This window comes from Nesoenas mayeri (genome assembly GCF_963082525.1).
Source record: "Nesoenas mayeri genome assembly, chromosome: 1".
In the NCBI taxonomy this organism is placed as follows: Eukaryota; Metazoa; Chordata; class Aves; order Columbiformes; family Columbidae; genus Nesoenas; species Nesoenas mayeri.
The window spans coordinates 34,405,113-34,477,201 of record NC_137541.1 but is presented as its reverse complement, the minus strand read 5'-3'; the positions used below and the strand labels follow the sequence as shown (position 1 = coordinate 34,477,201).

Below are 72,089 nucleotides of genomic sequence, written 5' to 3'. Positions count from 1 at the left end.
AGTGAGTAGCCAAGTAGCTGTAGACTGCAGTTGGAGCCATGATTTCCATCCAGACTCGATGCTTGGATGAGGGCGAGTCCAAGGCAAACCACAGAAGTGCAAGGAGTTCATGCTAATGCCATAGCTGCAACTCAGCTAGTATTCCTGCCTTAACATCAGAACTGAACGGCTTGACATTGGGATGAAGAAATAGACCAAAAAGCTGCAGATGGTGTTCTTTTAGTAACTGAGGCAATTAAATAACACGAGAGTGGAAAGAAATTGGATATTCCAGAAGCTTGTGCAAGTATATTAAGTTGTGCACAACTAGAAGTTGACTGATAGTGCAATTACCCAATGGAAAATAAAATGAAGTATTTCCAAGAATTTTTAACGCTTGTTTTTCTGTTACCCTCTGACCCACATGGAACTGATCATCTGTCTGTCATGCTCAAGGGAGTCAAAACAGAAATAACAGAATCATCAAACAAGTAAAGAGCAAATGTCAAGAAGAACTGGGGAGAAGGAAGTCTAATCTCTGCCCCTCAAAGGCTAAACCCACACCGAATTTGGCAAGTATTCAGCAAAGGCTCTTCCCATGCTGCCTGTGTCATGGAGGGGAGTATGAATATTTTCATAAACTAGTAGTTTGCTCCATTTCCTAGTAGTTCACCAGAAACAATCCTCATGAGTTGCTCAGATGGTGACAATGGAAGTTCTGAATCTTTTATTTTCATCTCTACCTGATGCAGAAAGCCTTAATTACTTCCATGGAGTTAAAACAAACCAAAACCAAACCAAACCAAAACAAAAAAGACAAGTTAATAAATACAACAGAGTTTGAGTTTTATTCTTGTTAATACAATTTTCAAGACAGCTCAGTAGTTGCACTAGACTTGTCCCTGTGTGAGAATTAAAAAGAAAAACCAACTTCAGTACAGTGTATTGCATAAACAGGACCTGCCATTCTTACTTTCAGAAACCATTTTTTGGTCGAGTAGATGTTCTCTGGATGCAAAGATTCATTAGCAATTGAATGTGATTACTGATGAGTTTTAGACTTATTCTGTCTCAATTCACGAAGAAATATCAAGATTACAACTTCCTGTGGAAATTAACATTTTCTTTTATCTTTCTTTTTCCCTTCAGCTTTTTCACCTAGAAGTGCTTAGAACAAATGACCATAGCTATGGGCACAGATATATCATTCCTAATCTAAATGAAATACTATCTACATTTTTATGTTCATATTCACTGAGGCTCTAAAAAAGGTTAGCAGAATCACATATGGGTTTTATTATTTCATAGCAAATAAAGATTTTAAATATAGCAAAAAAATACATTTATTGCACAAACATGCATATTTAAAAAACTATATATAATATCAACACCCAAAGGTAAGTCTGAGTTTTGAATTCATAACTCATTTTCAGAAGCAATTTAAAGTAATAAATGAGGCAGTCAAAGGTTATATCTCTATGGGCCCACCAAACATTTGATCTACATGCAAGAGAACTCAATGGCAAAATGTACTCATTTCACTCCACTCTAAGGTACAGAGTCTTATATAAATAAATTAACTCACAAAATCCATGGGAGTGTAAAATCTATTACATAATCCTGGTTATTATTTTTCATACTTAGCTATTGGTGACAAAATCACATAGAAATGTGATTTGATCAAAATCAAATTGTTTTCTGTAATTGCGTAAAACGGATTGCACATAAGAAAACTCTCTAATGAACTTCCCTGTAAAACTTTGTAAGAGACAGCAGATTTCCATAATAAGCATACAAGTACTTTAAATGTCCCCAATATAGAGAAAGTCTTCTCTCATTTTAAAAGTCATCAGAAGTGTCATCCCAAAGGCAGGAGAAGATTGAAAAAGTTTCTTGATAGCAAGCATGTAGAATATATCACCTTCCATTAAAAAAACGCAAATGTTTCCTGTTATATCAAATGCAATTTCCTTCTCCAACTCCTAGGAGGTTTTGAAGATGATTCCAATCCTATAAATTTTACAGACATGTCAAGCTACCATTTCTCAATAAAATACCTGTGCTTATTTAACTTCAGTGCCATGATTCCCAGGAACTTTTATCTTTTGTGTAGTCTGTATCTCTTAAAATTCTTCAATAAGGCATTAAGCCACATTAATTTACATTTAATCAAGAAACTATTAGTTTTTAATGAAGTAAGACCGCAGGAAAAGAAAAAAAGAAAAAAAAAAAAAAAAGCTGGACTGTTTTGCTGTTATACTGTCAGTGGATTTAGTATTTCTGGAAATAAAATTTGATTTCAACAACTTTGGCAATGCACATTTCCACACAGTGCAAACACTACTGACAGTGACCACAGGGCTCTGCCATGGGAACTGGGGTGTGATTAATCTTTGGACACAGAGTAAAAGGCTAACAGTCATGAATGCGTTCTCACGGCCTTTTGATGTAGCTGTGAGGAATGATTAAGTTGGAAACACTAATCTCTCTCATTTTCCTTTGTAAACCAAGACAGCATGTGAACAAAGGCTTTCAGAGACGAAGTAAGATGTATTGACTGACAGTGTCATTAGTCCTCAGCATCGCAAGACTAGATTTGGAGAATATATTTCCGCTTAGAAAAACACAGAGTTTTATAGTAAAAATATGTAAATCAAGGGAGTTAGAGTATTGTTACATCATCCAACTGCTGGGAAATTGACTCAAGAAAGTTTGTCTTTTATAGCTATATGTGACAACAGGCAAGTATGTTTGACCTCTATGGGATTTTTCCTATCAGATATTGGTGACAATACTATCACATACACAATTATTTACAGAGGAGTGTGCACTTGTAATGTTGTCCATCCTCATCATGAAATGTCCCCTGCTGGATAACAGGACAAATGCTGCACCTCACACACAAGGAAGTGCAGAGGAACACCACAATTAGAGGAATCCCAGTACCACCCTGCCCAGTTCCTCCAAGTTCCCCACAGGATCCACCAGCCTGTGAAAGGCTCATCCCCATGGCCGCAAAGGATCACAGAAATATAATGACGAGGGGTGACCCCAATGCCCCAGTCAGACACAGGAGCTCCTGTCCTGGCCCCAGCATTGTCCCTGTGCGGCCCCCTTGTCCCATGTCAAGGACACCCAGCACCAGGAATCAGTGAAGAGGCTCTCTGGGTCATCCCACAGACCAGGCGCACTGCTTGAGGTACAGGGCCTGCTGAGGGGTGTAGGGAAGAACATTTCAGGACTGCACAGGACTTACTATAGTATGTTTAGAGGAAGTAAGGAAGGTGGGGAATGGGAGGGATTGAGGTAATTACTCCAACATTTATACAGTCCTAAAATTACATTTGACCCTTTGAAGGCAACTGTGAGGCTGATGTGGCCTCCTGGTGAAAAGGAGTTTGACACCCCCGAACAGCTTTAGATGTACAGTTTAGTCAGGGTGATGTCCTCATGTGCCACTGGAGGAGAGGAAATAAAGTCTCTGCTATTTGCTAGTATTTGAGATTTTTATTTTATGTATGTGTGTGTGTGTGTAATCTCTGCCTTAAGGTACTTGAATAAAATTTGGATATGTTCACGGAAAACAGGTAGCAAGGTTACATGCAAAAAACCTCTGTTGTTTCAGCAGAATATTTTAGGTGTTCCCATGATTTCAGTCATGGAGAGCACAGGGATACTTTGAAAGCACAATATTACTTCATTTTTCAGGGAAGAACATGGTACTGGTAGGTCTGAAAATGCGAGAGTTTTCAGGGAGAAAATCATTGGGAAATGATCAGTGGCAAATCATTGGCGACTGCAGAGTAAATTGCTAAAGGCTGAATGGCTGTCAACTGCAGTACCAAGTTGCTGATTTACATGTTGTACATTTGCAAAGAAGTCAGTGAGTCTAACGGACAGGAGATGTGTTTACTTTCTTTAACAGTTTTTTATTGCTCCAAGTATTTATGCTTTTCCTTGAGGTGCTTACCATGAGGGAATGTTCGTGACTAATATACGCTTTTCTTAAAAATGACTTTTTGGCTACATCCATTTATAATATTTGAATCTGCTGAGGAAGATTTAATATTCAAAATTGATGTAGTTACTAAAAGCAATTAGATGTATTTACCAGGGTTTATTCAAATTATGGATTAGTTTGATTAAAAAAAAATCAGATAAAATTTCTATCAGCAATGAAAAAACTTGAGAAGGTAACTGCTTAATAACTGATCTCATTTTAAGCATTACTATGTTACTCTTGCCTGTGTGAGGAGCTATTTTTTGACAGTTAGATTTTTTTTCCTGCTTAGTAATCTATAAAGCTATATCTTGTTACATATTCTCATTGAAAATTTTAGGGTCTAAGGTCCAATGAAAATAAATCCGCTCATAAAAAGAAAGTATATACTTTGGCCTAATGATAATTTTAAATACCCACATTGTTTCAGAAGCCTTTCAAATTAACAAAAAACAACAACAAATAAAAACATCAAATAGATTTAATTTTTAGCACTGATGTTGTATATCTACACTTTACAATTTGAGATGTCAAATTGATGAAAAAATTGAGGATGAATTCTATATAAATCTTTGGAAATAAGTAGAAAACAACTGTTATATGGGATTAACAATAGTTTGCAATCTACAAACAGCAGTAAAGGAGTATTTAGCAAAAATTTCTGAATTATTGAGAACTTCAGGATTTGTTTTTGTTTTCTTTCAGCTTAAAAGTGTAATTTCAAGCAGGTTAAATAAATAAATAAATAAATAAAAGATGATCCTGTGGTTATAGCTGCGTGTCTACTTGACATGTACATAGTATTAATCTTTACGAGAAAAAAAAAAAACACACAACAAAAAACAACAAAAACCCCAAACAACAACAACAACAACAAAACCTACAAACAAAACCCCCTAAAATAAAACAAAGGAATATCAACAAAACAAACAAACAAATAAACAAACAAAAACCCCCCAAACCAAAAATCACGATTAGTTGGGTAACTTTTTGTGCTGGGTTAGCTGAAATTAAGGAAATTTTCCATGCAGTTATAATCTTTTCTTCTTTATAGCTAGCATGGTCTTTTGTTTTTTATTTAGTTTTAGAATAATGAGATAACACTCCAGGGCAGATTTCATGTTTTATTCCAGTAGTTTTCCAGCATTTGGAATTTGATACAGAAAAAAATATAAGAACTCACTAATATCTTTGCTGTTGTCAAGGAAATGAAAGACTTCTCCAACTGTCCAGCTGCAGGTGCAAATTAGTAGGAGGAGAGGTACAGATGCGACAGCACCTAGATTGACATCCAAGTTGATCAATGAAGTATTCCATGCTGTGAACATCATGTTCCATACATAAGTGGGAAGTTGCTGGGCACAGCCCTTCTTTGATGTCCACTGTCCATGAATGGTCCTGCTACTGCTCCCATTGCCTGAACCACTACTTCCCTACTTCCCTGCTCTTTTTTAAATTATTCTATTAAATTTGCTTCCATTTCAACCCATGACCCTTTCCTCCTTTTCTGTTCCTTCCCCTGGGAGAAGGAAAGGCAAGAGGGAGAGCTGCTGTTTACTGTTCGGCTGCTGGCCCAGGGCTGAATAGTAACATGAAAGTCCAAAGTTACCACTGAAATGAAACTGTATACAATAGCTGCTTACATGTAAAGGTGTATTTGTGCTCTTTGATCTGAGAGTTCCCCTGATTCCTGCACATCTGGCTATGGTGCATGCACTAGCAGGTTTGGACTTTATATTTGCCTAAGCATTACTGAATTCTAAAAACTACAGTAATAATCCAAAGGTTACTTGGCTTGTTCTATAGACAACTTTTCCACATGTCTAATGAGACTAACAGGAATTAGGCATTCATTAAATGGCAGGTGCAGCTTCTCACTACTACCTACCCTACACATCCTAGTGATTATATCCTCTAGCCCTACTAGAGTAATAAGTTTTCCCTACTTGAAATGGAGAGTTCTATATTTACATTTCTCCATTTCATTTCCTCCAAAATCCTTAGTAGGCCAGATAGCCTGGAAAGGCAGTATTATCCCTTGTCCTCTGGAAACAGTATAAAAAAATGGAGTTTAATGGTTAGGCTACTGACTGACTTCAGTGTTACTAGACACAAGCCCCTCAAGTACTTCTACAATTTGAATTATTTTGCTACTGAATAAAACAAACAACAACAACATAACAAAACAACAACAACAAAACACTGGATGACCAAAATTCAAGACTCCTTTTGGTAGGAATTGCATAATATAAAATTATAGAATCACAGTCTTTTTTTCGTTTCCTCATGTCTGCAGGACAAGGGTTCAGCATCACAAGAATTACACAGGAGAGAGATAAAACATTCTCAGCCCCCAGATCATACCTCTGCTGGAAGTTAAAGCACTTTCCTAGGAAGCATAACTTTGAATCCTAGTTTCCCCTGAAACACTGAACCAAGGTATTCCTCTCTTCAATAACCCTTTTGATAATTACATAAAAAAGGCAAGCTTCTTGTACACCACTGCCATCAGAAAAACAAATAACATAGCTAAATTCTGACCAACAATCCCCTGAATTAATTTCAGGGTCTAGATTCTAAGCAGTAGTCTGTATTCTTGCAGTACAGGACTGACTAGGGTTCAGTAGCCTGAGTCTGACAAACTTTGAAAAGGAGGCCTAGTTTGAAGGCATAATATCTGCACTGTTTAACTTAAAGTCACCTAAACATTTAACTGGATCTAGTCTTAGAAGATATTTGCAGGACTATCTTCAAATATGTAACCAGCTCTGCTTCAATGTAATGCACAAACAATTGCAGAACAAGAAAATGGTACTACATTAACTGATAGGCTGCACAAGTTCCTGTCCCTTACTATTTAAAGAAAAAGATTTAACCATTTAACCTAGCACCAAGTGGAGATTATTGCATGTTCTAACTCAAAGGAAAACTGTTAGATAACCACCACTAGTAGTTCCAGCATCATGCATATTTTACTTGATGATCTCCAATGCAGATTGAATGCCTCCACCCTTCCTCCCACACATCATTTATAAGATCCGACAAGATCACAGTCCAGAGCAATATGGCTGCAGGACACATAAATAAATATTTAGCATCTACCAAGGGAAATACAATTTTTTTTGCTAATAACACTGAATTTTACAAATGCAAGACAGAAGATTCTGCAGGTGCTCCATAGCCTTACAGGAGGTTCCAGTCACATGATGGAACTTACTAATATTCTCTCCAACTGGAAAAACAAGCAAACATGGTATTTAGAAGCTGGCATCATCCACAGTGGTAACAGGTCTTACTACTGTCAGGACAAACTGCACCTGTACTCTGGAACGCCTCTCAGATTCTCAGTGCTGCACTATCAGGACAATTGTAGCCATGTCACAGATCCCTTGTCTTTCCAGTATCCAGCATAGACCAGTAGTCACTCTGATTTCCAGCTGCTATACACACACCGACACATGCACCCTCACACAACATGCACACACACAACAGTCTGTCTAGGTGCTGGCACCACAGATGTGCAGACCCACAGCCAGTAGTCTACCCCTGCCCCACACATGCACACAGCCCAGACAGCCCTTCACCCAGAAAATCACTAGACATGGAGTTTAGTGAGAAGCTGGGACAGACTGCACAGCCAGCCATATAACCATCCCAGTTCCTCTTTGCACAGAACTGGCTCCTTTTCTCCCCTTCTCCCTCCATTTTCCCACATTTGTTCCTCCCCAAACCACCTCAATTCCTCCCATTCCCCAACTTCATTACTTCCCCTGAACATACTACAATAAGTCCTGTGCAGTCCTGAAATGCTTTTCCCTACTCCCCTGAGAAAGCCCTGTACCCCAAGCAGTACCCCAGAGAGCCTTCTCACTGACCCCTGGTGCTGAGTGTCTGCTGGCCTGTGGGACTTGGGCTGCCCTGGGACAACCCTGGGGCCAGGACAGGGGTCCTGTGTCTGACTGGGGCATTGGGTCACCTCTGCCATTGCAATTCTGTGTTCCTTCTTGGACATAAGGATAAGCCTTTCAACAGCCCATGAGATCAGCCTATGGTTAACACAGGCAGGGTCTGCAAAAGTGCCTTAGGAATGGTGGCATGAAACCTCCATTTTTACTCCACTCTTCCAAATGGTGTATATGTGAATCTCTAAAGGTCTCATGAGACTCTTTTTTTTTTTTTTTTTTTTTTTTTAAGAAATCTGAGATCTCTTTATCGTTCCACAAATTAGGGTGGCTAACAAGTACAGAGGTATCTGTGCATTACCCTTTACACACAGTTTTCTTAGATTTGTTAAAAGAAGAAATACAGCTTGCAAATATAATATTCTTCTCCTGTCTTGAAAATGATTTTCTCAAATCCATCAAATGCAACTAGTAAGACTTCATTTCCCAAAGTAAATCAAGATCTTATATTTGAGAGTCTATGTAGAACATCTCTGGTACATAAAAGAATGCTCCTAGAAATATTAACATTCTTTTTTTCTTTACATTTGTCCATTACTTGAAGTGTCATATAAGAACAGATATTGAACAGATATTCTCTATTTCTCTATAGCTTTTATAGCTAGGACTGTCTTACTTGTTTTTGTTTTTGTTTTTGCTTTTGTTTTTTTAAATCAGTATTTGCTTTTTATATTTTATAGAAATCTTGATAGTAAACTTTTCTGGTTTGTGTATTTAGCTGTATGCCATGATCTATCATGTAAGTGTATTCTGTTCCTATTAATGATTAAAGGCAAAAATTAAAGGCAAAAACTTTCAGATTCCAATATATTAAATGTTTTAGAGGCTGATTATAGTCAGTAATTAAAGAAAAAAAAAAGGAAACAAAAAAACAAACAGAAAAAAAAAAAGCCCCAAACCCAAAAAACAATATTGGAAAACTGCACAAAGAAGTAGAAAGAAAAAAAAAGAAACCTTTAAATAAACTTATGGGCTTAAAATTAAGCAAATACAAGAAAGAAGGTGAAGCATAAAGTAATAGCCATTTTTCTATAAGTGTAGCTCACTAAAATTAAACAAGTAATTTCATTGCATCTAAGTCAGTTGGTCACTTATTCATTAATTAGTCAATAAAAGGATTTTCTACTAAAAATATTTTTGTGTAGGGGATATTCTTTAGGATTTTGTTCACAATCACATCCAAGCTAGTGTTCAATTATTCCTATTAATTAAAAACAAAGGTCAGCTCAAAGTGGTTATTTAAGAAGACTTACGTCTTTTTAAATAACCAGTAGAGTACATTCACAGGCTATTTTGTAATAATTCCAGATTTACTTCTTTCTGATTATTACAAAAGGACAGTAAATTTTATTTTGTAAAAACATTTTCAGTTAAGAGACATAAGGATTAATTTATGACTTATTTTTGTTTTTTAATTTGATAAATTATGAGAAGTGACTCAAACGTCAGTGATGACATTTTCAACTATTAATGTAGGGATTCAAGCACAATGCACAGAGAGGAGTTATCATTGCTCTGTCTCCTCAAACTCCTCAATTCTTGCCCATTCTGCAGTCATTTACATGTGTGAGTGACAACTGAGAATCAGAAACAAATGAAAATAAAAGCTTTTTTATTCCATTTGAATACATAAAATGGCTAAAGTGAATTCTGTGATTTGGCTTTTATGATGTCCCATTCAAAGTGGTGTTTTAATCTAGCCTTGATATGTTATTCTTCTCAAATGAAATAATGGACAAATTTAAGCACAAATTTAATTGAATGTAAGTTCAACAAACCAACTAGCACTTCAGTCTTCTTCCTGTTGGCATTGGTTCATCCTATATCCATGTTTTACTGTCCAATAATGGTGCTTTGGCAAAGCACAGCCTATGTCTCTGAGGAAGATAAATATGTCATATTGCTTCATAACAGGATTCTTTGTTTCCACCCAACTTCTGATACAGTTACTTTTTATCCATTTTATTTTCTTAGCTCAAGGAAAAGAAGAACAAACAAACAAAAGATAACCCCTGTATCTCCCAGTATCAGTGATAAAACATCACTGACTGCTGAGAAATTCATTCCAGTGGGATAGAAGATCTGGAAAGAATTCTGTAGTAGAGGATGCATAAGAATAAACTGAGAAGAAAATTAGTTACTAGAAAAAAAACTTGCAACTAGAAAATTAGAAGATTTTATGTCTGATTCTGATATGAAGATATACATGACTTGATTCCTGTTTTATTTTAGATTTTTTTAATTACTGACTTATACTTGGTTCAGCAGAGTCCTATTCTTTCTGATGATCAGGAGGAATCAATAGTTATCATTATTTTCCTTTAATCTCTGAGATATAGTAAAGAACAGCACAAACTTATAGAGTTGGGAGGATAAAGTCCAAAAATAAAGAAATAAATAAGAGATAGGCAAGTATAGCAACATGATTGGGAGAGAAGAAGGAATATTTACAAATTGGAAAAGATTTAAATAGTGACACAAATTTCTTTAGTGGCAGAGACAAGATATGGTACCAAGCAGTTTTGATTTTCTTTCTGTTCCTCACCTAGGCTGACCCAATCTCACACTTAGTAATTACATGTCTTTTATCACAAAAAGTACAGCTTTGAAATGAAACTCCATGAGCCAATTAGGCAGATTAGTTTCAAAACACACAGGATGCAGCAGTTCTCATTTGTTGACCTTTGGACAGCTGTGCTAATGGCTTTGTCTTTAAATTATCAATGTATTAGCTCAATTACAGCTACTTTGTTTTTTAAAAATGTTAGGAACCTGATTAGCTTTCCTAGCCTAGCTTGAATATGTGGGCTGACTGTCCAGCTGTATCTTCTGTTGCTGAGTTTACAAAACATAAAGAGGACAAAGACACAGTCAGTGAAGTGGAGTGTCAGCTCAAAGTCCAGGTCTAAATGGTCCTAATTGTGATTGCTTTAATTGGCTTTATCAACAGGAATTTTCTCTGTAAACAGTGCATTGTTTATTTAAGATATAGCTAGCAACATCATCAGAAAATATACGTATTTTTCTCTTACTACATAAGCATGATGAATGTTTTTATTTATTTCTGGTTTGATTTATTTTTAGAATGTTTTTAATTTCTACATTTTTACTTTCAATATTATGTTATGTATAAAGATACACGCTTTAATTAATGTGAAAATATAGAAGCATATGCAGTAGTCATTACAATTCAGTAGTCATATTTGTGTCTTGTCTTGAATTTTAGAATTATTTGTAATAAGGTAAGGAATCTACAGCCATTACTCTCCCTGCTAAAGTTATGTGGAATACTAAACTTGCAAAAAAATAATAAGGTTTAATAATTCAACAGGAATAAGTCAGCATATTATATCATAACTTCCTCTCAGCCTGCTGAATATTAATTAGTTATGGCCAAGAAAATACTCAGAGTTGAAGCATGATGATCTTCAAAAGACTGAAGCAATGTGAAGTTTATTACATTGTTTCCTCTGCTTGCCACTAATGTTATGGGGAAAAAGACCGCTATGCCAGGCTTCTTGTGTCACACTGGTGATGGTGATGACTGTACTCCCAAATCCATTAGACAACTGCTGATGAGAATAAAAACAATTCAGGAAGACTGGTCTGTGCAAAACACCATCAGGACCATGGTTCTGTGAAAAACAAATTTATGAACTTCAGCCTGATCTAGCTCTATCCCAGAGGTGAACTAGGGTTATGATAATACTGAATTTTACGGTTTCTTAAAAAAATAATTTTTACAGGATTTTAACTTTGATAAGGTTTTTGTTGATTTTTTTGTTGTTGTTGATGATAGGTGAAAACAGTTTTTTGTAGTTTTTTCAGTGAAATCCAAACCCTGAGAAGGAAAATTAAATTTTACAGGGAGAAAAGAAGTGAGGGAGAAGGAGAAGGAGAAGGAGAAGGAGAAGGAGAAGGAGAAGGAGAAGGAGAAGGAGGAGAGGTATTCCACATTCAAGGTGTGCAGGAAGAGACAGGAATCTCGAAAAAGTAATTCATCTCACCTTACTTAGAGATCTGAGAACAGCAGTAATCCTCCTCTAGAATTAATGACAAGAAAGAGAAAAGTGATTTGATGTATCACATAACTGAGGTATCAAATTCTAGCAATACACTAGTACTGAGTTATGTTCCAATAGAGTAAAACTAGTTCGATAGCACAATACCTGCATAAATAACAATCAGATTTATCATGAGTAGGGTACAAAATCAGATCTATCATGTAACTAATGCACTTTTAATGAAAATGTTGGATTTATTTATTGAGCTCATGAAAACTAAGACCTCCTTTTTTTTATTGGAGTACTTTCTACTATGACTTCAAACCTCATAAAACCTTTGATCTTTTTTTGTTAGTTGAATATAATGATTAAGTAGGAAAAATGTTATCTGAAAAAAAGAAATACACTATGCTTGTACTGTGCAACATTGCAATAATAGTACTGATTTACATCAGACAAGGATCTAGGTTCTCAAAGAGCATTATTTAATCAAATGTTATGGACAGTTTTACTTGGATCTATTTTTGCTTAACACAGACTTACACTTGTTTGTATATATTCAATGTTTCACAGGTTAGACGTGTGACACATCAAATCTTCTCATTTTTTCCTCAAACTATTTTTGACAAATTCTTAACTTTTAGCACCAGGCTTGGAATTCTCCAGATGATGTATGGCTTATATGGTGAGCTCCTCAAATGACCTAGTATCAGGTGAGATATCTTCTATATGCCAGTCAAATCTCATTAAATTCTGGGAGGGTAATCTTATTTTTTAAATTATTTCTTGCATTCTGTCGACAATTTATTTTTCCCTCACAGTGTTGAATACAAATATCTAGCAGAAATAAGCCAAGAAATTCCATGGAAAAGCATATGCCACTGGGGTGCAAGGAGGCTATTGCTAGATGAGAGTCATGATGGAGATATTTTCCATAATGTCATGGAAATAAAAGAATCAGAACTGCAGGATTTGCAAAGAACTTTGCACAGGTATTCACTGCAATGCAATAGGCAGCACACTGGAAGATCAGGTTAACAGAGACATGCTGAAGGGTCAGAGAGCTGCAGACGGCCATAAAATCGAAAATTCTCAGATGATTGCCTAAAGGATTGTTTCAGAATATTAACCAGGACTTTGACGAGCTTTAAATATTGTATTTAGGGGTTTTTGTTTTGTTTTGTATTGTTTTGCTTTTTAGTGGGTACACTTTGTTCACTTTGTTGTACTTGGGAGTGCCTTTTCAAACTATTTTAAATCAGTTTTTCAAACCTAGCCCAAACTGATTTTCTTACAGTAAGACTTGAATCACCCTTTAAAGCTTTAAATCTAATTTTTTTATTCTCCTCAGCTCAATTGTAATCTGCAATCTTGAAGTCTGAGAAGGCCAGGGATGCCTTTCAACTTTTGTTAAAGTATGGAATTTTTGAACAGAGCAGCAAGTACGCTTTTTGACTTTACATGACTTCGATTACCAGAACATTTCAGAGCCCTTCCTTTAATCTTCTGAGAAGATTCTCTTGATGACTTAGATTATAAGGATAGATCTCATTTACTGATCAGCGCAAGCTGACTAAGTTTCTGACACCTTTATAAATACCATTTTTCTTAATAATCTTCCTAAGAGAAGAGCTTAAGGAGATGAAATATAAAATAGACAGTTAATTATGAATATAGAGAAGCTGCCTGAATTAAATGAGGATTGTTCCCTATGAGTAGGAAAGATTTAAAACTTGAAATATGAAATATTTTTTTTAGTAATTAGTATTTTTTGATTCAAATGAACCAAATGGAAATTCAGCTAAAAGTTACCTGGAGAGCTCCAGAAGACGTGTATACTCAGTACAGCATATTCCCATGCACCTTCAAGCAGAATTGTTAGGGAAAATGAAAGTGAAGAGCTATAAAAGCTGGATTCAGTACTGAGATTTTTAAATTATTTGATTGGGCAGAGAACTTTTTTTAGTGTTAAGTGAAAACTTGCCTGACCTTTTTTATAACTCTATTTTCATTAGATGAAAAAGAGACCAAGTAAACAGTTCCGGGAAGTATCTGCTTTCTGAAGTAAATTATTTACATTCTTTCATCTTTAGGGACATTTACAGTATGTTGAATGTTAAAGCACATGTTTATTAATGTAATAAGACAATTTTTAGAAAGATATGTGTGTTTTTTCTGTTTATATTTATAATGTAAATATATATATATATGTTCCTGGGGATTCATTTAAAATTACAATTCACTGCAGTCACAGTCAGTTTTCGGAACTATTACTTGTCTAACCAGCTGGCAGATTTTAACAGTAGGATTTATCCAATGAAACAAATGGCTGGTATTTTCAAAGCTGTTCCTTACATATTCAGCTGAGACTCATAAGCTCTTTTAAAACAGATTACAATCAGGTAACAAAACTGTTATACAAGACTGAAATTTGCAGAGCTCCGTGAAGACCCTAGGTTTTCATGCATATTCAGAAATTCATTTGTAAATCCATAGCTAGGTTTGGATGCACATCAGAACGGGCATTTGCACTCTTGCTCTGTGTTAAAAGATTAATTGCAGAAGGCCATAAACTATCTTCTTAGAAGTTTTTTTCAACTCTTCTACAATGTAATAAAAATTATGCTTTAAATAAAAAGTGACATTCAGAACTACATCACAGCAGGCAGAAACTCTGCATTACACTTGTTAGTCATTGTAATGTAATGCAACCGAAGACAGGAGGCTGATTGTGATTTTTGTCTGTTCACAAAGAGTTTCAGAAACATTTGTTACCTTCAGAGAAGAGACTGCTACAGTTTGAACTTCACAAATCAGACAATGACTAAGAAACAAACTGAGCTGATCATGTCTTTTGTGGATTGCACTCATTGCTTCCTTCCTCCTTGCTCCTTGTGTTTGTACTGTTGAAATGAAGGCTTTGGAGAACACCTTACTTCCTGCTCCTGGGGAAACGTTTCTTTCCATTGTAGAGTCCTAACAGGCAATTAATTTATGGTGGTCGCACAGGCACACGTACAGACACATGTGGGTTAGTAAAGCAGAAGCAACCACAGCATGTGGTGCTAGATCTCCCCACTTTCTCCTCTCACCTTGTAGCTTTACTAATGGAGATTCAGAAGCTAGTTTGAAGTGCTGCTCATCAGCCCATATGCTGCCTGTGAGGACTCCACACACCCACCCTCTTCAAAGTTATTGACATTTTTAGAGGAAGTTGTTGATTTCGGGTGAGTCAAAAGAGCAATATATGATGTGGTTTAGAGAGTTACTTGTTAAGTGGTGTGGGTCAGCCAGACTGAGGAGAGCAGATAAAACAGAAACTGTGTGGATGGTAAGTTAACGGAGATATAAGTGGTCTACTTCTCCATCTTGAACACTGCATAAGTGAAAGAAGGCTTATGTCTTCTTTTTTTCTTTTCTCCATATAAGTCCCTACAGGTCTACTGTAAAAACCCTGACTGAAGCAAGTGGCTGCTGTGATGTAGATGTTTCAGTGAATAGCTACAACATATGTCACAACCTGTCACACAGTAGCAGAGTCATATTGTTGTAAAATTATTAAATTATTCCTTTTCAGGAATCACATACATTTTCAGTTAGAGAACATTTTGAGAGACAGAACAGTGCATTTGGAAAGACCCTGTGAAAGGAAAAAATGTGAGAAGAGCTAACCAGATAAGAACTAGGTCTCAGACTCTATTTACTAGCTTTTATGGTAGGCACTATTCATGTGTTTACAGGAAAGCTGAGTCTCTCCCTTTTGTTGTATCCTGTCTCTAGACTGGGAACTATAAAAGAGCATGCCTTCTTTTGTGAAATGGAGGGAAAGATGTAGTGGGAAAAGAGCATGCTACTCCAGCTTTGCTGCATATGATCTTCTCTTCCACCACCCTTGGCAAAAAGGAGCTGCACTTCAACACATCACCTAGAAGTGCTCAAAGGAGAAGAAGGAGGTATGGACCTTCCCTTTGCTCCACATCTGATGCAGGTCCACAAAGCTGTATAATGTTAACCAATTAATACACTTTTGGGGTAACCAAAACCAGCTGGACTCACAGATCCTTATTTTCATAGTAGAAAAGTAGGAGTGGTGACTGTGAGCAAGATAGATTTCGTGTATATTAGATACTGTTCCTGAAATTCTGGTACTTCTATTTTTAGCTTCACAGGGCAATATACATTCTTTAACATCTAATCCATTAGCACTGTTACAAACGTGCATATCTATTCTTTCATGTGGTAATAAAATTCACTTAGAAATAAGCACCTGAGTAGAGAAATTGTTGCTTTTAATTTAATATGTGGCTTTTAGTTTTGTTGAACTATGAAGTTATTTCTAGGCCAGAGGTGTTAGAAATTGAGTAGGTGTGTGGTGCTCTTTCTTTAGGGATGCTAGCAGCCTCATGCTGAGAACTTACTGCCTGCAATTCTGTAAAAGGAGAAGTGGTTCTTCAGCTGCTACAAAGGTGAAAAGGAAAACAGTATGTGTTCTGAGAACATAAAAATATTAGTAATAACTCATATTACACCTTGAATTCATATGTTTCACCTTTTTTGTGAAGATTTCTAGGCATAATTTCTTGTATGTTTAGAAAATAGAGACAAGTCCAGAAATTGCTTGGAAATTTCCTAAAATGATCTCTAGGACAAATGTGAAACAAATTCCAGTTGTCCTGCATTTTAATATCTTTTTATTTATACTGTCACTCTGTTTTAAAGGGACAACTTTCTAAATACACAAGCTTTCCTGTGAAGTCTGTATCAAACAAGAAAAGCTTTTCAGGAGTAGAAGAGAGACTCCTGAATCTGAAGTTCCTGAGTCTTTTTATATTTGAGGTTTACTTATGTTGCTTTCACCCACTCAAAGATACTTCCAACATAGAATTGCTTAAAATTTTCACAGACACATGTGATTGATCAAAAAAACTATTCCAGAATATAATTTTCCATACAGTAACTAAAAAATTCTGGACAGAGAAACCCTCCTAAGGACAGGAATCCTGAAGTGGAAATATCTGTTCATAAAGTTTTTTTTATTTGGTTTCATGTGAGGTTCTTCTTGCAAAATCTATCAGAAAGAGAAGTCCCAAAATTAAATACTTTACATTTTTCCTGTGGATTATATTGCACACCGAGGTTTACAACTGTCACTGAATGAACCACAGAAAATATTCAGCCTAAAAGCTGTCCAGTGAGATGGGTGCCTGAACTGAGCACCTTTCCGTGCTGAAGCAAGGCATTGCTTAGCTGTTGTTTATTGTGGGTGCTTAGCTGTAGGATGGAGAATGTGTGAATAGTGGGAGACAAGCAATTTCTATCCCAGGCTCTGCAGTCAGCTGTCTGGTCTGCACTTGGAGGAAGGTGAGAGAAAGGTTATTGTGGACGCCTCTCAGTGACTGTTGCTTCAGTAAACAGAAAACACATTGCCTACTCTGGTGACACAGATGTGGGAATAAGTTATTAACTGACACACAAAATGGAGTTATAAATGGCTTGTTGTTGATGCCCTACACCAACTGCAGAATTTAGAGCAGTCCTCTGGCTGCAAACTCCTTTTAATCTAAAATTATTGAGGGCAGTTGAGTATGTCACACTTTTTAGCCCGTGGGACTACACACTTCTGTCAACAGCCCACTTGCCATCCCCTGCCAGATGCAGTTGTAACTGCTGCTGTTCTCAATGCAGAGATTAAGAATGAGTTTTTAATGTCTTTTTACTTGATTCCTTCTAAGACAAAATCTTGCTTTAATAAACTTAAGTGCAACCTAGAATTAAGACCACTTAATGACACTGCTACTGTTGAGAAAAATATTGCTAGAAAGAGTAAGTCTCTTGGAAAATAATTGCTACTTTGGGGCATTATTTCCTATTTTCAGTTTCATTTTGTATCCAGACACAGCTTCTGTGCCTCTGGATTCTAGGATGGGAAGATAAATATCTGTTTCTGTGAGGCAGTCATTTTCAATCAACTCAGACTCCACTACTGATAAAACAAATGCATTGTCCTTGTAAACACAAAACAGTTGACTGTGGATTTATTAATACCCAATGATGAAACCTTTTACTTGCAGTGGACATCAGCTGAGTAAAAAGAAAGAGAAGATTACCAATTACAATCTACTTTATTTCAGTTTTTCAAAATATATGGATAGTGTATATTTTCAAACCAATGCATTTTCTATAATATTTCCCAAACACAATTTGTATTTTTTTTCTGGCGTGCAGGTATCAACAATTTATTTTATTGGTGCTCCTTCACTTTGCTTAAAATATTGGCTGTTGGAAGACATGTAGTCCAGATGCTAGAGTGCCGCCACGCAAGATGGAACAAAAGATTGCCTGTCTCTGCATTGGTAAAAATTATCAGCAGCACAGAAACTCACTCTTGAATCCCAAACAGCTTTAGAAGAGGGAATCATAGGTTGGTTCATGTCAGAGAGAAGAAAGAACTGAATCTGTCTCTCTGTATGTCTGATAAATTATGTGATGATTGCCTAAACCTGTTGTTTCATATACGGTATCCAACTCGCCCTTTATTTCCATTCAGAAGATCCAAAATGGAATAAAAGAGCTTTGTTTTGTAATTAAGATAAAGAAACAGTTTTTCTGTGAGTGGAAAAAAAAAACCCTTCAGATCAACCACAACCATTTCCCCCTAATTATTCAGTTCAGTAATGGAACTGAATAATTACAGTGCCTAACTGCTACTCATCTATCATTCAGGCCACACTGGAATTGCAATTATTAATCAAAGTATATTATGAAGGTTGGCAAAATGAATCACTGTTCCTCCAAAATAAACTCTTTGTCAGTGAAAGCTCATGCATATATGATATTTCAGAAAATTTTCCATTTCTTTTGGTATCTAGCTACAGCTTTAAGGTTCTACAGGATCATTTCTGAAAATAAATATTTTGTGGAAAGTTCAAGCACATATAGATTATGGGTATCTGAATCAGACTACGCAAGAGAAATATTTTCTGTTAGCATTCAGTTTGAACTTATTTTAACAGTAACTTTTGAAAGTTTTGAATGTCTGAATAACACATTTTCCTAAATATTTCACATGGCTTTTGTCCTCAGAATTCAAATAAAGTACAAAGAGTTTTATTAAATGATTTTGAGTTTTGTAGGTCTCCATAAACTTTGGTGAGGACAATAAAACCAAAATAAACTGTGCTGACGTACTTCTGCCTGTTTTAAATTAAGAAACAAGCAAAGTGGCATTAGCAAATTTCCCATTCCAATATCATAGACCTTAAAGGGTTCAAATAGATTATGCACATTTCCAACTTATGAAAAATTATATGAATCATAGAATGTCCTGAGTTGGAAGGTACCCACAAGAAAAGTGGTTCCTCAAAAAGAGAATTATGAAGCGGAAAAGCCATAAGACTTGGGTTGGCTGGTGTATAGTTGTTATAGAAGGCACCAAAATTCTTCTGCTGTTACAGTAAATCTGCAGTGGTTTTATAGACATGTCATGGTTTAACCCAGGCAGGCAACTAAGCACCACCCAGCTGCTTGCTCGCTTCCCCACAGTAGGATGGGGAAGAGAACTGGAAGGGTAAAAGTGAGAAAAGTCACGGGTTGAGATAAAGACCATTTAATAGGTAAAGTGAAAAAAACGTGCATGCAAGCAAAGCAAAATAAGGAATTCATTCACTGCTTCCCCGGGCTTGCAAGTGTTCAGCCACCTCCAGGAAAGCTGGGCTACGTCACGTGTAATGGTTACTTGGGAAGACAAATGTCATACTTTCAAATGTCACCCCCTTTCCTCTTCTTCCCCCAGCTTTATATGCTGAGCATGACATGATAAAGTAAGCAATATCCCTTTCATCAGCTGGGGTCAGAGACATATCAAAAGAAAGAAAATTAATAGTTTCTGTAACCAAACAAAATAAACTTTTGCATAGATACTACTGCTTAAAAGCACTCATTAAAATTGCCAATTTCCAGACATTAGCATCTAATTATATCTTTAATTGAAAAAACATGTGCGAAATTTTAGGATGATATCTGCAAATGCTGAACAGTATCCCCTGCAGTCATGCATTTTGATTCAGTTTTTTCTTTATGGAGATTTGGCCAAGAAATTTCTCAGAGTTTTTTTTTTTTTCATAAAATTTGAGAGTTTTTGATTTTCTCAATGGTTGGAAAATAACTCCCCCTCCCAATTATGTTTTACTTATTGCTGTTGTTTGGGTGTTGTGTTTTTTTTTTTAAAAAAAAAGAAGAAGATCCATGCTTTGCGGCTAAAATATATTACTTGATGGATATTTTTTCAGTGTGGTTAGTATGAGTGAAAAAGTTAGGAGAAGAATAGCACATGAAAGAGGGAAAATAACTTAGTTACATTCCAGGCCCATTTACTCCAAATTTTGACAAAATGCTAAAAGGCACATCAATTAAGATTAATATTAGTTTTTAATATTAATTTTTAAAACTTACTTTTCTTTCAGATATACCAATTTGAAATATTGATGTGAGGTAATTTGTAAATAATAGCTGGAATCTGCAATTCTAAAATCTAAATGTGCTCTGATAGCTGAATCAGCCCTTCCTTATAAAGATTATAGATAATATACTTTGAAAGCAGATTTTACAGTTATTAGAAATCTAAAACTAAATACATTTTGTTTTCATAGACAAAGATTTCTTTCTTATTCAATAGTTCATCTTTTAGACCTTTGTTTCCAAGTAGCTTATTGTGCTTCTGTGACCTTAGCAACTCTAATATTAATATTATCTCTAATTTCTCCTTAATATCTCTAATTTTAGATATCGAATCACATTCAATAAATAAAGACCAATTTAACTGAGGCAAGCAATCATAACCTTAAGTCAATTGACAAATATGTAGCATCTGGGAACGCTTATAAAAATGAGAATAGAGTTAACCACATCTACTATTTCAAGCTATGTGGATAGATTTTTCTGTATAAAAGTGAGCATTAGTGATAAATGAATGATATTGCATGTACATGGAATATAGAAAAACAGCCCACTCAGAGTAATAGGGAAAAATCCTGGGTGCCCAGATGGTATTTGAGTAATGTCTGAAATTAAGTCATAATTGTGGAATTAGGAACAGCAAGGGGCTGGTAGCGTGTTCTGCTGCTCATAGTGTCTTTCTACACAGGAAATTTTCCAGTTCTGTCCCTGTATGCAAGGAGAAGTGATTCTCAGGTCTTAACTACATTTGAATAGCGAACCAATTAATATATGAATATTTGCATACTTTAAAAGTGTAATTAACTTACTATTAAGAGTCTAAAAAACAGCAGTTACATGCTTTCAGAAATTTACATGGAAATTTTATTTTAATTTTCCTTTTTTTTAATTGTTTATCTTACACATTTTTCATTCTAATTTTTCATAAATATATATGGGCAAACTTGACACTAGTACAAGCTTGGAATAGAAGTTAATGAACACATATGCTTTTAAATACAATGTAATGCAGTGCAGAAGCATTTTACTGGGTTAATATACATTATGAACAATGAATTTTGTCAGGTTAAAAAAGGATTTGGCATCTAGAAAGAGAATGTTATCATTCATCCAAGTCTCTTTGGAACATAAATAGCACCTCTAACTAATAAATGATTGTCAAAAAAAAAAAAACAAACCCCAAAACTAGCCAATATATTCAAGTGAAAACCATACAGTATTGCAAAATACAAAAAGAAAAAAATTTGTTACTCAACAACTATGGCTACTGCATGTTTCATTATTGCATAGCAATACTAAGTTCTGTTGGTAGACTGCAGATATGGTGAACTTTCCAAGTAGGCTGTAAATGGAAAATGCACCTATGTCACACTTCAGGAAGGGTATTTTTTTTAAGTACTTTACCACTCTCAAAAAATATCTCAATAACTTTAAGGTAGAACTTTTAAGGAGCCAGAGACAAATGTAGACATTTCACTGGCTTGCCTGCTTGCAGACAAGTAAAAAACAAAAGAGAACAAACAAAAAAAAAATTCTGGAAAAGATAATTTAACAGGAAAACTGTTTTCAGGGCTTTGAGTACCCTCATTCTCCACACTTTTTACAACAGTATCATGTCCCTCAATACCTCATATAATCTTGTCATACAGAATAAGATAGATAAAAACTCAGTCTGTGTGTTACAGTTTGTTCAGAGATCATCTAGTTAATACCTTCACAACAAAACCAACCAATCAACCCCTCCACCAACAACGTAGGTTTTACAGTCTAACAACAATGAAAATTCTCAGTGATTTTATGCCACTTTGAACACAATCATGGTTGAAATATCGGTGTTATATAATATTTCAGGTTTCTGAATGAGTTTCCAACATAAATAAAACCAGCAGAAATGGAAAAACTATAAAATATTACTCTTGTCGAAAACCTTTACATTTTTTTGTCATTTGCTGAAGTCTTTTATCTGCTTACAAATATGATTTATTTATCAGGCACAGTATATAACTTACTCTAAGACATTATATATATTTTATATATACATAAATATATATAATATATATAAATTAGAGTTTTATATATAGGGGAATAAATATACACACACATATGCATATGTATTCCCTTGTATATAAATCTACATATACATTCCCAAAAGACATAAACCATTTTCTCTGGAAATAACAAAAATGAAGATTATAAACTGATGGAGAAAGGCTTGAAAGAAAATAGATAATTTCCTTTGGGGTAAAACAGAATTGTTTGGATATTTATTTAAATATATCCACTATATTTTACAATCTACATTCAGAGTTAATGTTCGATTTTTTTTTTTTTTTTTTTAATTTACATAGGCTATTAAAATTATACATATTGTGCGTTAATTTAGGGACTGATTCATTCAGAATATTATGCAAGCACAGCTTGATTGCCAGTTGCCACAAATTCTGCATTTGCTGTGTTATGTCTGACACTCCTGAGATTTGATACGGAGAAAATAAGGCTGAAGCCTCCATTGAAGCCACATTACCTCCAATGTCTGATAAAGCTTTTTGACTTTGAAAGGGATTTTTATGTTGGCTTCATTGGACTTCATACTAGATTCTAGAAGTCAAGAATAGTTTGCAGAATAAAAAGAAGAATATATTTGAAGAAACAATCATCTCTGGTTTTGTAAAGAGTATACGAAGGACAATCATTACTCCTTGGCCCCAGTCCAACATTCTGTGACCATCTCCCTCATCTGCCCCACAAAAGGGAAATGAAGCTAAAATTCTGTATTATTTCTAAACCAAAGAAACTTCTTTTTTTTTTTTTTTTTCAGGGATGCAAAATGTGTTCTGTAATACTTTTTAAAAACTGCTTGGGTATATTAACTACATAATGTTTGCATTTAGCTACTTTCACTGACTGAGAAATGGAAATAAAATTTAAAAAAAAAAAAGAAAAAAAAAAAAAAGAAAAGAGAGCCAGCATCTCACAAAAAGGGCAGTAGACTTTGGATATCTACAGAATATGTTGAGTTTTTATATCAGTTCAGTGATGTAAAAACTACACGAGTATGGGTTAAAATCTTTAGATCTAATAAAACTATGCCAATTGAAACAATAATTTGGTCATAAATATGTACTGACTTAAAAATAGAACTGTAAGTAGCTTAAAATATTTGGGAGACTTTCTAATAGTCTGTAGAGGTTTTATCATTACACTTTTTTGCTAACTGTATGTTAACTGAGTCATGCAAGTCTCCAAACTTGAGTTCAGAGGTAGATTATGAGAAAAATTTGAACTGCAAACCAACAATATGCAAATAATGTTGAAATTACATAGCAATGCTTATGCAAATTGTGATCAAAAAGGTGATAAAACATGCAAACACTTTCAATGTATACGTAAAAATATCGGAAAAGCACCCACACTCAAAAAAATCCAAAGTGCCTTGTTAAAATTGATATGTCACCTCAGAAAATAATTATTTTAAAATTCCCCTTATATTCCTCTCTTTTAGTAGAAAAATAGTAATCTATAGAGAAACTAACAAAAGTTGCCTTGATTCAATTTTGTTATAGGTAAAACTGTCTGTATCAATTACAGCATGTTCATCCATAAAAGTGGTCAGTGGCTTTGTTCAGTGAAATCCTGATGGCTGCTCCAAATCTTGCCGCATATGGTATCTAAAGTTTATTATGTATCTGAATAATACCTCCCCACTGATACTCACAACCATCCAGACATGCTAGTAGCAAGTGAAAAATATTGCTTAGGAAACAAGGAAGCATTTAAGTCATTACGTGCTGTGCCAGGCCCAACTTCTTTGTGTTACATCAAAATGGAAAACAGGGTGGGGGTGGGGAACCTTCAAGAGCAATAGGACTTCTTTGGGACGAACAGTTATGTACATACTGAAAAATGTTTTTTAGGCACACTGGATGCTGACATACAAAAAGACCAACAAAACTCATGCGAATTTTGAATCCTGATGTCAGTGAAATTGCTGCCATTCACTGCAGTAGTAACTTGAACTTCCCCTCAGAAGGACAGCGTCATTAAAAAAAAAAAAATCTATTTGAAGATAAAATAAGATTTTCCCTAGCTCTGTCAAAACAGTTCATACATCATATTCCTGAAATAAAAGGATTGTACTCTGATTACTTATGTTACAGGAATTCATATAAAAAGATGGTTTTGGGATTTTAAATGAAATACAGAACTGGCAGCAGTTGCAATCACAAATCAGCATGGAGAAATGGGAGGAGTGAACCTTTAATATGTTCTTGAAAAAGTACTTAGAATTACTGGTGAGAAGTCTTCCTCTGGAGTTGAAAAGGGCAATACAGAAGAAACCTGCAGCTACTAGAGAGTATGATATCAAAAAACCCTAAAGACATAAAAGTATTCGCATGTATACTCTGAAACTACTTAAAATAGAACTTTGACGTTAAATAGGAAAAATATTATTTAAATTATCCCCTTTTCGACTAATTCTAAAATTTTGGCATTATTTTTCTTGATTGATCAAATAAGAGCAAGATGATAATTGTGACAGAGACATGAAGGGGATGAAGTATACGTAAGTATAAATGAGATTAAGATCAGTTAAGGATTTACTTGCAATGACTGACAGATACTACAGACTCCACAGTGCAGAACAGATTCACGTGGTATGTCCTGATGTTTGAGGGCACATTTCTTCATTGCAGGACAGGGGTATCTCTTAGTCCTGACCTTGCAGTGGTCCAGACATGGGGAGAGGTAATTAAAAGAAACCAGGAGGATTTAGAGAGATGGTATATACCCAGGTCTTATCTTGAAAGCAGAAATATGATGATGAAATGATTTGCAGTACAAATTGCAGCTCATTGCAAGTAGGAGTGATATTCAGGGGTCTGAAGGCTAGTTACACTAATTTCACTACTCTGCTGCTCAGTATAGAATTGATTCAAGGCAATATATTATTATTATTACTTTTAGAATTAAGAGCTACATATTCAAGACAATTGCCCCTTTAAGACCTGTTATTTGGAAGACACAGGTTTTTTTAATTCCAGACTGGTTTTGCATAGATATGGTTCTAATTTTCTTCATTCATCTCTGGATTTTAATTTTAATTTTCAGTAATATCAGCATATTCTGATGGTTTTTGTTCTGTTGCTAGTATTAAGTGGAAAAGTAATGAAAGAGGTGTAAGGGAATGTCTCACTTGACTCAGTTTCCACTTTATATTGCTCTAGTTGTCTGCTCCATCATTTTACCTGATGGGATTAAAAATTGCACACTGGTGAGTGGTGGTAAAGCAGGTCATTCATTCCTGTTATTTATCAATATAATTGACCAGAGATGAAAGAGAATTACCTCTGCAGAGGATTATGTTTATATAAATTTTTATTTCCTCTGAGATAGCAACATAATTTTTGTTGCTGTTGGTCAAGTACATCTATGGCTCAAGGAACCTTGTTTTTCCCTTATTTCCTATGCTATGTTGTGTCACATTCTGTGATCCTGCATAAATACATAAGTTGCTTGCACATTTCCTGAGAACCTTTTTGATCTTTTCTGAGTCCTTTATTTACTCAGCAGCAACTTTTAAGAGACTTAAGTCAAAAGTTGACACTAGTTGTCTTCTACCCTGAAATCTTAATCAAACTTTTTTGCAAAGAGATAATAAGCACCTGGAATTTTGCTTCAGTTATTTTGGTTCAACCTCTATATTAATCTCTTTTCAGATAATCTCTGCCTTTCTACTACTTGCTGTCAAGGGCAGAGTGATGTTCCTGATGATTACTCTTCAGCTAAAATTTCACTTAATCTTTCCCAATCCAGTATTTATAAATGATATTCCTCACTGTATGAAAGCCGAGTGTTGATGAAACTCTTCATTACTTTTTGGCTCTGGGCACATAGAGCCTTCACAGATCCTGGAATTCACCCTGTATATCTGTATAGCCAAAACCAGACCACTATTTTTACCTCATGGGGTGCTGTCAGGGCTACGGTTTGGAAGGAGGCGCTACGTTTTTATTTCTTCCCTGAAGCTGGGGACTGGGAGAGGAACTCTAATTTTATGGGGACTAAATAATTCTCCTTTACACATTTCACTGCTCAAATCTGAGCATGTAACCCATATTTTCCCCCAAAACTCTGAAAAGCACATATTTTGTTGCTGATGCACCTATAAAATTACAGGATTTATAGAAAGTGTTTGATTTTTTTGCATATCATTAGCTAAAAAGTAGGTATTAATTTCTGTACCATGCTGTGAGTAGATTCATGATGCTTCTCCCCTAAAACTGTGCCAACATCATGAAAAAGTTCAGCATTACTGTGGAAGTTCATAGTATATAAGATAATAACCCAGCAAAACAGAAGCAAAACTTTAAGAATGAAAATATTATATTGGACACCACTCTTCAGGAATGGCTTTCCTAAAAGCACTGACCTATATGCTAGATTTTACTATTTTTTTTTTCTTTTGTTATTGGCATTTCAATGTGTGTTTAACACAGCTTGTTGTCGGTACAATATATTTGCAACTTTTTCAGGTTTAAAAGAGGGCTAAAATGAGTGATATGCTTTTCTGTGAATTGAATCTATGTGCGTCCTGCATAAACAGTGTATAAATGTTTTATGAATCAGACCCTTAATTTTCACAATTTTTGAGGCATTTATATGCACGTCTCCCAAATGAATAGCTCCTTTCCTCACCTACAAATAGAACAGAAATATTGTCACTTAATATCTTCAGAAGCTTGCACTTTTAGTTTTCAAGTCCAATGGTAAATAATTTCTGTGAAGTAAAATTGTAGATTCACATTTTCTTTAGCTTAAAGGAAGAGAAACAATTGTGTACATTTTAATTGATACAAATATCAGTGTGAAATTGTAGACACAAGACCAAATATCTGGCACAAAAATGATATGTTAATACAAGGCTTCCAGACTGGCACTGTTGTGTGTGCCTTGCAGCAATTTTGCTCAAACTGGCATTAATAACAAGAATTAACTTTTCACTGAATACATGGGAAAGGGAGGAGAGAACTGGTATGAAGTTACGTGTCTGCAAAGAGCTGAAGTTCGACCTTAACTCTCCTCTCAGTAGACTGTCAAACAACTAGTGACTTGTCAATAAACCCATGCATCTACTCTGAAGTCATTGCCATGAAAATGATTCAGGCCACAAAGGCCAAGGTTAAGCATCTTTTTAACATCAGCAAGTTCTGAATCTAGTCCCTTTTGGAAGAAGGCTTCATAGTACAGCCCAGTTCTTTCAGCCATACAGGAATACATAACCAAACAAGCTCATTGCCACTCTTGTTAGTCATGTAAATCTTAGTTTTAAAGGCTTTTATGTACAGGCAGATTTTAGCTTAGTTTGAATTAAGTGAGGTCTGAATGTATTTTGTGTTCAAATGTATATGTTGAAGGACAATGTAGTCAGCTATCACAGGAGGAAATAACTTTTGGAATATCTTGTAATTCAGCTGTTTATTGCATTTTAGAGATGATGCCCACCATTTTTTTGTTTTCTAGCCTTAACTTTTACATTCTTATTAGAATTGTTTATACAGATATAATGTATCTTTTTGATCTAGTGGGCATACAAAAGAGAAAAAAGTTTTAGTGTGCTTCACCCAGGTGGTTTGTCTCTTTCGAAACAGATCTTTGAGCTTATATTCTTTGTAATATTAGTGGTAAGTACAGTTTGGGCAGATTATTTCAACAGACTTTAATAACACTCTAAAGATGAACACAAAGTATCTTCTCAAATAAGACTAAGAGATGCTTTTGCATTAGATATAATTTTGAAACAAATCTGTTTGACATTGGAAAGCTTTATAGTGTGGTTTACCTGACTCTTGATTATCCAGAGTCATAATCTGATGGACTCATTTGCATGAAGTCTCTACCCCTATAATCTCAATTTTGTATCACTGAAATAAATAAACTGTAGATAGTAATTTGAGTCTTGCCACATGGCAAAATCTGTTCCCATCCAATATTGTGACTGATCATTATTACCACAAAACCTGGCCTGTGTCTTGGAGACATATTTCTAATGGAAGTCATAAATGTTGCATTCTGAGTTATATTGCAGATTAAATATTGGTTTCTCTTTCTGAAGGATCTTCAACAGCTTTGTCAGCTCTGCTGGCAGCATCTTCATTCTCATTGTTCGTTAATGGTTCTGCTTCCTTTGGGTCAGCATTCTTCTGTTCTTTCTGCTTCTCATCTTCTAGCTTCTTTTCTTTTGCCAAAAGCCTGTAGTTAATGGCGTTGCCAATGAACAACCAGATACTGGCCACAATCACAATCACTCCACAGACAAAATACATGTACTTATATTCACCAGTAACATCCACTAACCAACCTGAAATACAAAGACAAAAAGAAAGAAAAAGAGTTTTTAGGATAGAGTGTCCGATACAATACTTCCCCTAGGAGAAATATATATATATTGCCTGGTTTTGAAGTTGGAGCAGAAAATAATTTTCAACATGTTCAAGTTGTCTAACATATATAGTAGAACTTTAATGAAACCTGTACTAGTCAAGCTAGCAATTGTCATTGGATTCACTGACAATGATAAAATATTGAAGAACAAATTAAAGTTAAATTAATAATGACAGACTGGTTTTTAGCTCTTTCATTTTCATTCTTTCATTGTCTTATTATTTTATTCACTGCCTAATTTTGTTTCCTATTGTTTTGGAGTGACTGTCTGACACACATGGAGGCTGCATACAGACAAAAGGATAAAGAGGTATGCTATCACTGTGCATCAGCTGCTTGATTTTCAGTTTTACTTTCCTGTGACTGGTGAAAGAGATAGAAAGGCTTGTCCCTTCAACTATCACATTCAACTGCTGAGTTTTGAACTCTGAAGCCTGTACCTGAAAATTATATCCACACCTCTGAGATTAATATGGACATTACAAAGAAAATAAAATAAAACTGCTCTTCCACTTTATGAGCAATTCTTTCTAATTTTTCCCAACTTGCAAATGAACTGTATGCATTCAACTATTTAGCTCTGAACTCTGCTACATTGTCATTGAAATTCACAGGGTAACCTGCATCCTTCAATTTAGTATGTATGTAGATGCTTTTACTGGGTTGAAGCCATAACACCAGCCTATTTACCTGATACACATTCACAAGCCTTCAAATAATTTTAGTCTTTTCTTTATTTCACACCTATCAGTATAAACAGTACAATTTACTGGTTTCTAATAATAAAATGTCTGATAAAACTGATGATTCAATATGAAATTCTGCATTATTTCAGCATAAAATTGTAAAAGTTATGTAAAAGTCAAAGTTGGAATTTAGCTTTTCCATGGATTCATCCCCTTTGTTGTCTCTATTTAACAAGATAAAACAATTATTCATAAAGTTATAACACAAACTGTTTTTCAAAACTTCTGTAAAGCTATTATACTGAAAAACAAACATTAGATTTACTATCTGTAGAGTTAATATTAGTATTCACTTCAGAACCTGACTGAAAGGGCTCGACTCCAGTGGTCACAGGCTCAGTCCTCCCACTAGGTGGCACAGGAAGAGTCTGTGTGAGGATATATTGTGTTCTGCCATCACCAAAATGAATTTGTGTTTTAGAAGATGAGGGAAATATGGACTATTTTGAGGACTATTAAGCATTTACTTGTACAAATATTATTGTACTGAAGTGAGTGGAATTATTTTGGCATATTTAAAATTTCACTCAACAATGCTATTTTTATAGAAATACTGACAGTAATCCTTAAAAAATGTGATACATATAAATCAGTTTAGGCACATACAATCTTGCTGACTTTTCTGACATTGTTTATGTGGGTATAGTGTATGTGGGTATAGTCTGATAATCTCAGTATCTTCCTATTTTCATATTGTTGGGCTTACACTGCAACACACACACATGCATATGTACTTTTAACCAATACTTTTCAATAAGATCTGAGCATCTATTTCTTTAGTCCTCATATCCTCAGAAGCCTTAAAATTATAAAACCTACTAACACCATTACTATATACTGACTAAAAAGCTAGTAAACAGAAAATATTTTAGATAAGACTCTTCCTCATTTTTGGTGTTAGAAGCCCGTTATGAAGAGTCCAAGCTATACATGTAGGCTCCTTTTTAAGCTCCCCTTACACTCAAAAGAGAGAAGTTGACACCATCATCATCCTTCAGTCCATGTAGGATGGTTCACACTCCGAATTGCCTTACACATACCTGTTGGCTGCAGAAAAAGGCTAAAGGACTGTGAGCAGGACCACAGTGTGAAATCATGCCAGGGCGCAACGCTTCATGGCACCAGCTGGCATCCCATCACATGCATGCCCTGCCAAGTCTGTCGAGCCTCTCCCTGCCCTTTCTGGCACCTCCCTCCTGTTTTTTTCTCTCTAGAAGTGTCAGTCCTCTCTTTTTAGACAAATTAAATTTGCTACTTTAAATTTACATGCATGTTTATCTAGCTGCCATCAGAGAAAATAATTATAAGTCCCTCTGTGAGATGTTCACAAGAACTGACCAGTGGATTCACCTAATTCAAGAGAGTAAGAACTGTGTTGACAAAGAGCAAATTTGAGCTGAATCCTAGTCACAGAGAAAACATTAAATAACATTAAGGAATACGTTTATATTAATTCAATGCTAAATTGCAAGATTATGCTGTAATGTCTGAAAAAAATGGAATAAAAGAAATTCTTACCTCCCAGAGGAGGGCCTATGAGTACAGGGCAACACTCCACAATGGTGACAAGTCCAACTGCACTGGAAAATCTGGCAGCCCCAACAAGGTCCATCAATGTCTCAAAAAGAACACTGCTAACCATGCCAAATGCAAACCCAAAAAATACAGCATATATCACCAAGCCAGTGTAATTTGTTGCCAGAGGACACAAGACATGACAGACGCCATTGTAAAAAACAGCAAAACTAAAAAAGTACTGAATCTTTGGCCGGATAAACTTGGAGTTTGCTACGAGTCCCATTGAAGGCCTAGCAAACATGTCTACAAAGGCTAAGATAGATAGCAAAAAAGCAGAAGAATATTCATCAATTCCCTTGTGCTTCGCATACGGAGCCAAGAATACTATTGGAGCAAAAAACCCGATAAACATAATGACATTTCCTGACAAATAGATCAGAAACCCTCTGTGTTTGAAGAGGGACAGATCTAGATATTTATTCATAGTTTGCCAAAAAGACTTCTTGTTGTTTTTGTGCAAGGTAGAATCTCCTGTGCCTTTCTCAGCATCTTTTTTCACAGGAGGGACTGGTTTTGGTCCAACAGGTCTCATAAGTGACCCAGCCACACAGCAGTTCAACAGAAGTCCTCCCAGAATAAGAAAGCTTCCTTTCCAACCAAAGGCATTAAAGAGGAATTGATTGAGAGGTGCTAATGTGCTCAGAAACACTGGACTTCCAGCCATGGCCAATCCATTAGCAATGGGACGCTTCTTATAGAAATACTTGCCAATCATGGTCAAGGCAGGCTGTAAGTTGAATGCCAATCCCAGACCTAAACAACACAGAAAAAACAGTATTATTGCAGGTCATGCACTAAAAAATATATCACATCTATCTTGAGTTATTTTTTAAATTACCAGTATATAATGCAGTGATTTCCAATGAAGATATTATAGAAGCAAACTAGCGTTAGTGAATGAAATCCAGCCTCTTTACTAATGTGTGTTAATGCCAAGACTATTATCATTCTGCCATTTCGCCCGGTAGTACTGCAATAAAAGTCAAAACTCCTTGTGTTTCAGCAATGATAGAGACAAGGGAATCACAGAGGAATTATGGTATCAGCACCTTGACTCACCATTTTTATGTTTACTAAGCTATAATTTCTTGGCTCATTTGACAAAATTATTAAATGTCACCTGGGCTACAATGAATGCAGTGTGTATTTAAATGCATAAATCTCCTCATTTCTTACTTACAGCCCTATTTAAGATCAAACTTGTGTATAAAAGTGAACCTTAAAATGGCTAATTATTTTGGAGCACATTTAGCTCCACTTCCTCAGGCATGGAACTCACTGTTAAAGATGGAAGAGTTGTAGAGGACAAGCACTGGAGCAGACCACCCATCCAGATCAGCTGAGTGTACAAACTGAACCTCTAGGCCTTATCTCTGTATTAAGACATCCAGACAATAACATCTAATTAGCTATGAATGTGCTGGATGGCATAGGAGAGCACTTTTCTTCCCTGATAGGCTCATTCCCGGACCATGACTTTATTCTTTCAGTGGGCCCCAAGTTTAGGATGTAAAAAATAAAAACTTTAAGAAATAATCACTGAACAAAGGACTTCTTTAGTCCCAACATAAAGACAGATGAGCTTGAATATAGGAACAAGTATTATCTCATTCACTTATTACCTGATAATATTTCACCTTACTTGCCTTTTTTATTCTGAGAATGTAGTTTAAAAAAAAGAAAAACCACTACTTCTGATAAGCAGGTTATTTCATTTACTGGCTTTATGATTACTTCGGTTCATTGCCTTAGGCAATATCCAGGCCTTTTATGATACATAAATAACTTTATTTGGGGATTGACCCTGAAGGGTTTTAAACAGAAAGCTACTGATCTGAAAGTTGTTATATATTTCTGTGAAAGCATATGTATGTACAAACCTACAGAAAGCTGGTTCTAGCTTCTGCATTTTTTCTAGAATTCTGCTAGCCTCTGTCACCCCATTTGAAGTGAAACATAATTGAAAGAATAAATGTGAAATTCTACACAAATGACTGTAATAAGTGCTGTCACAAGTCAATCAGTTTTTATACCATAATTACAGTGCAGTGTGGAACAGTACCTACATACAACATTTATTGAATAAAATCATCAGTTGCTCCTGAAATATCCAAAGAAATAATTTAACATCATACCAGCTAATTTAAAGGATTAAATAGTTCAGGTAGCTGAAATGAACTGATCTTGCCAGCTTCTCAGTTTGCATTTGTACAATGCCTTGAACAGTGGGTTCTTGATCAGTAAGGTTCATTGGTAGAACAGTACTAGAAATAATATTAATAGAATAGAATAGAATAGAATAGAATAGAATAGAATAGAATAGAATAGAATAGAATAGAATAGAATAGAATGTATCTTTTAAACAGGGCTCTTACCTCCAACAACACCAATACATATGTAAAGTTCCAGGACGCTATTGCAGAAAGAGGAAGCAATCATTCCAAATGAACACAGGATACCTCCTGCTATCATCACAGGCCGGCTACCATACTTATTCACCAAAATACTGCTTATGGGACCTGTTGGTAGAAAGAAAACACAATACATAACAGGTTACTCCATCATACATGTCTTTGTATTTTGAACATGTTGGAATGCTTTCCTCTTCCATCCTGGAAAATGTTTAGCTCTTTCTATACCAATTTGTCTTACAAGAACACTCTGTGATTCTGCAGATACAGGAGCCTGGATGTGGATTTATTGCCTGCATGACAATATAAATATTGATTAGTCATGGAGATGGATCAAAATATTAAAGACATCAGACAAGCAAGAGGGATTGTTACAGTTTGCAAGCACTCAATACTCAGATTGGTTAATGGAAGTTTTGAAAGTGCAAGGACTGAAGAATTTCACATATGAGACAGATATTGAAAGTCCAACTTACAGAACAGGAGGAATCTCCAGGCAAGCAAACTAATAATTGACCTTAGTAGTATAGCATGTCCTGGACCTCTACGTAAACTACACATAGGCTTGAAAATATTGTCCAATCAGAATGTAAATCTCTGGCCCCTGAGGCTTGTTTTCCCTTACCTCATCCAGAAAGGAGGGTAGTAAGATGACTATATGTTGTGTGGGAAAACCTAAGATGTGGTTTATCACAAAGACCTATAAACTTCAAAAATATTGCTCCAAGTCCATTTTTCAGTTTCAACTGCAATCCAGTTTATGGTGTAATTACATCCACACTAAACAAACACCTAGTATGCAATTTAGCATGACATGCATTATATGGTTTTTTTAAATGCCCGTGACTGGAATAGATGGTGTGCTACATATCAAGATTAAGAGGTTGTCAAAGCTCTTTAGGTAAACCTGCATACCATCTGACTGCACTATATTTGGTCCAAACCATTACGAATAGTCTTGCTTTTGCAATAACTAAATTTATCCAGTTGAGAAATAAAAACATCCATAATAAAAAGCAATAAATTTCAAACTCAAGATCAAGCAGGCATCTGGCATAAAATGGAATGCCAAGCACTGCATCTGATTTCACTGCAAATCATTCATTGTACTGGTAACAGTTTTAAGGTGTTCCTGTCCAGGCAGCACAGACATTGGCCAATATACTCAGCTTTCCACCAGCAAAAGCAATCAGTCTTCTTGCCCAGGCAGTTGTATTGTTCAAGGTACATGGGGAAACAGAGGACAAACAGGGTGGCTATTCTACTGGAAAGGTGAAGGATGCTCAGACTGAAGGCATTAGGGCTCATCTTCCAGACACAGAAGCACAGGAGACCAGGCTCTGCTGTTCACTTAACTGCCACTTAAGTAAAACTGTGTATCAAAACCAGCAGACTTGAAAATCCACAGCATGGAAAGCCCCACCAAATATACAATAGCCCGGAGATTTATTAAAAGATTTGAAGTCACATATGAAGCACTAAAACATTTCACTGACAGATTATACCATGAGATGCCTTAACACTTTTTTATTTCCATTTGGGGGAACCACTCAACAGAACAGTGACGAGCTGGTGTTTCTCCTTTGAGGCCATATACAGAAAGCAGTGAAACATGAAGGACAGACAAATTACACTCCAAACACTTCTCAAATATATCATGCTTACTTTTCCTGTCTTAATAAACTTGGGCTCTCCTAAGTATGGTGAAGCATAACTTCAATCATGATTTTTTTATTTATAGAGCTATATTTAGGCAATCAGCAGTTTGGTTCATGTTTGAATTAGAATGAAAGCTGTTTTGAAATATGTGAACAATACAAATATTTCCTCTGGGTCAAAAAAGCCCCTTTGTACTTGAACTCTTTGTTGAACTCAAAGCAAAATGTTTCATTCCAATATCAAGTAATATTTGTATTTTTGAAAATAAATTAAATTTCAGGGAATTTTATGGGAAAAGGGAGGTTTAATTGTTATCACAGCTAAACACAATAACAGTATTTCACTTCAAGGACAGCAAAAGAATGATTTTAAAAATTATTTTCAAGTTATTTTACCTCTGATGAGATGGAAATATTTACAAAATTGACCTGAGCACATAAAAATTTGTTCAGTATTTGTTAGTATTCTGACCTCCCCCCTAATTACTACTGTAAGAAATGTTGCCTCGTTGTAGTCTTACTTAAGATATACTTTTGCTGGTCCTTCGGAAAAAAAATCTAGGATTGGGACATCACAGCAGGTGAATATTTGACCCTGCTTTTTATCGACTCATTCACTACAGGCAGCACCTTATATAGATACTTCAGTAATGATCTAGATAGACCTCTTAGCAATCTGTTTCTTTTCACATTAAACAAAGACAGCATGAAAAGCCAGAAGGATAGGTGTGAGACCAAATGACACATAGCAGACTATCAAGTGTTGAAAAGAGAAGAATTGCATTAAAAAAATATTGCTGTGAAATATTGCTATATTGTTAGCATTTTAAATAAAAAATATTGACCAGAAAGACAGCATTGCACAGCACTAACGAAGTTTTCCAACAATAATCAAGGACAAAGATGAGCTTTGCTGTAATATTCACCCCAGAAGAGTACTGACTGTAATAATATTCTTTTCCATCAGTCCTTCCTTCATTCATTCCTTCTCCTGTAGAACAGGAAAATGAGCCAGATTCTTGTTTGTTTAGGGATTTGGAGAAAAGGTTTGGTTTTAGTTTTTGGCTGATTGTCTTTTTGGGGGAGTTTCCAGAAATGGCAAGTTTCATAGTACAGTCCTTTGAGGGGGATCTGCAAACAGTTCCTTACTAGGAACAAGAAAACTGGACATCTGTGAACCTTAACTGTGGCAGTTAGGCCAGGACTGTAAGTTACACCTTTTCAGATCAAAGCATGCAATGTTAGCCTCACCTACAAGACCTGTTAGCTAGAGGTCAAACATGGATGTATTAATTTATGTAGGCAGTGGATGAAGACACCAGAGGAAAGACAAGGCTGTCTGTTGGGTCTGAGCCCTGTACTTTCAAATGACCTAAATCTGGAATGCATTATGAATTTTAAATCCCTGTAAATGTAATATTCTCCTTGAGACATTTTCCTTAAGTTAATGATGTGTATTCACCACCACAGCTCCAGTTAATTTGGAGTTTTCTTTTAGTATGTCCCAGTGTTTTGATTTAAAATTTGTGCATGTGGGAAATATTAATTGTTCTATAAGCCATAAAGTTAGTTTAAGCTCACTCCTTAAGTTATCTAGGAACTCTTCCAATCTGATGAGCAGGTTAAATATTTTCTTGTGATGTCTGTGTATATACTTGGTTTTGAAGTTTCATAAAATGATGCATATTCATACCTTAAAGTATGAGTATGCATAAATTCCAACCATTTGCTTGCCATCATACATTTTATAGCTATGCACAAATTCCATTTCACATCTAACAGCTTCTAAAATTATTTAAGCAATGTTCAAATGCTAGGATGTATCTATATTCTGTGCATATTTTTTTCTTTTTAGCAGAAGGAAGATCAAGCTGATTAAGCACTGTACCACTGCCAAAATCATGCTATACGTTAATGCACGTTAACGCACTAACGGACTGCTAGATCTCTGAGTCTACTTTCCAGACATCTGAAGTAACCACATAACAGATGTTAAGTCAGGAAGCCCACAAGAATATTTACTCTGATCTCTCCCTTAACACCTACAAACCATCAGCCACAAAAGACTATACACTTCCTAAACCAAATTTAAGACCATTATCATAATATGCTAACAGTCTCCTGGCTGTATTTTTGTTTTATATCTGTCTGTTTGAGGCAAATGATCAGACTGTGAGAAGGAATAAGACAGCAACTATAACCAGCACCACTGAAAAACCATTTCAGGAAAGCTGCGCAGCAGGACACAAATGCTTTAGAAGAAGACAAGAAAAAATAGCAGTTTTTCACATTCTTAGTTATATGTCAAGGGAAGGATGTCAAAAGTCATTTCAGCTATGTAAGCAGAGACTGGCTTATGCATTTGGGAGCTGTTTATGATGTTTTATACAAATTCTATAATAATGTGACACCTACTTTCTGTTTTGATGGCTCAGCAGAATATTTGCACATAGGTATTGTGCAAAATGTGAGGGCCAAGCTGCTTTCGCTGATCTTCAGAGAATACCAAGACCTCTCTGAAGAAAAATATTGCTTACAAATAAGAGTAATTATTTCTTATAATAACAAAGGTAACAATAATCCATATTTTCCTCTCACCTCCAAGTTTAACTTCTCAGTCACTATTTAAATCTTCCTTATTCTGCTAAGCCATGTTGTAAATAAAAAGTAATAAAAAGGCTACATAACTGAATAATAAGTAGATTTTAAAATCAGATATTTGAAGAAATAATAACTTTTTTCCACTTAAATTATGCTTATTGTGCTAATATGGTTAATTCAAATATTAAAGTTTATTTTTGAAAAAATATACTGCTTGTTATTTTTGTGGAAATGAAGAGAGCTCAAACTATGCAATAAAAAATTAATATTATTTCTCACACAGTTACATTCTCGGAGATCCACATGCACTCATATACACACATCTATCTATTTATTAACTTTTTTCAACCCTAAGAAAATATACACTACAAAAAATTATCTGACTCTGGAGATAATAAAACAACTCTGTATCTAGTACCTCTATAAGCTTAAAGGATACAAACCAGATAATATTTCTATTTCCTAACACCTTGAGGTAATAGTACAGGCAGATCAGTTTTAAGACCATGAAATAGAATAAAAGAAGATTTATTATGCATAAAATCTATACCTTGCTCAGTTCTCAGGTAGAATAACATTTATAATTCCAAATGTATTAGGTATACTCCATTAATTTATAAGAGGAAGAGAATCTAGGACACTGGAATTCGTGCTGCCTTTTTTCTTTTCCATACATTTTTTTCTTACCAAAATGAAAAAAAATATTTACTTTAGACAGTTCTCCCATAAATAGACAGCACTTTATGTGAGGGATGAAAAAATGTCCTACATTTTTAATGTATAATACCTAGGCAGTATGGTTACAATATTAGGGATTGGTTTGTAACAGTATCGAGCTGCCATAATTGTCTTCTATGTCTCTAATAAGATCATCTTTGGCTCTATTCTATATTTATATTCACTGTCGGAATGAAAGCTTTTTTTAAAAGCATATAATCTTGATTTTATTATTTAATTTATTTGTCCTGGTTTGGTTCCTCACTGCTATTATACAGTCAGGCAATTAAAGATCATTCGCATCTGTAAATTTTTCACATACAGTCAGTGCTTTTTAGTTTACTATCTCCATTATTGTTAGTATGGATCTAGAGATGAACGTAATTTGACGGTATCATACAGTGTTTGTAGTGTCATTGATCCAAAGCAACCTGAAATGATTCAGTCTGAACAATATGGCGTATATTTAAATAAAGGGAATTGCTGAAAGAAGTTGAAAATAAATTCAATAATAATATTTCAAGTTGTACTAATGCAATATTGTCGATCGCATCCTGTCAAGTCAAGTGATTTAAACACAAGTATGTTTTCAGCCATCTGCTCTGTAGAGTCAATGCAGATATCCTTCCAGTCTGGCTTGATTTTTTATTTCTGTTTCCTGCAGGGCTGGAAAAGCCAAGAATTCACATTAGGATCAACAACTTGCTAATATCAGACTTCTTTTTTTTTTTTTTTTTTAATGAATTATAAAATCCACTTGCAGGAGCTGATTTGCTTTGTTTGGCAAAGAATCCCCAATATTTTGCCAGAGTAGAGCCATACCTTTTGCTTTAGAACTACTTCTTCAACAAAAAATGCTTTAAGCGAGTGCTTGGTACTGCTATTTAAATGTCATCTCTGGTATCCACAGGAAAAGGAAGTCACAATTGGTTCTGATCATGTCAAAAACATGTTCATGAAGTTGGAAAATGCTTTGAAAGTATGCTGCTTTTTGCAAGCAGGACTAAGTGAGCATTCTGTGACAGTCATCTCTAGTTCTACCTTTGGCTAAATACTCTTTAACAGGCACTTAGAGAAGAAAGATGATAGAAAAAATAAGTACCAATGAACTGATAATATTAAAATGTCACGCAACTATTTTAGTGTTAGACTCTTTATCACCTTTCTGGGAATGGTAACCTGCATTTCTGACACTTTTTTATGTGTTTGCATAACAATAACAAAGGTAACATCATTCAACAATTGCTTTAAAGCTTTCTCTGTAGTTCCTCTGTGCATTTGGCAGTATTTTTCTTCCATTTCATGTAACATTTACAACTGGTTGCACTGATTCCATAAACCCAGATAATATAGTAACCTTGACAGAAAAGAGTAAAAAATGCTCCTGCAATAAAAATCACCAAAAAGAAATGGATAACGTTGAGTTAGGGTTGCTAAGCTGTGAGTTAAGATAGCTCAGCAGCTGAAGCACAGCATGCCGGGGAGTGAGCAGTCGGTCGTTCAATCATCCATCACACTTTGCTCACCACTTCCCCTCTTCTAACTACATTTCCTCAGTGTCATTACCCTGAATGCACACATTCTCACTTGTGTCCTGCAGGGTCCTTGAATTCTATTAAGTTTCTGTCCTTTGATTACTAATGAGGATTAATTTGACCTTCAGATATTCCTTGGGACTTTTATGACAAATACAATAATCATGTCTGTGGTAACCCATAGGAGCCTGGGTGATGGCAGAGTGCCTCAGCACACTGGCTGCTTCTTCATGGTGTTTCCCTACAAAAGATTATATCTCATAATTTTGAACGGATGTGCTCAAATCAGGAACATGTATGTCAGGCTGCAAATAATGAGCTTTTTCCTGAAATGTCCAGAAGAAACATAAAGAAGTGATCAGTGGTGCTGATGCTTGCTTTAAATATACTGCTTTTATGTAGAAATTAGAGAACCTTGATCTGTGTTTTGTTTGTTTGTTAGTTTGAGGTAACTTGTTCATTTGTTTGTTTTTCCAGTGATACATCAGAGACCTTTGATCAAAGCTGTTGATCGTTTTAAGGTTTTTTTGTTTGCTAGGGTGCAAATACATAGGGAGTTATGCACCATGTAATTTAGAAAACTTATCTTCAAGTCAACAAATTACTCTATATCTATGAATTTAAAGAAGTTGGGAAATTGCCCAGCTTTTAATCAAGGAGTAGCCATGCTGATTATTATTTACATTGATTCATATCAATTTTTTCTATTAATTATCTTTTGCATGCTGTGTTACAGAATTTTTTTCATGAAAGGCTAGAACACTTGATCACAAAGCAGAAGACTTTAAGATGATTTATGACATTTCTTTTGAAATTAGAAATATGAAACTTCATAATATTTAATAAGAAATAAATGAGTGTAATCTACGAGCTGCTGAACACTCCACGGGTTTCAGAAACATTTATGATCATCGACTACAAGAAAAATTTGTGTCCTAAAATTAACTGCCCAAATTTTGTGTTGACACACTTCTTGTGAAATGAAGTCAGATGCAGAAAAATATTTCAGCATTTTTAATTTTTTTTTCTTATATTTGTATTCTTGCTTCCTTCAATATCACTGAGTGAAGCCCATGTATATATATTTGAAAAAAATAGTCTTTCAACTTGGAAAAAGGCAAGAACCAAGAAAGAAGAAGGGAGGGAACAAGCTAATGATGAGGTGGAACCAAAGCGCCTGTAAGAGAGATGCATATAAATAGAGATATTTTAACATCAAGTGCATATTTCACAAAGTGTCCTGCATGCTTCTGTAATTGGGATAGCCGGAAATAGCATCAGGCATGATATGTGAATTGCAAACAATCTTCTCAGAAAACTGTTCTTTTCTTCTCAGAAACAACTATGCAACCAGCTTGTAACTTAAGTCATAAATGTCATATAGTGTATCAACAGAAACATTAGAAAATTCAGTGACAAATAGAAGGTACTTGGAAATACTACTGAAAGTTTCCTGCAGAAGTAGACAATTTTTCTAGCTTAGTATTTAATCGTAATTAACTCCTTGGAACTTTGTGTGCTTGCATGAATCTAACACACCTTTTCAGACCCAAAAATGAGTTGGGGATTTCACCTAAATAATATTACTGTTGACAGGTACAATGAACCTGTGCCATAAAAGGTTCCTCTCTTTCAAAAGAAAAATGAAACATGGACTTACTAAATTTTCCTCTCTGGAAACACAGCAAAGATAATAATATAAATATATAAATATGAGCAAATAATTCTCTATAGCAACAGTTGATATGAAGGTATTAATAATAAACCATTAAATTTATATCCTTTTCAGGGTTTCACCTGGAATTCCAGGAGGCACAACTCTAACTATAGAAATGCTCCCATTAAAACATTTAGTATTTTTTATCCAGAGGTCTTATGCTTGAAGTATTATCCATTAATCTCAGTAGTTGCTTATTCTTTTGACTTAGTTCAATTTGATAGTATTTGTGTTTGAGCACTGGAAGTAGCATCAGGTTTCTGAACAGACTAAAATAAATCCTGTCTAGTATGTCTACTTTCGTAGCTATCCAGTATGGCTACTAGTTGTATCACACACAGACATACACACATGCACTCGGTTAATAGAAAGTACTTGACAAACGAGTTCGGCTGTTACAAACGGAGGATGATTGTATTGTTGCAGAACATAAAACTGAAAAGAAAGACAAAGGTGCAGTATACCATTGTCACAATGACAATTATAGTAACTTGAAAATTAGAAATACATTGTGAATCTCAGAACTAATTGCTGGCAAGAAAAACAAACAACAACAAAACCAGTGCTTGCTAATATTAATATTTATTTTGATTCATAATAGATATTTTCCTAAACCATGTTATTGGCTAGTTACATATATTACCCATTTTTCTTTCTTCCTCTTTGAGTAATGACTTTTTCCACAAATCTGTGTGTGCACATGTGAACAAAATATTCATAAATGTTAATTACTCATTACTTCCTATTTATTATTCCTTATTATCATTCATGATTTTTACAAACCATCTTTAAAATCTGTGGCTAATTTTCCTGCAAGCAGAATAATACTTTGTCATTTGGAAGGCTAGCATACATCACAGAGACCAAAAGTCAAAACAAACTTTTTCAGAAGACCTTACACAGGCTATTTAGTAGTTCTTATCAATGTAGGGTATATTCTCTACAACTCAAATCAGTACATTTTCCAGATAATGCGTTCATTGTGAAAAATTCAGCCAACTTCAGATAAGACTAATAATGTCATTTGGATTTCTCTGTCTCTACAAATTGCCCATCACATTAATGTTCATACAATATCCAATTTTTCCCTGCACATCATCCTACAGTTAGTTTTCCTCCAGAATAATATTATACCTAACTCAGCTTGGAAATGATTCTGTGAATATTCTTACAGGCAATAATATGTAATTTCAGAGAAAGCACAAGATGCATGCTTCTTCTTAGTTGCTTCTTTATCATATTCCTTTCTGGTCTCAATTTTTGCATTGTATAATTAAAATCCAAATTGAAAATACTCAGTCTACTACCTACGTTTCTGTGGACCACTTATTGTGAATTATGGATCATAAGTGGTCATCAAGTGATCATCACTTCATATACATATTTAGAATATACGCAACAAGAAGTATAAATCTGGATGTATTTATAACTTGGAATTTGTACTGAAAATTCATCATATTTAGGTCATTGTCAATAACATTGCCAGATTATTTCCAAATGCATTTTCTATTTAACACTTACGTAATATTAAGCTTAAAATGTATTTTATAGAGGTTTTTTTCTAAAACATTGCTTTATCATTATTTTCATTGTAATTGTATTTTAATAATATCCAATAAAATGGATATGAAGATTTCCAGTGGTAACAATTAGAATCTTAAGAATGGGAATTTCCTGTGTTCCTTCAGAGCCTGTAAATTAGGTCATGTCTGAAGAACTGCATAAGGTAAATATATCTGAATAATATTTAGTTCCAAATATAGCGTGGTATAACAAGAAGAGGGAGAGAAGGAGGGCAAGGGAATTTATTTGTGTTTCAGATATATATGAAGGAGGAACTGAGCATTCTCTTTAGGTTTTGGCACCTAAGGTGTTCAGAGTGTAAGTGTAATGGCAGCATATTAATTGGATCATACCAGATACAGAATTTGCACTTCACCCAGTATTTTGCATAAAGGAGACTGAGATCTTTAGGGGAGGGGAGATTTTTTTTTTCTGTTTTCAGACAAGAGAAAACATAAGAGGTATGTCTATTGTGAAAGACTTTTTAATTACAGAATGATATGTAAAGGTAACATTGAAAATTCTGTCTTCCATGTCAAAAAGACTGAAAGTAATATAAGCTGTTAAATAGCTAGAAACATGACAAAAAAAAAAAAAAAAAACTACAATGACAAATAAAAAAAAGTTACCATAAGATTATCCTCTTGATCAATAATAGCAACAAGATTTATGTGATTTTTTTTTCCATCTTTCAGTGCATTTATTTCAGCTGAGCCTGAACAAGCAGCCTTTATTACACCTTAGAGGAAGATGAAACTCTGGAGACAACAGGTCCAGAACTCTGGAAGTGTCCCACAGGTTCAGATCAGAACATTTGCTAGTTTACTTAAACTTAAGACACCCCACATTTTGTTGCATTTTAAAAATAGTAATCTTCAGGAAAATATTTACTGACCGATCAATAATTTAAGAATGAGTTCTAGTCTCTTCTCATTCTTTTTTTCCTAGCCTTTCACAGCAAAATACACATGCCTGAGAATAACGGTCTATCCAATAGAACTGAAAGAGAAATCACATATTTAGTTTTTATATCTACGTTATCTGAGCAGCTGTCAGTTTATTTTTACACATTCCTGCACCCACCTCACATATTTTTTGTCATCAGAGTTGAATTTGTCATGAAGTTGACACTTTTAGATTTCTGTCTACTATGGAGAGAGCTTTACCTGATAAGTCTTTCGAAATATTAAAAGTTTCCTATGTATAGTCACATGCTATTTCTTTTGTGGACTAGATCAACAAATACACTTTCCATGGACTATAGTCAATCAAAACATGATTACTTCCTCCAATGAGGGGGAAAGTATGCCTTCCCCTACAAAAACAATATTTCATAAAATATGTGAAAGAATCATGAAAAATAAGTAGAGGAAGCCTGGGACTTCAACAGTGGAAAAGGAATACATTATGAGGGAGCTAGGCTAAGGTTTTCATGGCTTTTGTGTATTGCCTGAACTAGGTAGGAAACAACATCTATAATGTTCTCTACAACCCATTTCCCTTGTAGCAACAGAGGATACATCTCTACGGACAAGGTCTTCTAATAATAAGAGAGTGGAGGGGGGGGTGGATCTAGACCAGGTTTGCTTACATATATTACACATATAAACTTGCTTACATATATGACACATATAGAGAATATTTAAACTCCGCTGCAAAAAGCAACATGAAGTGACTTGGTGACCTAATGCCATCTTATTGTACTTCAAGATAATATTTGTGTGGCTTTTGAACCATACATTTTCTTACCTGGTGTGAAGAAATAAAACCACCCACCACTGGCAAAAAATTTATTCTCCACCAAGTAACATGAAGCAACTTCCTTCTAATGATTATGATGCATCATAAATTCAAAATAAATTAGTGCCCATTAAAATTTAGGCTTCTCATGATTTGTGTTACTGATGCTGCTTATACAACACACACTCCTGGAGCCACCTTTCATCTAAGGAGTTATGTTGATATTCTTCGGCTAGAACATATTAAAACTATCCAATGAAATATACCACCTCTGCAAGGACTTAACATGTATGCCTGTGAGGAGAATATTACTTAGGTTTCCTAATGAAAGAATTATTTTCTTCCCACAGGGGGAACTACGTTTCTTGAGTCAATTTTAATATATCCTACTGAAAAGCATTTAGTTAGAAAGTTGAATGATCTAGGCAATATGTATATCTGAAGACCTGTCAGGTAAATTTTTTATAACATCGGGAGAAATTATCCAGAAGAAATTCTATTATATGAATTTGTTCTTGTCTTAATCCCATATGCCACTTCAGCTCTGTTTCTCTGAACATAGGGTCAAGTGCTTTGCACTCAGGTTACTGTTTACATTTGAGTAAGTAAATATGAAAACCTTCTAAATCACAATGGCAATGATTTATATAACCTTGCACACTCTTTGCACAGGTAAAATCTATGGCACTGTCTCAAAGACAAGAAAATCACTGCCACATAGACTATGTTTGTGGCATGCTATTTGATTTAAAAGGAACAATACATAAAATTAAAACTAGCATTGCATGAAGCACTCTTATGATTTAACATTGATTTTATTCCCAAACTGAAATAAAAGTTTCAAGTCTCAGAATGTTCAGTTCAATTAAAACTCTTCAAATAAATCACTCTAAAGTATCTAAATGTCTTCTGTCATACAAATAAACAAATTAGAAATATAACTACCCAGTATTCCCATGATCTAATTCTTCCTCTTAGCTTTTCAAAATAATTGCATTTTGTTTCAGGTCATCTGGTACTATATTGCCTTTCATTACCATAGAATCATACAATCAAAGAATCATAGAATTATTTTGGTTGGAAAATACCCTCAGAATCATCGAGTCCAACCATAACCTAATCTAACTCTACCACTAAACCGTGTCCCTAAGTGCATCATCTAAATGTCTTTTAAACACCTCCAGGGATGGTGACTCCACCACTTTCCCGGGTAGCCTGTTTCAATGTCTGACAACCCCTTCCGTGAAGAATTTTTCCTAACATCCAAACTAAACCTTCCCTGACACAACTTGAGGCCATGTCCTCTTGTCCTATCACTTGCTACTTGGGAGAAGAAACCAACACCCTCCATGCTACAACCTCTTTTCAGGTAGTTGTAGACAGTGATAAGCTCTCCCCTCAGCCTCCCTTTCTCAAGGCTAAACAGCCCCCGTTCCCTCAACTGCGCCTCATCAGGCTTGCGCTCCAGCCCCTCACCAACTTCATCACTCTCCCCTACACTCTCTCTAGTGCTTGAATTTCTTTCTTACGATGAAGGGCCCAAAACTGAACACACTATTCAAGGTGGGGCCTCACCAGTGCTGAGTACAGTGGTATGATCATTTCTCCAGTCCTGTTGGCCACACTATTCCTGATACAACCCAGGATGCTGTTGACCTTTTTGATCACCTGGGCACACTGCTGTCTCATATTCAGCCAGCTGTCAATCAACATCCCCAGGTCCTTTTCTGCCAGGCAGCTTTCCAGCCACTCTTCCGCAATCCTGTAGCATTGCCTGGGGTTGTTGTGACCCAAGTGCAGGACATGGCACTTGGCCTTGTTAAACCTCACACAATTGGCCTCAGCACAATGATCCAGCCAGTCCAGATCTCTCTGTATGGCGATCCTTTCCTCCTACCAGATCAACACTCCCACCCAATTTGGTGTCATCTGCAAACTTACTAAGGGTGCACTCAATCCTCTCATCTAGATTATTGATAAAGAGATTAAACAGAACTGACCCAACACTGAGCCCTGGTGAACACCACTTGTGACCAGCTGCCAACTGGATTTGGCTCTGTTCACCACAACTCTTTGGGCCCAGCCATCCAGCCAGTTCTTTTTCCCTCGCAGAGTACACCCATCCAGGCCATGAGCTGCCAGCTTCTCCAGGAAAATGCTGTGGGATATGGTGTCAAAGGCTTTACTGAAGTCTAACACAACATCCAAAGCCTTTCCCTCATCTACTAGGTGGGTCACCTTGTCATAGAAGGAGGTCAGGTTGGTCAAACACGACTTGCCTTTTATAAACCCAGGTTGACTGGGCCTGATCGCATGGTTTTCTTCTATGTGCCATGCGATGCCACTCAGGATGATCTGTTCCATGACCGCCAGCTCTTTCAGCACCCTTGGGTGTATCCCATCTGGCCCCATAGACTTGTGGGTGTCCCAGTGGTGTAGCAGGTGTACCAAACTGTTTTAAAAAAATTGCAACTCTACAGTTTTTAATTTAGTATAAGCCCAATTGCTGGACCACGTTGCTGTTCATTATATACATAGTCACATAATGCACATTGGGCCTCGCGCTAAGATTAATTTCCCCATCCCATTTTGGGATGTGTAGTCCTTCTGCAAGTCTAGCCCATAGAAGCAAGGTGTTTGTAAGTTTTTTTGGTCACTTTTTTTTTTTTTTTTTTTAATTTTCTCTAACTTCTTATGACAATAAAAATGTGTTAATCAAACCTGATTATTCAGGTCATCAGCCTCTTATAACCATCTCTGATGTTGACTAAATTCTCTTCTCACACGACAATCATACAATTTCAGGTCATTACCTGAAAGTGTTTTGCTAAATAGTTTGTTGCTTCAATGAATAATCAGAATGATCCTTGCTGTCACAGTGCCTGATTCTTCACTCCTCAGTGCACTTTTCAGCACTGGAACTCTACAAAATCCAATAAATTAAAATTGAAGTTTGGAGACTCATACTTTAGGTGAAATTGTGCTGTGTTCTTACATTTTTGCTTTTTATTTATGAAACAGAGATAAGCTTACTGCCAAATAAGTCAGGAGTTTAATCAAATGATTAGTTTAATAAAGTGAAAATCACCAGTTTTGCACAAATTCTGTAAATCCTCAAAACTAATCTCCTATATTTCATTTATATTTTATTTTGGAGAAAATACATGAATCATTTATGGATGTCTTTTTAAGGTTGACATAAATAAAAATGAGATTTTAATGAGTGCCTCTGGGAGCACTTAAGTCATTGAAAGTACACTGTCAAGAAATCTTGATGTTACAAACTCTTATGGATAAACATATTTGCATAAATATATAAACATGTTTATATGTTGTCTTGAAGCGGGTTAAAAATGTATTTTAACTTTGAACTGTAGGAGATCACTAAGGTATTTAAAATTTAGCACATATTGCAGGATTAGCACCATGGTACCCATACTTGGAACAGAGTCCCAGGCAGTTATTTCACATGGCTCTGAAAAGAGCATAACATCATCAGTGAAAACTGTCGTTCATCACTATGCATATTGATTAATCTCTTATAAGTTTTACTTTATTCTTTTCTTTCTTCCAGCGTCACTAGCCAAAGCGTGACTCTAGAACATTTGGCTATAAATTCAAAGATGACCTGCAGATTCACTATATGTAGCACATGACTTCTTTATCAATAATGTAGCTATTTTACTTTAATTCTTTTATTTTACTGTTTTTGCTCTGCAGATGCCCATGTAAACTAATTAAGTAACTAAGTAACTAAATTAAAAAATCTTATTTCACCAGAAGTAATGTCATGCCCCTTTGCACCAGCTTTAAAACCTTATATTCCTTAATCAAGTGTTTCATAGTAACATTTATGGTCTCTTATGGACTGAATAGTTCCTGCAAAGACAGACTTTAAGTAGCATATACAGAAGTAAAACCTCCTGCACTTTTTTTATTTGCTGCTCTGGAAATTACAGCTATTCTGATTAGGCAAATAACAACAGATTCAGCTACTTAATTACACAAACTCAAAGTTAGCACCATCACAGTAAGGAGGGATTAATTCAGTCATTTGGGTATACGTCAATAATTCAAACAATTTAGAACCGAACTGCTCTTGAAGCTTTTCTGAGTGAATTTTGACTTCCAAGGACACAAGATTACTCCCCCTTCTAGGAAAGGTCAAACAGGACAGCCACCACCTTTACTTGTGCCAGTCCTACCCTAAGCTATCGCAGTCCTTTGAAAGTCCTGACATTAAGTTATATACTACTATGTAGAAAATAACAACAAGATAAAAACTAGAATATATCTGCAAATCTGGAAGCAGCATGCGTGGGACAGAGAAGTTTATTCTTTTTAAAAGGAGAAAAAAAATCAGCAAAGTAAATCCTGTTCCTGGAAAAACAGAGTCCTCCACAGAAGGAGTATGAGTAAGGTTTATACCATGACAAAATTGGCTCTGCCAGCTGATACTGATAGGGAAGCATTTGGGGATCTTGTTACAAAGAGGATTAAGTGTATTCAGTTTTCAAATCATTCACCCAACAGAAGTAAATATAACAGATCCATAGATTCTTATCAGCTTATAATCAGCTACAAAAGAATGTGAACTTGGTCAATTATTAGACAAACCAGCTATTCTCCTGGTTGTGTTTTTTTCTTACCTAGTGATGGAAGAAAGGGAATTATGGATACAATGAAAGTCATTGCACGATTAGAGAAGATTTACAAGCTAATAGGTAATCTTTAAATTACCACGTATTTTTAGCAGTATCAAACCTAGTATAACTGAGTCAGTGACACTGAAATATAGGAGAATTATAATTTGTGCAGCATACAAGAGGAAGATTAAAGAAGAAAATCAAACCTTAATCAGAATAGCTCAAAACCACCAACCATGGGTGCATATCTCTAAAAGGAAGCATTCTTAGATTTCAGGGTCTCCCTATAAAATATTAGTATGTTTGTGCAAAATGGACATCTGAACTCTTCCTCTAGATTCCTTTAGCATTCACAAAACAGAGAAGTCTTTCTGAAACATCATTCATTTGACGTGTTTTGGACACTTAACATAGGAAGGGATGAATCAGAAATTCCCATTTTTATTGTCTGACAACTGGATCAGATGTAGTTGCCTGTGCTGAGGAATATGAAAGACATTAATCTTGTCCATATAATCTCTAGTTACTATTGTTAAAAAGCTGTAAGGGTAGTACTACTTCCTTCAAAGTTTTCTAAAAGTCAAAGTACTTAACGATAAGTGTTTTAAAGCAGTACAAGTAGAAAACCAAACATAGCACATTTCCATTATCAGTGGGAAAGTGTTGTGAGAAGTGTTTAAACTAGATGAGGAAATCAACATCTTATTTCACAATAGAGTCTCCTATTTAAATTACATTCTTTCATTTGGTTGTCTAGTCATAGTATATATTCAAACAAACAAAAGAAAGGTAAAATTGCAGTGAAAAAAAACATTTGACCATTAAAAAAACCTTGCCAAAATTAGTGGAAAAGAAAGGTAAGCTTTTCTTTTGCTTATATGCATCAACATACATTAACTACTAAAGCTGCAGTTGCTTGTGCTCTTTGATGTATATAATCTTGATAGAATATCACTGTTAGATGAAAAGGTTCTGATTTATCAAAAATTCTTCATATGATACATATGTTGTATGCGATCTCTGCAAAAATCTTCAAAATCAGTTAATCAGTTAAAAGACTGAAGTAATTATAAAAGACAATTTAGAACCACCTCATTCTTTGATTCCTGTAGGTTTTCTGGCATCAGCATAAGCCTGTCACTAAGACCCTGGTCCACTTACCTCTATTGATGACTACAAATCTACCTATCTTTATAAATCACAGCAAAAATCTCTGCTGTTGCCATTTGATATTGGCTTAGAATATCTTCTAAATATATCAGTACAACTCTGTTTCCCTTAAATATACCCTTCAAAACAAACAAAGGAATAGTTCTTAGACATTCCAAAACAATGGACGAGTAAATTTCTATAATAAGTTCTTTGTAAAGTGCTGGGTTTATTATTTCATTTGAAGTGCTGGTGTGACTACAATGGTATACACAGCTTGAGTAGATAGACCTTTCCTTCCCCACAGTACTTCTCTGGTATCTACTTAAATATCTCCTAATTCCCAGTTGTACTAGACCATTGTTTCACTACCTTTGAATTATGCGATACACATCACAAATACAGCCATTGTATGATCCAGTGATATGAAAAACTCTACAGGAACTAATCCAACATTATTAGTACACACAAAATCAGCACTCCTTCGTCAAAGTTTTACAAGCTCAATGAACATATCAAAGGCCGAAGTTTGTCCCTTGTTATCTTTCTTAAACAAACCCAAAGTTTTAGTCCCTTAGAAAACTTATTTTATGAGGCATGCTATTTATTTTTGTTTGACTTTGACCCTTTACTTGAAACTAAGTGGGAGAAAAAAAAAAGAATCTTCTTTGCAGATAAAAAAGCTGTCAATATTGATTACTGTACTTACAGAAATTCCTGCCTACAAACCCAAATGAAGATCAAGACAAATACAGAGCCTTAAATAGGAAAAAAGTTCTTAACTAACATTCATCATGTAGTCTACACTACCTACTTGTATGTAAATTAGAACTGTTTTAGTAAAGGGCTTGAGTTAATCAAATTAAGGTTAGCACAAATATTTCTATGATATGCATGAAATCATTATTAATAACCTATGGTTTGGATACTGGAAGAGCTTGGTAGAAACAAAGTGAGAATTCTTTGTCACATAATGTCTTTCTGACAGTTATTCAAAATTAACATAAGCATAGAGTAAATGACAAAAAACCCTTATTTTTCTCAGTGGGAGCATGTCCTTAACTTTGAGACTGGCTTCTTGAGTGGCTTAACAGATCCCAGTACAAACTATAGTTCATGAAAATTTGACAAAATTGGATCCCCAAAAGTCATTAAATATTTTACAATTAGATCTCATCCGTTCAGCTAAACATAACAAGTTGCAAAGTAAAAAAACAGGTTGTTCCTGTAGATAGGATGATAAATCTGTTTGGGAAAAAAAAAAAAAAAAAAGTATAAAATCATCTAGAACAGATCTGCTTTTTAAAATCTTTCTTCCCATGACCACTTTAAAGAGTGTTTTCTAAACGTTAGGGAAGGCCTCTTTAAAACAGCCATTGCTACTGCAGAACACTGCCCTGCAAGGTACAGTCTTACTAAAAATCAAAGCCTTCCAAGATATGCAAAAAATGGCTGCACTACCCTTCCAAGGCTTTATCAGGCTTCCTTATCATTCAGGTCTTATTTTAAAAACTGAACTACTGTTTGTTTGTTTGTTTGTTTGTTTGTTTTACTTTTGATACCTCTTTTTTGTACTTATCTCCATTTGCTAGTAAGATTCAAAATGCTCTGTTCTTGCGTCACCTCAATATTACTTCTTGTCCTTTATCTGTGAGTCTCAAATTAACTTGACATAGATGTTTTCATGTATTTTAGGCTAAATGTGAAGTAATCCCTCAAGGCCATGAGGCATTCAGTAAGTTGATAAGTTCTGCTTTCAAGGACACTCGAAATGAGGTTATTAAAATTCAATGCTTTGCATATTCTGATGGCGAAAAACACTTGTCCCTGACAACAAAGGACATAGGTCAATTTAAGAAAGCTTCTCAATCTCCTTATCCATGGCCACTGAATTCCTTGTGCCAGTACTTGTAAAACCAAAATAAGAAACTATTACCAGGGAGGAAGAAAAGTGTAGGAGCCCAGGTCCTGTCCAAAAGTAAAAAGCTATAACCATCTGTTGTTTGTGTTACATGGATTTCGCAACTGTCATCTCCACTGTGCACGCCATTTCACCTTCACAGCAATATCACCAAAACACCCACTGAGATAAAAATCACAAATATTTTGAACATACCATATGATATGTTATTTTCCAAATTAATATTTGACAAAGTCAAAATGAGAACTTGTCTATAGGTTACTTTTTTGTTGTCACCTTAAAAGTCCTTTAAGTGTTTGCTACTATTTGGAAATATTTAACTTCAAACTTGAATAATTTAAGAAATAGCAAAGAGACAGCAAGTTATTACATGTTGCATTTTTTAGTTATTAGCATGTTTCGAAAAATAGTAAAGAACATCACTGTATTTAAACAGCATCTTTCTTCAAAAGGGGTCCAAATGTGCTTTTTAAATTATTTACTTAGAAACATAACCTAGAATTTAAATGGACCTTTCTTTTTTGAACTTCAGACTGGCAAGACTGTCTCACATTTCACATGTGGGTATGGCTTGAAGGATTTATCAGCTCTCAAGCTAATCTCTATATCCCAATGTCACTCCCCAAAAGTTATTAAAAATCAAAGCAAAACAAAACAAAGCAAAACACAACAACAATCAAGACCCCAAACTGAAACTGTCCTTGGAAAAATGACAGAAAAAGAGTAATAGACAAGTGAGTAAACCAACTGCTTTTTCCCTTAGGAAATCTAAAACTCAAGGTCAGCTGTGTCTGAAATCACCGGACCTGTCACATGGTTTTCATAGCAGCCACTAAGACTCCTATTAACCTACACTGAAAGCAATGAAAACATTTTTACTGGAAACAGATAGAGCTGATAAAAAGCTCTCTAATCACCTTTGGCTGGTTAGTGCTGTGCAAAGTGAGGGGTGAATTTTTGAAAGAGAGTAAAATGAGCTGAGAAAATTGAGGTCATATGTATATTAACTTTTTCTTGAATTCCTTAATACTCGTATGTGTTAGAGCACACATATGGTTTTGTAAGTATGTATACATATATGAATACATATATAGTTTGTAAATATAAGAATATATACATGCACACACATTTTATATATGTGTATTCATAGTCATACAGCAACACAGGTTGCTCTATCTGGATAACTTACCTAATTCTATTTCACCCCAGCTTCTGCCCTCCAGTAACAAAAGTTTGGAGATCTCAGTCACAGTCCCTTGGGTGTAGGACTCCATCACAAAACCATCACCCTTAATTTAATTCAATTGACAGTCTCTGCTCAAGAGTGGCAGAAGAAGGAGTTGCCATGGAGACTGAACTATCGCTCTTCTCCAGAGGATGCTTTTTTCAAGCACAGGCTGAACAGTAGAGGCTGTGCAATACCTCTAACCTTGATCACATCACAGGATCTTGCTTTTTGGGATGGTCTTTCAGTAAACTCTAACAAATGTCCAGGAGATGGGGGTGGGGGAAGAGAGAGCTTAAGAAAACAAACAAACAAACCCAACAAAAAACAGTATCAAAGTGCATAGTATACCAGATTGAGAGAGGAAAAGTGTTTCATATTGATTTGATTTATCAGATTTGTCACCTCTGCTTAGTGCTTTCCTAATGGGGTGAATGCTGTGCTTGACCTATTTGCTGGAATGAACCAGGACTGCAGGAGACCATATGGATTGCCAGATGGTCCGCTATAATTTAATACCATTTATTCTAAGTATGAAGTAAGTGATAAACATAATTAACATTCTTTTAGCTCCTTACTAGATGCCTTTTATTAGTTTCTTTTTTTCTTTTTTTTTCTCAGACATTGAAAGGTAAGTTAATACCTTGTTACTGGAACACAGATGCCAGCTAATTACTGCAAGAGGCTGCAGCCTCCAAAGCAAAGAGCATCTGCACAGACTCTAACTTATTCACTGACCCCACTGTGATGATTAATAGGTTGAATGCTAATCTCTAATGAGGATGACAGATCTTAGATGTTTTCAGGTTACTTTAATTAGTAGTATGATGAACAGTGTTCATTACAAAGGTACGTGTCACACTTCATAGTAAACAAGACACCTTGTACTCATGGTCTGAACATGTATTTCGCTTTACAGCACATCAAATGCTAAGGAATCAAACCACATTCAGACAGTAAAAACAATGGAGTGATTTCCTTCAGAAATGTTTTTCCTGATTGCTATTTCATATGCTGCCAGTGATTGTCTAAATAGCCTATGTTTTAGGAAGTGGTTCTAGAGAACCTATGGCTTCAAAGAGTGTTTACATCAGGCAGGGTTGTTGTTCTCAACATTTTAAGACCATGAGTCTATAACAAGATATTCAAACAGCTTAGCCTACTGCTCCTGTGCTGTTAATATTCACAGTGACTGGAGTAGGTGTTAGCAGAACAAATAGTAAGCTATTTTGTAATTTTTAATGTCAATGTACAGGTGAAGTTACTATGCTGGCACTCAGAACAGTAAAATAAGTATTAGTGAAAAGGTAGTATTACTGAATGCTTTATATTTTACATTAGAAGTGGTGCACATTGAATCTCACAGATAAAAATGACTACAGCTAAACGTCCTGTGATTTTCATCTGTATTGTTAATAAAACTTGGAAGAACACTGAACAGCATAAATTAAATGTTATTCAAAGATCAAAACAAAAGAACAGCACCTGTGCTATAAAGCAAATCTGCCCTTAGAATATTTATCTCCAGTTAGAAAACATGGTGAAAAACAGTCTAGGTCAAAAGTCACAGCACAGGGAAAACAGAAACAAGCTCTGGGTTTTCCACACCTACATTCTTGTTTCAGCACTTGGGCCCTGCACTTGTTCAGGTGCACTTACCTGTGTACCTCCACAGTGCAAGTGCTGATGCATCCTTAAGAAGCAGCTACCTTAGAGGGGATCCAAATGTGACAGGACATATCTGCTCATTTACTCCACTCTTGAGTGCAGTAGTTCAAGCTCAAGTAGTTCAAATTCCCCCAGTGAATTTCGGTGATTCACTTTGTGATTCTCTACTAGTATATGAATAAATGGCATCAAAATACATGAAGAGCAAGCTTTTGTTGATAGTGACATCCCATGTCAAGACATCTTTATAAGGTCTCTCTGCCAACATTCTTAAAAAAAGGATCCATTTTCCATCCCATTAACTGAAGAGTATTTACCTGAGGTGCTTAAGCTAATGCTATGCTTACTGCAGGTTTGTTTTCACAGTCAGAAGGGAAAGGCAAGTACTTAGAGAGAGCAACCTAAGTAGCCTGAATTCCACTCTGTAGGCACTACTCTCTGTAGTTCCACTCTTTTCCCTGACTGCTGAAGGAGCTAGGGTTATTTGGGTGTCAAAACTTCAGGGAGGTTGAAATCAGAGATAAAGAGTTACCGTGTTAAAAATGAGACTTCATGCTTCCTTCAATAGGTTTAATGGATAATACCAGACAATACTGGACTTTATTATTACACAGATACAACCTCTGAAAAGTATTGGAGTGATGCTCTTCATTGTTTAAAGATACTGAATTTCAGTGTGCTCTTGGCATAATGTTTTCAGTTTCTATGTATATACATTTATACATATGTATACATACATACACAGACACATATATGTATGCATATAACTGCTCCATCATTGCAAACAGTCTGAGATGTTCCAAGTGGTCACCTCACCACATCTGAAGAAAGGGCAATGCCAGATCTATTGCCAAAATAACCTCTCGACTGCCTGAAAAAGTGTTCTGCCTAAATATTGTCTAGCTCCCACCAATACTTAAAAAAAAATATTCTGAAAGAATGATGAAATTGAGTAGAATTTAAGAGCTGGTCTTTGAAGTTGATAGACCAAAACCTACCAAAACAGGTTTGACAGTACTTAAACATGACTTCATGCTTTAAAATCCTTCTTCGTCTATCTTGTTCTTTACTTACTTGCTCAAAAGAAAGATTATATGAGAGCATTTATGTTCACTGTTCATTTCAGTCCCAAGAATAAGACTGTATCCTAACTGTCATATAGATGGCGGGTATGAAACATGGCTCTTGGCCTAAATGGAAAGCAGACTTTTATTTTAGGGCAAATATGGACAAGATATGAAATCGCTGTCTACAGAGGAATACCTATGCCTGACTAACAAACCCTCATAGTTGGAATAGATTTCTGTGTTTAAACTCCATCATCTGTTCTACTGAGAGATCTCATCAAGGCAGTGGAAATTGAACAAATGTACCCCCAGGCCCAGGAAAAGTTACTTGGCCATTGCTTTGTTAGAAAATGTATCTCTCTGAAAATATGAATCTAGGGCAAAATTGCAAAATAGAATTTGGTAAAGGAACAAGCAAAAGGCCCTAAGGGGAAAACAAAAAGGAAGAGAATACAAAATGCTTTAAAAGTGAAAGCAAACAGTACTTTAATAATGATGTGGCTACCAGTAGTCTCTGATAAAGTATGATACAAAAAAAGCATGTATCCTTGTAAATTCTTTAGGTAATAATGATAAGATCACATAGTAATTAACTTTAAACATTTTTAGAACACAGAAAAAGAACCACCAAACTATATTTCCAAATTGCACAAATGTCTTACCTCCTGCATACATGACAGCCAACATTATTGATGATATCCAAGCTATCTCACTATATGATGTGTGGAAGATTTCTTGTATTTCTTTGAAGAATACTGTGATGGCTTTGGGGAATGCATAGGAAAATCCAATGGAGATAAAAGCCCCAAAGACCACAACCCATCCCCAGCCTCCATCTGGAGGTGGGTACTGTGGCGCTCCTATTGCTGGTGGCATTTTTGGTCTCTATCTCTTCTTTAACTAGGCTGAAAAAGAAGAGAAGAAAGACAGTTTCAAACAGTTTTCCTTTATCAAACTACAGTATTCAATAATCATCTGCAGGAATTATAAAGAATCCTCAGAGCAGAGACCAATTTCCTGCTTTCATGGGACCACAAAGTGTGAGTACCTGATTATAGATGCAAAATCTTTTCTGAAAAAAAAAAAAAAAAAAAAAAAAGATGTAGCAAGAATATTTGCAATATCCTGTTTAGCATGTGGTGACTACCACAAATCACTGATCTCAGTCACTGAAGTTGCATTTGCAATTAGTCATTTACTGGAAAATGATGTGTTTGTGCACGTTAATTTATGTAGCTATATGTGCAGTGTGGACCTAGCATAGGAATGAAATGGAGAAAAAAAATGGGAAAGTGACTTATAGGAAGCTATGGGAAAAAGTTATAATAAATTATCACTAAATGCCATTTTGCTATCAAGATTTACTGGTACCTCAGCAAAATCATCTGCAATGACAGCAAAGAATTTATTACACACTTTTTTATCATATGCTGTCATTATCCAATTTTTACCATTGTTGGTCTCTCTTGCTTATCTCATGAGAATATCTAAAGAACAGATCCCAAGCAGGGATTTAAAATTCCTTGTGTATCCATAAAATAAATACAAAATATTACAATTCCATATTGAACTCTTATTTTTGTAATTTTCATCTTCATATCAATTAATGCTGATATTACTTGAAGGAACAAGGTGGATCTTGATAGTACTATTTTTTGTCTATTTTCATGCTAGAAGACATCAGGAAGTCTTTCACTAATAACCTCACAAACTTTCCACAGCTATTCTCTAATTTAGAATTTACTATAATAGATGCCACCAGAATGATATCTTAGAGAGGTTCTGAGAGGTGCAACCAAGACATTCAGGTAGCTCAAGAAATTATAGGTAATTCGCATAAAACTTCTAAGGCCTGAAATACTTTTTATACTGTCGTTATTATCCTGATACCTAAAAACTTAATATTTCTACATTCTGCGTAACCATTTTACAAAATATGTAGTAGCAAGAATCCATTTTGCAATTCTGAGATTTTTTCCACCATAAAAACCCCTTATTATTAAACAAAGAGCTGGAGTCCACTGTATTTTGTTCTGTGTAATCCAGCCTACACAGACAGCATGAAATGAAAATTCCTTCTTCCTCCCTGTTTCTTTCTTGGGCATTTAGGCAACTTATTACTCTTGATTGGTCTCCTGTCATAACAGTATCAAAAGCTGTGGATGATAACACGGTGTAGGCTGCTGTTATGCTTATGCATAACTGCCAGCGAATTTCTATGTGATTTCTTCCATGTCACTTACGGCATATTCCAATTTCTCGTAGCAAACTGCATTAGCACTGAGAGTGATATGATTACCTTAACAAAAACTAAAAAATGAACTGTGTCAGCTTATATTAATCTCTTGGGATAGTGCCTGGAGTATTTTCAGGGTAAACATCATATAGCACTGCATGCAATATACGCCACAAAACTATCGAAGTGTTGCTTTTAAGATTACCTAGCACTAGACTAGAGCTGTGATAGAAACCGACTGTATTTCTGATTCTTCACTTTACTGATGCTGATTGCAGATATTGTCCTATATTGACAGACCTCTGGAGGGGCAGCAAAATCAACCACTAAAAGATCTGTCTTCTACGCAAGGTTGGAAAAGCCCAGGTAGTTTGGCTACTGCACCATATAATACAGATTTGCTGCTGGCAGCAATAGATCTGTTGCTCTGTCTACAGTGCACATAAATATTTTTCTCTATGCATGTCCAGAAAGAACCCCTGGCATGTACTTTGTTTCTGCTTATCCTAGTCTCAATTTAATATTAGTCCACAGACATACATCAGTGAGGAAAAGCTAGGCCTGCCTCTAGAAGTAGTTGGGCTAGAGGCAATTCTAGTTGCTGAGACTCAACTTCGGCAAAGTAGTTAAATGCCAAGGGTTTTTTGTCAAATCAGGACCCATTAGAAGGAATACTATCTCAGTAGGTGATGAACTTGTAACTTATAATAGACATTGTAATGGTCGATTGCCTTCAAAAGCACAAAATATCAAATTGGCATAAAGAGCAAAACTGCGTGTGAACTGAGTGACAGTAAACAACACAGTTTGCTATCTGTCCCCGAAAGCTGTTGTTGTGTTCATCTGAGAAAACTTTTGGTTATTTCCTAAAAAAAAGGTTGACTATTGTTTTCTTACACTTCAAAGGTTTGAGCATATTTGTTTTCATATTTCATATTCATATGACAACACTTCTATTTCTAGTATAAATTTTAGTAATGCCACACAACTTCAAGGCATTGCTCTCCTTAAAAACTGAAAGGGATTATCAATTTATCGAGCAAGAACTCATTTTCCTAAAAATAATATACAGCCACTTTGAAAAATCACTGTGGCCATATTAGTCAGAAGAATGCTGAAGGTTCTGGAATGTCACTGAAGGATTAGTGCTTTGGAAAGATCATAGTTCAGTGCTTTCTTCCTTTCAAAAGCTTTATAGTAAACTAACATGGCATTAGGGAGACGAGCAGAGGGGCATTGGCTGCTTCTATGCCACAGCCAAGAAGCAAGATGCTGCAAAGCCCACTGCATGGCCAGCTTGTAACACTGTGCAGTAAAAGGCTGTCTGTTAACATACACTAGATATTGCATTGCCACAAAGTAGAGTCTGGATCACTGTATCTCACACCTCCTGTTTATCCCACAGAGTAGAGTTAATAATAGCTTCCCTGATGTTCCTTTATGATCATGATAGACAATTTTAGCTCCAGTTAATAAAAGGTGAAAAGGAGAAAAAAATAATTAATACATGTTTGCACCAAAAGGAAAGAAGCATTCATTCTGTGAAGAATATAAAGAAATATGATAGAAAACATAAAAAACAGACATGAGTGATGATATTCATGTGAAGGACACGGTGTCAAACTGGAACAAAAGAAAAAACGGTGAACAGGCAGCACTTGAGTAAATGAAGGTCACCACCGGTGGTTTTAGTCAGTCATGTGAATTCCATCATGTGCTCACAGCTAGCGGGAGCACTGCTCATGCCTGTGCTTTTATAGGCAAGCAGTGGGTGAGGAGTACTGCCTGCCATTCGCCCAGGGAAGCAGCAGGGGAATGCCAACTGGAGCGGGTCCTGAGTGAAGTCATCCATCTCCCTTGTCTCTCTCAGACACAGAGAGCTTGCTCAGCCTTTCCATACCCTGAGTCAGACAGTGCACAAGGATTTTCTCCTAAGCTCCTTCTAGTTCTCCTGCATAAATCCCATTTATATAAGAAGTGAACAAGAACATAGCTTACTATAATAAGAGTTGCACGTGTCTACTAAATAATAATAGGAGAGAAATAGGGTAAGAGCACATATTTAAAATACCTGATATGCAACATTATATATTATATTATAATTATTATATACATGTCTCAGCATATTTGAACTTAATTGTGTAAATAAGAATCACTGAATAAAAGAGGGAAAGAGAGAAAAGGAGGAAAGGGGGAAATTAGGAAGTGAAAGAAAGAAAAAAATTGAAAGAGAGAAAGCAGCAAGCAAGCAACAAGATTAAACTAAGAGCAAATGCTACAGCCAAGTAATGCATCTTGAGATCATACACTGTATAGCTCAGTCATGATCAACCTGTTCAGACTGCTCTTATACCAATGCTACATTTATATTCTGCAGCTGCCAGCTGCCACAATCAACTATCAATACAACAGCTTGTCAAAGACTCTTCTGAGAAGGGGTTATGTTGTTCTCTTGTTTACAGAGACTGATTTTACCGGGAGTTTTAGTATTGTTTTTTCTGCAATATTAGAGCAATTGTTTGTTTTTCTGCTTGCATTTTGTCTGCCTTGTCCTCAATGTGCCACATCACCACTTGACTCAGCAGCCATTTGTCTCAGAGTAAAAGAGCTGGCATGTGAAAAATCTGTCCCCAGTTGCCACAGTACAGTAGGAATATATGGCACGCGTATACTGCATTCCAGTTCCACACAGTAAGCCATCATTGTGGAGTGGCTGAGAAGCACCATCCACTTTCAGACATAGGAAACAGCTATAAGAACAGGCTAAATAACCTATGTCTTTTCCTGTATCAGTGGCAGAGCTGGGATGTGGACTAATGTCCAAGTAAGCTGTGAGTTATGACTGTGATTTTAAAGCACATGTGTGTTTTATAAGCTCATTAAGTAGCAAATGTAGATTAATTGTACTGCTTAATACTTGAGTTAGGAGCACAGGTGGGGTACAATGTTAGCTTTATAGTTTTGAATAGTCTGTTGCTCTAGCTTGTCTCTAACGAATGTCAATTACTTGCTGCATTTGAAATAAATGACTGTGGTAGTATCAGCAAAACAATGAGCTAGAAAGGATTTATACTCTTATCAAAGATCCTTGTTTAAAAACTGCAAAAATTTCAATTTTCTTATTTTTATTAACAGCTCTTTAACGAGTTCCAAGCAGGATGGTAAGACAGAGAGTATCATCTCATTAAATGGTATTGCCTCATCAACTTCTACAAGCTCTTGCCATTATCTTGTGAGCAGTGTTCAGTATTTGAAGAAAAAAAAAATCTCATTAGTTTTGTGAGATAGTTTCACTCTGACACAGGATTTTTTATTTTGTGTGTGTGTGTGTGTGTGTGTGTGTGTGTGCGTGTGTAGAAACGGAGGAAGTGGAAAACCTGACTGAAGGGATCAAGAGAGCTTATTCTTTGCTTTCAGCTCTAACTACTCAGTTCTGGAGGCAAAGCAGCTCCTAATGAGCTCTGGTAACCAGCCTTAAACAACTGGTAATCATCCTGAAAGAGGAAAATAGTCTACATTTTGTCTGAACGTCTGTATTCAGAGAATGAGGGGTATGCAATATATGAAACCCAGATATATGAAAGATACACTCAGAATCTGACTTTGCTGCATTTTTTCCACTAGCGTCTAACCTGCAGCACAAATACACCCTGTGTGAGACTATAATTGCCAAAATGTGCCAAGGCTACCTAGCATTTTAGAAAGCTGCTGGTTTTTGTAAAGTTTCTCCAATAAGCTTGAATCAAAGGGCCATGTCTGTGAATGCTTTTTAGACTTCTATGTGACAATAAAATATATATGTATTATATTTTTGAGGCTTATGATAGTATTTACTATTTTTGCTAAAAGTCTAAGCAAATCTTAAAAACCACTATTTAACTTCAGTCTTTAATAGCACCATATCTAAAAATATTAAGATATATTACTGCAGATATTTTAAGTATCAAGCTATATCTTACTGAGAAAAGACAAACTTGTTTTTTTTTTTCCTTAAAGAGGAGGTGAAAGAACTTGTTCTAAATATTCACATATATGAAACAAACATGGAGTCATGTAACCCATTCATAATTTATAGTTAAGAATCAATATTATAGCATGTTTGTCATCCCATTAAAGCAGCGACAAGTCAAGTATGTGCTTGAAGACAGTGTGGGAAAGTAATAGCCCTTCACACATCCAAGGCAGGCATATTAATATCATTCTTCCAAATGCCTAGGAGGCTGGCAGAGGCAGGCTCTGTAGAGGGAAGCAGAAGAGAGGCAAAGGCATATGTTGTAAGATAAAAATAAATTAACAACCTCAATAACTTTCTTTCTTCTTAGGGTGTGGCATTGTAATGGGCTGGTTCTTAGTAACAGCATCAGCTGAGCAAATAATTGGATGTAAACGCAAAAACTGTTTGATGAATTAAACAATGATGATTACAGATGTGAGTTCCTGGTGGCTGCGGGAATAATAAAAAGTCTAATTCAGTTTTACCAAGAAGACAGGAATAAAGGCACATATCATGTAATTCCTTCTTCCTGTTTGAGGACTCAAAATAGGATTACTGAGAGAGAAGTGAGCCCTGTAAGATATTGCCGTATAAAATGCAAAAATGTATAAATTATGCTGTGAGAGTGTAATTAAATTCCCATTTGTACTAAGGCCCTATTTCATCAGAGGCTGAGGCCAAAAGCTCTTACGAAGTCAGCCACTAAAATCAGGTTTTCACATAACTGCAGCCCCCATCTGAAAAAAATACATTGAAACTGCATTGGAATTGTTGCATCATTGAAATCAGATTTTGAGCACTGCTGAGTCAATAGTGAGATGACTAACACAATTTGTCAAAACTAATATTAATGCAGCATTTACAATTTATTGGAGTTTTGTTGGGAGGGGGTGATTTTTTTTTTTCCTTAATGTCATATGTTGTGCTGTCACATTCTTCTGGGAAACCATAATCTATATTCACAATCACAGTCATGGGTTGGAATTCCATTCATCATGTCACCTGTTATTACTTTTTTTCATTGATTTTAAGGGAAACATAAATGACTGGCTTACTCTGGATGACTAAATGCCTGGATGACTAAAGTTAAGCTAAATGAATTCCAACAAAAGTGATTGCAATTCTGGTTTAATTACTTCAAAAAAAGCAGTCAATAGCATATCTTGCCTAAAGAGGTTGGCACTTCACCCAAATTGAAGTGCACTGAAATGAAATGTTGATGACTAAATTGAAAATGCCAGCGATCCAGTCTGAAGAATTAATCAGTTTAAGCAATAAGTTGATTGAGGTTGACGAAAAATTCTGTATACCTGGGAAAAAAAACCCAAAAACCAGAAAACAAAACAACAACAACAACAACAAATATGAACTAATCAACCTTTCCAAAAATGCCCAAACCAAAACTTTGTTGTGCCTCTGAAGAACTAGGTTTAATAAGCTCCTTCAAGAATATTGATCCACTTATTAATTCATTTCTAACCACTTGCATCACCCTTTAAATTCTAGTACTACTCCCACATATTTAACTACAGTAGTTACCAGCTTTACAACCTGTTGCATAAGCTTATTATTTTAAATCTGTATAGACCAAGTTTAAAACATTTTTGGTAATATAAACCTTTTCAATACACCAACACACTCATCTTCTTTAAAATTCACATTGAGTGAAGGTTATATACCCAAATTAGCAGAAGTCGTGTAAATCTGGAGCTGCATGTTTGATATATATTTTTAAGAATTCTGATGTTTGGAAGATGGGGAGTTATATTTTCACTTAGTTGTAATGTTTTATAAATGGAAGAACTAAGGTTTCAAGTCAGTGTTAATGGAGTTGTCTGCAGAGCTGCAGCACATTGCTTGAAAAATAAATAGCATAATCTTCCTAACGCAACAGATTTTCCATTATCAATAATAACATATATTCATTTTAATATCATTCTCTCAATACAAATCTGTAGAAAAAAATCAATGATGGGAAAAGCTAGTCTATTCTTAGGCTGTGTTATCAGTTAACGTTTTCAAAATAAAAATTCATATCTTTTTACATAAACATATAATTTGAAAGCGGCAATATTTAATTCATTTATTGCTGAAGATTATATTCACATCCATCTATCAGCTTAATATTTGATGTTATGAAGATACAACAGATTCCAATTCAAATTCTGCTGACATTAATCTTCATAAACTTTATCAAAGTTACTCAGTGCTCTTGAGATTAGACTGCAACCCATCTGTTTTCTGTGCTTCAAGATTATGGCCCAGTGTACTTTCAGTATATGTCCTACCACTCGCCTAAATTTTGGCCTGGAAGCATCATCTCACACATACTGGGAAAGTATTTTATTTCTATGCTCCTACAGCACAGGATTCCTATGGGTGGAAACAGTTACTAATGCCTAAGTCTCAGTGACAACTACTTAGATTATGTAATAGGAAGTAAATTGATCTGGATTCTGTTCCTAAGAGCATATGACTGGAAACACATAACAGGCCAAGGCTGAAAAATAACTCCAGACTGCAAAAGCCTAGGCAAGGTTCACATTTCATCTGTTTCTGCCAGTTTGGAAGCTGTTGTTAGTTTAAGAAATATTTTCTATATTATTAATAAAATGGAAAACATTAGGAATGCTTCTGATGACATAGAGACTTTCCAAAGCACGAAATGGGAAATCTAATGAAATATGAATTACCTGTTAGCAAAACTACAGTTTACATATGTACTATGTAGAAAATTACATAAATAGGGCAAAAAGGAAATGGGCAGAACCACCAAAACTTACAATGAGGAAAACAGCTTTTAAAATAAACTACTTGGGATCTATTTGATCTTGGAAAAGCCAGAATAGTTTCTGCAATTGTAGGTATTCATTCTAAAAAACTGCCCAGGATTTAGGTCCTAAGTAAGAAGCTTAAAAGCTGTGTGAGAATGGAGGAACTAAGCCATCTGTTTGTATGAAATAAAATTTAAAACATATAGATAATTCAAACTGAAAAATCCAACCAATACAGCTGTGCCCTTAAAGGCTTGATGCATGAACTCCTTTTGTCAGTGAAAGTTAAAATGTGAACTACTAATTCCAAGCAAAATATTGCCAAAAGATAAATTAATCCAGATGTCCTTCAAGAATTACTAAAACAGGAAGGAAGGAAGGAAGGAAGGAAGGAAGGAAGGAAGGAAGGAAGGAAGGAAGGAAGGAAGGAAGGAAAGAAGGAAGGAAGGAAGGAAGCACTTTATCTGCCTTAATAAAATTTAGCAGAGATAAAAACTTTTTATACATTTATAAAAAACATTTTTAGAACTGAATCAGTGTGGCTTCATAAAACAAAGTGGAAGAATTCTAAAAATGTGAACATTTTTCTCACAGACATAATCTACCTGAGAGTTTTCTCAAGTTGGAGACACTTATTTTCATTTTATTAATCTCACGACCAGTGAGACCCATGGCTTTGAAAATGCAAAACATGACCGCAAGGTATGCTCGTCACTCCAACTGTCTCCAGTTTCAGGCAGGTAGATAATCACGCAGATATACTAAAACAGTGCTTGTGTTTGGGGCCATGCAGGGGCCATCCTTGAAGATGAAATTGCCATTCCTTAAGGACAGAAATCAGTTTGCAGTAGCACCCACAGGACTGTGCAGGGGAAGGTAACATCTCTAACCACCTACTCCTAAAGTAGAAAGCTACATCCAGTGCACTGAACTGTCAGCCTTTCTTATGCTGATATTTTTGCAGGTAAAAGAAGGTATATTCTTATTTGATAGTCCGTAACTTTGAGCAGACAGCTAAACAAATGGGACAATGTAGTACTACATAGATACTCACGCTATCTCTTGATAGCTAAACATGGCTAGTAGGAGCAGAAGATCTATGTTAACTCAGTATCCCATTAAGGCAACGTAGTTCTACTCCAGTATCATGGCATTATGCTACATAAAATACGTACATGTATGATGATTATTTGTCCAGTCTGGAACATGATGATAAAACGTTCGTTTGAAGTATGTACCAAAACTAATATAATTTAGGCAGTGGTAATGTTTTAGCATAAACAAACACAGGGAAGGAAGAAGTTATGATTGTTTTGATTTACATGAGAAGGAAGAGGATGTTTAATTACAAACTTACTATGTACTTTGTCCAAGCGTTAATGAGGTGACCTGCTGATATATATACAAAAAAACCTTTAAAGAGCAAGACAGTTTCATCAAATTCTGATGTGTACTCCTCCACCCATTGTGAAAAATTTGACATGGGGAGATCAAAAAACCTCTCTTTTCTATTATGGAAGACACTTTTTCCTAACACAGTACACAACACCTAAAGAGTACGACATACTTCTGTACCTCTCAGAGAGTAGTTCTACAGTGCTACATTTAAAACAATCTCTGACTAATTTGCAACAAGCTTAGAATTCATGAAGAGTCTAATATAAATCATGTTGTCTTTACATGTATCATTTGCAAATTTTTTATTCTGACATTTATTAAACACCCATAAAATGTCCGGAATACTTGTGTGAAGCCTGGGTTCTGCTCTGGCACAGCAACACTGTAAAGTTGTTTAGTGGTTGTGAATACACTCAAAGAAAGAAACAGATGATAAACCACTGAAGGATGCAAGTGAAGTGCTGCATAATTCTAAAACACCTCCCCTCTCATGCTAACATCAGGAATTTCTGAAGACTCTAAAATTCCCCTTTTTTTCCATATTTTTTCATATTTTCCATATTTGAATCTCTCTTTATAGATTTTCCCTTTAATCCCAGCACTATTTATTTATCTTATATACCATCCATTTCTCCAGCTTGCAGTGGGAACATCAGCCTTCTGGAACACAAGTCTTTTACCAAGAACTTACCACTTATCTTAGCTGTTATGAGAGTGCTCCTTTCAAACACTAAGGCAAAAGGAACTCCTTTTCTTACTATGTATGAGTGACCCAAATAGTCCACTGTTTGGGCTGCAGACCTAAAAAGCAGACCTGAAAATTGAAGTCCTGAAGTGCAACAGCCTCTTAATTATGCAATATTCAATTGCTTTTGCAATAGTTCTGTTTTAGCCAGTAAAATACTCATTTTTGAAAGAGAATATGGGGTAACATTTCTTCATTACTGAAAAACAACCTGACAAACCCACAGCAAGATGCACTTCTGCTGATTTATGCAGGGCTCCAACTATGATACTTCTCCCATGTGCCAAAGTGCTCCCCTCTACATAACCCTTCTTTGCCAAAACCACGCCAAAGTAAACAGACTGGCAAGCATTAGATTTTACGTTTCTGTATCATCACAAAAAAAGCTTTACATTTCAGATTGTTCTCCTGAAAACTGAGATAACATTCATTATTCTCATTATTGAGAACCAAGGTCAAAATAATTCAAATCCTCAAAACTTCACTACAATAGCTGCAATAGAAACAGCAGTATAGCTAACATAAATATATAGTAAATGAGACAAGAAATGTAAAGATCTCTGTGGTATTTGTATGCTTCCAATTAGCAAAAGGTATAGTAAAAATATTAAAAGAGACTAGTTAAATTATATTTACCTGGAAGCTTAATAATTCAACAGCAAGCCATATGGAACATAGGGCAATGAGAGCATCAATCTAAGCAATAACTCTATTGTCCCTTTCAGGACAGGAGTTTAATCAGTTCAAAGGCAAAAAAATGAGTTGTGGTTTTCCTCATGAAAAGTAGATACATACACAACTGTGGTTGTTATCATATGATTTTTACTGAAGGCCAACTTATATATAAAACCAAGAGTTTAGCCAAACTTTCTACATGTAAAATTGTTCATAATGTGTAAAAACATCTACAACACACTCCACATATCTATTCATTTTGTCTTGGTAACAAGACAAGGAAGTGGAAGTGGGGTTTTGTAAATCTCCAGGTTTTTCCTTGCAAAAGCAATACAATGCTGGGATTCACAATTGAAGAGCATTATAGTCCACTGAAGATTACTCTCTCAGTCTTCAACACAATAGTCCTTTTATTTTTGTACAAAACACTCAGCTCTGGAGTTTATAAGTTTTTCTAAAACCTTTAAAGACATCTCTTTTACTCATTTCTGCAAAGTCTTAACTATTATGCTAACTATGCACAGACTGTGCATACGCTTCATATACATAGACTTCTACTTTCACATACAGCCCAACTGACTTCAAAGGGGCTTAGATGGATTTGAACTACAAATTCTTATATCTAATTGTCAGTTAGTTACATCCTTTCTCAGTCAATAGCTGCAGATGAAACAATAACTATCTTCGGGAAGGACTGGATTTAAGTAAGCATTTTTTTTTCTTTGAAGATTCTTCTCCAAACACACTTTTCAGTGTTTCACTTATCTCTCACAATATTACTGGATGTACTGCCAGGTGTTCCAAGGGGAGGTTGTACTTGTTTCACTGTGTTTGATTCAAGCACAAAATCTGTGTCCTCTTCAATCCTAGTGTTATTATTCCCTTTTCATGATATTTTGCATACTAAAGACAAAATCTTTGTTCTATTATTTTTTTCCATCTTTAAGTTATGCAGTGTGATTCTCTTCGGTCCACAAAATGTTTATATTAAGAGACAAAGATTGGGTGGGTAAAATGAACTCTGCCCTAATTCCAAATAAATCTGTGTGGCTTTTATGTGGAGAAAGAGCACAGATTGTTTCTATCTCTTCCCCCTAGCTCAATTTTTTAATTCAAAAACTATATCAGTAAAATACCATGCAAATTTATTGCACCATTTACATAATAAAAGTAGTATGTGATGGAAAAACATACCTAAGTTGAATTTTTGTGCCTTTGCATCTCAGAAAATGGTACAATGTATGTAGGTGGTAGTACCTATGCAATGAAATTTGAATGCACAGAATGTTTCATCTGCCCTCTGTGGGGAAATGCATGATTGTCCCCTAAAGAATAAAGCTGACTATTAAAAGATGCACCACTTATAAACATTGAATTTTTAGGAAATGAAGAAGGACAGTAACAGAATGCACCTGTTCAAATTTCCTGAGCAAATATCAGTGCAGAAGGATGAAGGAAATAATGCTGTTTTCATCTCCAAAGTGTGAGTAAAGCTATAATTCATCTTTGCAAAACGGAATAGGACTTTCCATTGCTATAAGTTGCTTCTAACTAAGTGTTGTAAAAGGCTGACCATTACCTGAGCCATGAATCACCCACATTCACCCTCTTCAAAGCTTTTGTATCACTTACTGAAATTCACTATATTTTGGCTTCTTCTGCACAAGGAATGCCTCCAATATTCATTAGACAAATACTTAGATACAACTACTCTAGAATTTTGTAGTTGTTTTTTTTTTTTTTTTTTAATTACATTAAAAACATAATTATCTACAAGTTAACACAGTTTGATAGAAAAAACATTACAAACAGTTATCTTTCTTTAAAAACCTAAGAAAGTGAAATAGGACAATATCCTTTGTGAATAATAATTATATATCATTCAAAACTGGGAAAATGACTTAGAATAGTAATGATGTTGACATGAGCTAGACAATAAGGTTGTACTTGTGCCTTCTCCATAATTATATAAGGAAAAAATAAGTTACAGTTACATATTTCACACACACTATATATTTACAAGTCTACGATAAAGACATGCATAGGTACACCTTCAGAAAATTATTTCTTTTGTCTGTTAATAGGGCAAAGTCTTGGTTTATTCGCTGTAATATGTCATACATACCTGCTCTAATGTGAAATAATGTAATATTACTCTACCATTTATTAACACATAACTACAAAAATCATTGTTAATTGCAAATTTATTTGAGATAAAGTGCTTATTTAAGCAAAGCAAAGATGGCTCAAGGGCATATTTGCACCATGAGACTGACATAAAGTGGCTAATATATAATCTGAGATGAAGTCTTTATCCTTATCAATTGCAAAGAAAGACATATTTTACCAACAAACCACTATCCAAAATAGTATTATTATGTGCATTCCAGAATATTACACTTCACAGAAGAATGTAACATACAGATAAATTTAAATATAATAACTAGTTGTAGGTTTTTATTTCTTCTGGATATCAATTCTGAGTAGCTGAATGTGAAAAATACGCAGCATTTCTGAAGTATGATGTTTATTCTACAAATAGGTTGATGTACCCAGGAAAGGAAACATGTAGTGGAGAGATGTAATAAGTCTTTCAAGGTATACATTAGCTCTTTCACCCTGAAGCATACTTACACTCCCATATGAGTTGATGTGTATTTGTCAAGTTGATTGACACATTTAATTAATCCTTTTTGCAATTTCTTGTTTTTAGTAGATTCCACTGTATTTATTCTTTCATCTTAATTATGAATTTTTCATGATCTATATTTATCATATGAGTGTACCAGTAATATTAAGTATACATCTGGTAATTTTTAATTCCATGCGTGACACGAAAGCATAGTCTTCCACTCAAGCCAATGACTTAGGTTTCGCATGACCTGGACCCACTCTCCAATTCTACATCAAACTTTTCTTGTAATTTTAGGCAAGCCTTTCATGTCCCAGTTCCACAAAGGGCTTAAGAACCTGTATACATTCATTTTTACTTTAAACAAAACATTTAGGTTCAAGAACTTTGCAAACTTGTTGTTGGCTACAGGTTTCTACCATCTCTGTAGTGGAAAGACAGTCACTTCTGGAAAACCTAAAATCTACATATCCACCCCCAAAGCAGCAATCTCTCCAGCTCAGTCTAAATTTTGTTAGTACTTGCATCCTCAGTGGTCAAGGAATAGGAGAGTATTGCCTCCAAAATAAAATGATGTTATCAAGATGTACTGACAATGTCCTCCTGAGTAGTCTTACAACTGAAGTAATGTCCTAAAATGGAAAAGACATTGGCTATAATTTTCTTGGATAGAAAACAAACTTGAACATAAAGTTATGTTCTGATTCAGCAGTGCCTAAAAAGGATGTGCCAGTGTCACCTGACACAACCAACAGTGTGACACCCTATTGACCAGGTAACCTCTGAAAATGTAGAACAGTCCAGACCTACCAAACATCCTCATGTTCTTTACTTAATAGACCCCAGTGAATG

The 72,089-nt window shown here is 35.3% G+C and overlaps 1 protein-coding gene across 1 annotated transcript; it reads right to left on the bottom strand.

Moving 5' to 3' along the window:
- Positions 1 to 28,486: 28,486 nt before the first annotated feature.
- Positions 28,487 to 57,659, bottom strand: SLC16A7 (solute carrier family 16 member 7; the record flags this gene model as incomplete). Its single annotated transcript, XM_080360669.1, has 4 exons — positions 28,487 to 28,758; positions 31,106 to 31,918; positions 33,541 to 33,684; positions 57,446 to 57,659. The coding sequence occupies 4 exons, from the start codon at positions 57,657 to 57,659 to the stop codon at positions 28,487 to 28,489; spliced, it is 1,443 nt and encodes a 480-aa protein (XP_080216795.1).
- Positions 57,660 to 72,089: the final 14,430 nt, after the last annotated feature.